The sequence below is a fragment of the Bos mutus genome, chromosome 25 (genome assembly GCF_027580195.1).
Source record: "Bos mutus isolate GX-2022 chromosome 25, NWIPB_WYAK_1.1, whole genome shotgun sequence".
Classification (NCBI taxonomy): domain Eukaryota; kingdom Metazoa; phylum Chordata; class Mammalia; order Artiodactyla; family Bovidae; genus Bos; species Bos mutus.
In genome coordinates this window covers 39651115-39704900 of record NC_091641.1, presented here as the reverse complement: position 1 = coordinate 39704900, position 53786 = coordinate 39651115, and the positions used below count along the sequence as shown (strand labels likewise).

The window sequence follows — 53786 nt, the reverse complement described above, 5'->3', positions numbered from 1 at the left end:
CTTGTGGAGCACAGGTTCTAGGCACATGGGCTTTGGTAGTTGCAGCATGTAGGCGCTAGGGTGCTCGGGCTTCAGTAATTGTGGTACACGGGCTTTAGTTGCACAGGGCATGTGGAATCTTCCTGGACCAGGGGTCAAACCCATGTCTCTTGCACTGGCAGGCGGTTCTTAGCCACTATACCACTGGGGAAGGCCAGGATGATTTTTTAAAAATCAAGAAACTCAAATTGGAAAAGACCATTAGATTTAGCTGAATATGGAATTCCCTGGTGGTGCAGTAGTTGCCCTGCTTGTACTGTCAAGGGCCCTGGTTTGATTCCTGGTTGGGGACCAAGATCTCACAAGTGTGTAAGGCATGGCCAATAAATAAGTAAATATTCAGATGTGTAGATGCATACACCAATTTTCCCAACCACCTCCCCCACCAGATGCAAATGATAATGTTTCCATCAAATGTGGATTGCTAGGGTTAACTGAATTCAATAAGGTTTCTTAAATCAGTAAGGAAAAGATGAACAAGTTCATAGAAAAATGAACAGCGCAGCAGGTCTCAAAGTGTATTCTGGTGGCCTCTAGGGGTTCCCAAAGCCCTTTCAGGAGGCCCATGAATATTTCATAGTATTAATAATACTGAGGCAATTGTGGCCTTTTTCACTGTGATGAGTTTGCACCAATGATGCGAAAGCAATGATGGTTCTTAGTGTGAATCAAGGCAGTGACACCAAACTGACAGAATTTGTTACCAATAATAAAGTTCTAAGGCTTTTGGCAAAAAGTACAATTTTGGAGATTGTATCTGCCACCTTAAGCTTCACAACTTCCCAATATTGCCAGAGAGTTGCAATATTCATGAATGTTATACTTTTTTTTTTCATATTGTATAATAGGATGTGTCATCGGTCGCAAGATCTACTCAGTGAACAAATATGTTTGGAAACACCAACATGTGATTTACAAAATCACATGTGAATAAAAGATCCTTTCAAAGCGCAAGATAGATCCATGGGTTCTCATGTAATAGAGCACAAAAAGCACACAGATATCAGCTGAGATTCCACGTTGCAGCTAACCTTCAAAAAACCACCACATTCTGAGTGTCGGTGTAGTATCAAAGAAGAATAGCCGCAATTATCTGAAAAGGCTCTAAAAAGACTACTTTCTTTTCAAAGTTTTTTTTTAATCTGAGGCTAAATTTTCTTCATGCACTTCAATCAAATCAATGTATTCTTATAGAGTGAAGGCAGACACAGATATGAGAAGCCAGCTGTCTTTTCTCAAATGTGATATTAAACAGATTGTTTTTTGGGCCATGCCACAAATCATGTGGGGTCTTATTTCCCCAACCAAGGGTAGAACCGATGCCCTCTGCAGTGGGAGTCCTGAATCTTAACCACTTGACTGCTATGGAAGTCCCCAAATAGATTTTTTTTTTTTTAATGTGGCACACCGCCATTCTTCTCATTCATTTTTGGTTTGAAGAAATAGTCAGTGGATTTATCATTGCTATTTTATATTTTCAGATTAACTTTGATATTGGAAGTATTGCTAGATGAAACCTATAAAAACGAAAGCTCTTTGAGCTGCTCAATAATTTAAAGAGCTGTGGTCACATATGGATGTGAGAGTTGGACTGTGAAGAAGGCTGAGTGCCGAAGAATTGATGCTTTTGAACTGTGGTGTTGGAGAAGACTCTTGAGAGTCCCTTGGACTGCAAGGAGATCCAACCAGTCCATTCTGAAGGAGATCAGCCCTGGGATTTCTTTGGAAGGAATGATGCTAAAGCTGAAACTCCAGTACTTTGGCCACCTCATGCAAAGAGTTGCCTCATTGGAAAAGACTCTGATGCTGGGAGGGATTGGGGGCAGGAGGAGAAGGGAATGACAGAGGATGAGATGGCTGGATGGCATCACCGACTCAATGGACGTGAGTCTGGGTGAACTCCGGGAGTTGGTGATGGACAGGGAGGCCTGGCGTGCTGCGATTCATGGGGTCGAAAAGAGTCAGACACGACTGAGCGACTGAACTGAACTGAACTGAACTGAATCACTCTTTAAAAGGATTCTGAGACCAAAATTTCTGAGAACCACAGGACTAAGAAATATAAATGTTGGAACCCATGGCCCACAGAATGCTACTCTGTGAATTCTCACAGTATCTCCCAAGTGGGTGGTATTATTATACCCATTTACTAGATGAGAAAACTGAGACACAGAAAGGGGAAGCAATTGCTTGTCACACAGCTAGCTACCGCCAGAGCTGGGATTTGAATCCAGGCATCTGACTCCAAGCTTGTGCATTTCCTTAGGGACAATCTGGCAATAAGTTCTAAAAGCCCTTAAAGATATTTGCCTTCTTTAACTCTTTCATTTTGAAATTTTATGAAAGGAGATAATCAGAGATAATCAAATTTGTATACAAAGATATTTATAACATAATAAAATTAGAAACAACCAGTAGTCAGTGGATTCAGTTCAGTTGCTCAGTCATGTCCGACTCTTTGCCACCCCATGAACCGCAGCACGCCAGGCCTCCCTGTCCATCACCAACTCCCGGAGTCCACCCAAACCCATGTCCATCGAGTCGATGATGCCATCCAACCATCTCATCCTCTGTTGTCCCCTTCTCCTGCCCTCAATCTTTCCCAGAATCAGGGTCTTTTCCAATGAGTCAGCTCTTTGCATCAGGTGGCCAAAGTATTGGAGTTTCAGCTTCAGCATCAGTCCTTCCAATGAATACCCAGGACTGATCTCCTTTAGGATGGATTGGTCTGATCTCCTTGCAGTCCCAGGGGCTCTCAAGAGTCTTCTCCAATACCACAGTTCAAAAGCATCAATTCTTCGGCGCTCAGCTTTCTTCACAGTCCAACTCGCACATTCATACATGACCACTGGAAAAACTGTAGCCTTGACTAGATGGACCTTTGTTGGCAAAGTAATGTCTCTGTTTTTTAATATGCTATCTAGGTTGATCATAACTTTCCTTCTAAGGAGTAAGCGTCTTTTAATTTCATTGCTGCAATCGCCATCTGCAGTGATTTTGGAGCCCAGAAAAATAAAGTCAGCCACTGTTTCCACTGTTTCCCTGTCTATCTGCCATGAAGTGATGGGACCGGATGCCACGATCTTAGTTTTCTGAATGTTGAGCTTTAAGCCAACTTTTTCACTCTCCACTTTCACTTTCATCAAGAGGCTCTTTAGTTCTTCTTTACTTTCTGCCATAAGGGTGGTATCATCTGCATATCTGAGATATGCAGATATTATTGATATTTCTCCCAGCAATCTTGATTCCAGCTTGTGCTTCTTCCAGCCCAGTATTTCTCATGATGTACTCTGCATATAAGTTAAATAAGTCAGTGGACTATTAATAGATAATGGAAAATAAACTTACTAAGGCCTTTGAATGAACCTAGAAAATACCCAGGACATGAGGTGACCCCTGGAGAAAGGATTGGAGGGTGTTGGAAGTCTGGCTGCTGAACCTGAACCAACGGTGGGGATGAGGAATCTGCAGATGGGGAGGTAGGGACAAGGAGGAAGCTGGGAGTCTTTGGGAGGCAGACACAGGTTCTGCTGATGTTTGGACTTGAAGATACAGGAGAATGTGGGTGAGCTGAAGGACACAGGATGGAGAAGATGCAGAGGACGTGGGAAATGCCTGGCATCCCGGGTAGGCAGGCCCCAAGGGACCTGGACCTGGCCTGCCCAGGGAGCCTAGGAGCAGCCTTAGAGGAAGAGGAGGGAGGCGGAGGCGGAGGGGAGGGGTGTCAGGGGAGTGGCATTTTCTAGAGGAATAGTGTCTTCATTCTGTCCACGTGAGGACACCCAACCAGAAGACTGGGGGCTCCAGCCGGGCGAAGGGCCGGGGTTGGGGCGGCGAGTGGAGGACTGGAAAGGGTTGAGGCGAGCAGAGGGCGCAGGCGCTGTGCGGGAGGGGAGCAGGAGCGTCGTTGCACCTAGGGCGGGTGAGAGGCAAGGCCGGCCTCAGCTCGGAGGATGCTGGACCACTCGGATCTCCACCCGCCAAGTGTCCAGGAGAGCACTCCCAGGCCTCGCAGCTCCCCGCACCAGAGCAATCCCGGTCCCCACCACACAGGGTGGTCAGAGAATAAGTGGGCAGTGACTGTGCGCTGTGAGTGGGGGCTGGACCTATGGGCGATAGACAGACCGAAAGATGAGTACTGGACCTGTGGGCGTTTGAAGGTACCAGTAGCGAGGAAGAGACCAATGGCGAGGGTTGAACCGAGAATCCAATCAATGCCAAAGATGCTGTGCCCTCAGGGATGCTGGGGACAGAGAGGAATCAGTAGCTTTGATGAACATAAAGGAAGTTCTCTCTGTTCGCTCAGAAGAACGAAGAGGACGATCGAGGCCCTTAAACAAATGCTCAGACTTCCTCCGCATCGAGCCGATGTCAAACACTGGGGGAGGTCGCATGGTCTCAGTTAAACCCACCCTCCAGTCCTGGGAGAGCCCCGCCCGAGGTTCGTAGCCTGGCAGGCCCCTGAACTCTCAGTCCCGCCCAGTACCCGCATGGCCCCGCCCCCTGCGCGCCGATTGGTCAGACCGCCAGCTCGGCCCTGCGCGGGGAAGACCCGGAGAAACCACTTAGGCTCAAGGAACCGGCACCTCAGAAGCCCTGCTGCGCATGCTCGTTCCTTGACCCCAGCCTGAGGTGACTGCCCGAACCTAGGCGGGGGCCCCCAGACACCTAGGCCGAGGGACCTGCCGCTGCTCGGCCTCCGGAGAGAGAGGGCCCCTCTGCCGTCGCCGCCCGGCCGGTGCCCGGTGAGGACGGGCCCCAGCGGATCGGGGAGGGTCTCAGGTCCCCGCCGGGCTCTCCTGGGGGTCCCCAAGGGCTACTGATGCTGGGGTGGGCGGGGTGCTCCCCACCTCTGCCTCCCGGCGCTCAGGCCACCCCCTTGTCCTTCATCCGCTATTCAAGCTCCTTTCTCCTTGTTCCTCCTTGCCCCCAACCACCCCGACCCCAAGACTGAGCCCTCACACCCCAAATCAGGGAACCCCACTCTGGGTTGTCTATCCTTGACCGCGTCCGCCCCACCCAGTACCGCCCCCGCCCTGCACCCAGCCCCTGTCCCGTCCCATCCTTGTGGCTCTAGCGATGCTCACAGGGCTGGCGGTTGGCGGTCTGAGATGTTGGGACAGGGGAGGCACTCAGGGAGCTTGGTCAGGAGGGGCGATCATGACGCGAGAGGAGAGAGCTGGGGAGCGGGGCGCAGCTCCGCAGCATAGACAGGTCTAGGGGCAGATTACAGCGGGTAAGGAGTAAAGCTAACTCTAAGACTACCTTTGGTGATTCTAAGCCGTGGTGATTAGGGGAAAAGAGATGTCATTACATGAAATCCCCACTTTGGGGAAACCTTCCCGTACACTATCAAGTAGCAATTCTTGACCCATTTTGGATCTTACTGCTGCTTTGAAAATCTCCCTGTGAGGATGTGTACCTGATGCCTAAGTGAACCCATCACCTCACCAGCAGCCCCATCACAGCCCTCCAAGAAGCACATGGGACAATGATTATGGAGTGGCCGAAGAACAGTTCCACTATGGACCAGGGAAGAGATTAGAAACTTCCTAAGCTGAGGACCCATGGCATCAGCCATGTTTCACAAAGTATCAGAATCAAATAGAGTACAGGTTAAAAATAAATAAATAAAAGTAGATTCTCAGGGCCCTCTCCAGACGCACTAAGAAAGAAGTCTGGGGTTGGAGGAGTCCAGGATTGGGCATTTTAAATAAGAATTCTAGAAGATTCTTAGGTATCGTGAAGTTGGGAAACCACTGGTCATAGACTTAATTTCCCTTTTCTTAATACATGAGTTTTATTGAGATAGTTTACATACCATGAATTCACTCACAATGTGCAATTTAATGGCTTTTAGTAAATTCACCAAGTTCTGCAGCCTTCACCACCATCAGTTTTGGAAATTTTTAATCGTCCCAGAAACCCCATATTAGTATTCACTCTTCTGGCCCCCATCCCTCCCACCCCTAACCCTAGAAAACCACAAATTTACCTTCTGTCCTTATGGATTTTTCTACTGTATCAATTTTCTAGAGACTTCAGATCATTTTATAGAAATGGAATGTATAATTTGCAATCTTTGATGACAGGCCCTTTTTTCCACTCAGCTGATCTTTCCAAGGCTTATTCATGTGTGGCATGAATTTGTCAAATTATCAAATAATATTCCCTTGTGTGGACACATCACATTCTGTTTATTCATTTACCTGTTGATGGATATTTGGGCTGTTTCACTTTTTGGTGTCTGAATAATGCTGCTGCAAGCATTCTATGTACAAGTTTTTATGTGGACATCAGTTTCCATTTCTCTTGGAGAAACAACTAGGAGTGGAATTGCTGGGATATGTGGTAATTTTGTTTAACCTTTTGAGAAATCGCCAGATTGTTTTCCAAACTGGCTGCGCCTATATACAGCTCCACCAGCAGTGTATCAAGGCTCTATTTTCTTCTCAAACTCACCATCACTTGTTATGGTCTGTTTTTTGCTTTGTTTTATTAGATCCATCCTAATAGTGTGAAATAGTATCTCATGATCCACGTTTCCCTCACGACTAATGATGTTGAACATCTCATGTGCTTACTGGCCACTTGTATATTTTCTTTGGAGAAAGGCCTTTTCAGATTATTTGCCCATTTTTAAATTGAGTTATTTGTCTTTTTATTACTGAGTTGTAAAGGTTCTTTATAAATTCCAGATGCAGGTCCTTTATCAGAGATGTTGTTGTTTTAGTCACTAAGTTGTGTCCGACCCTTTTGCGGCCCCATGGACTATATGCCAGACTCCTCTGTCTACGGGAAATCCCAGGCAAGAATACTGGAGTGGGTTGCTGTTCCCTTCTCCAGGGGATCTTCCCGACCCAGGGATCAAACCCGGGTCTTCTGCATTGGCAGGTGTGTTCCTCACCACCAAACTACCCGGGAAGCCCTTTATCAGATACGTGATCTGCAAAAATGTTCTCCTATTCTATGGATTGCCTTTTAACTTTCTTGATTGTGAGTCTCTGTGACTCACAAAATTTTAAATCTTGATGATGTCCAATTTACATATTTCTTCTTTGGTTGTCTGTACTTTTAGTTCTTTGCCTAATCCAACTCTTTTTTAAAGAGTTTTATCACTAGCTCTCATGTTTAAGCCTGTGGTCATTTAGAGTTAGTTTTTTGGATATGGTATGAGGAAGGGGTCCAACCACCTGGAGTTTCATCCCTGGACCACAAAGGTTTAGGCTAGGCCCGGGATGTGCCCCAGGGCCAATCAGGGGCCTGTGGGCGGAGCTTCCCACCACAACCCTTTCCTGCCCAGAGTGGCTCTGCCAGGGGAGGCACTGGCAGCATCTTTTCTGCTGGACCCTGTGTCCCCCCAGGGCCCCGATACCACCATGTTGCCCACCCTGTGGGGCAGGGTGGGCAGAGCCGGGAAGGACCACATGGGAGGAGCAGGAGTTGGCTCACCCAGAAGCTGGACCAGGGACAGGAGAGATAATGAGACATCAATCCTAGGGGTGCCAGTGGTCAGGGGACTTCCTACCAGGCAGCATAGACCTGAGGACACCACCACCACCACCCCCGCCCCGGAGGTGTCCTCCCTGTCACTTTGGGAGGTTTCTGCTCTCATGTCTAGTTGTCAGGGGAACTTGTGGGGGGCAAGACACCCCAACCACACATTGATCTTGCACTTCAGGCTCTTGTCATGAATGATGGGGTCTTGGAAGACTATGAAGTGCGGGGCATGGACCCTTCAAGCCATGTGAGTTTGTCGTTCAGTTGCTCAATCGTGTCTGACTCTTTGCAACCCTATGGACTGCAAACTCAAAAAAAAAGTTCAAAGCCAGGTCAGAGAAGCAGGTCCAGGGGGGCAGGTAAGAGTATGGGCTTCACTGCCCCCTGGGCCCTGGACAGGGTACATGAGACATCTGCCAAGGTGACAGCCTTGTTTCTGGGCTAAACTGAGAAAGACCCTCACCATCTGCTCACTACCCATTCACCCCCAACAGACACCCCCACACCGATGCCCCAGGGCCCGGGTCTCCAGGCCAGCCCTGCCCCTGTCAGCCATCCTTTCTGCTCTCCAGTCCAGCAGCCAGGGAGCCCTCAGTGACCACGGCTCCTCTGGACACCTCCACAGCCCTGTCCCCACTCAGCAGGGGCAGCGCCAGCACCAGCTCAGACAGAAGTCGCTGCCCTCGTGGGGCCCTGGCATCCCCTAGCCCTGGGGGGCCTGGGCCTCTGGCCTGGGATGGGGACTGGATCTATTTGTGAGTCCAGAGTCCCGCCTCCCAGGGCCAGGCTCCCCTCTGGGGCCTGCAGAGTGCCCTGGGGGCCCAGCCCCGCTCCTGGTGACACAGACAGAGTGTTGGGGTGAAGGGCAGCAGGCCTTCTGGGAGGGTCAGTGACCTGAGTTCCCATCCCCCAAGTGCTTTTCCCCGAGGCCCGTTGCTCAGGAAGCCCGGCTCCCGTTATCCTGGAGCAGGTAGCCCGGGTGCAGTGCGGGGCAGGCCCTGGACCCCCTCGACCAGACCCCCAGCTCTGCTCCCTGGCCGTGTGCCTCCGTGTTCTCATCTGTAACCTGGGTTGATGAGAATGATCAACTTCCACAACGTGGAGTGAAGGTGAAATGGGACAAACCCGTGGAAGCACTCCACCCCGAGCTCAGCACCTGTGGGCCTGGGTTCCTAGTAACTCAGCTGTCAGTACCTTGGTCACGCCAGCAGCCCCTGCAGAGCCCTGTTTCTGGCACATTTTACAGATGGGGAGTGAGGTTTGGCTGGGGGAGGTGATGGTCCCAAGGCTGCCAAGACAGCAGACATGCTGGCCCGGGTTCTCCAGCTCCATTCCGGTCCTTCCCCAAGGTGGGGGCGGGTGTGGGGGGCACGGGGAAGCCCCCCCTGCCCTGACCTCCAGCCCAGATTCCTCCTGAACCCTGGCCCAAGGGCCCCTCCACTGATGGGATTTTTTTTCCCCATGGGATCCCTTAGTTTCCCAACCAGGGATCGAATCTACGCCCCCTGCATTAGAAGTGCAGGGTCTTAACCACTGGACTGCCAGGGATGTCCCCGCTGATGGGATTTTGCCTCCTCCCTTAGGACAGAGCCCCTGGACCACCAGGTTCCTTGCAGGGAGGTGGAGGACAAATCCTACTGAGACCTGAGCGTGGCCTGGAGGCCCGGCTGCCTGTCCCAGAATGCCCCTGCCCGAGCCCAGCGAGCAGGAGGGCGAGAGTGTGAAGGCCGGCCAGGAGCCCTCCCCTGAGCCCCCTCAGCCGGGCACAGATGTTGTCCCCGCAGCCCCCAAGAAACCCAGGAAGTTCTCCAAACTGGTCCTGCTGACGGCCTCCAAGGACAGTGCCAAAGTGGAAGGGGCCAAGCGCAAAGGCGTGCACTGCATCATGTCCCTGGGGGTGCCTGGCCCTGCCACCCTCGCCAAAGCCCTCCTGAAGATCCATCCTGAGGCTCAGCGGGCCATCGAGGCCGCCCCCCAGGAGCCTGAACAGAAACGCAGCAAGCTGGACACAGGTGAGGCCTGGGCCCAGCACGCAGGACAGGAGCAGGGCCTTCTGAGGGCTGACATCAGGGGGACCGCCAGGCTTGGCTGGCCTGGAGAGGGTGCGTGTGCCGTGGACATGTGTGTGTCTGTCTAAATATGTCTTGGTGTGGATCTCCGCGTGTCTGTAGACCTCCATGCACACGTGCATGTATGTGTGTGTCTAAGGTTCTGTCTGTTTACATGTGTATTTGCCTAGAAGGGTAACTTTGTGTGGGTCCTTGTGTGTCTGTGTTCCTGGGCCTATTTCTCCCCTATTTCTGCATTTACATATTCATGTGTCTTTTTCGTGAGATGGGGGCATCCCCAGCCACCAGCCTAGAGTTCTCAGGGAACCTAAGGGACCCCTCAGGCTCCATCGCCTGCTAGACGGAGCCATCCTCAGGGAGTCAGGGAACCCGGAGCCCGGAAGCCCCTCTGCAGGGGGCCCGGCTCACCCTTGAGCCCTTCCGCTGGCCTGTTCCATTCCAAGTGCCTCCTCGTGTCCACCTGCCTCTCTGGGAGGAGAGGGTCCTTCCTGGTGACCTGTGGGGAAGCAGGGCTCAGAGGAGCAAAGTCACCGCCCTGAGGCCATCAGTTGGTCCCTGCAAAGGATGGGGGTGCATCTGGCTCAGAGCCCGTTTCTCCAGCTGGGCTGGGTGGGACAGGCCATCCCCGGGGCTCCCTCCACGCCAGCTGAGACCTCTGCTCACTTCTCAGATCAGCCTGGGTTCTGGAGCCATGTAGGCCTCAACCCATAGGGCGCCTTTGTGAGAATTAGGATAAACCCACCTTCCTCGGACGCAGAGATGGGGCGTGGAACAGGGGCTACACGCAGGTCCCCAGGCGCCCCTGGGCAGGCGCTCATGGGCACCCTCGGCCTGCCCCTCCACCTTTACCTGCAGACCTGTCCACAGCGCTTCCCGCCTCCTGCTCTGTCCCCTGGCCAGGCAGTAGGGGTAGCAGCGGCTTCCTGGTGCTCAGCCCAGAATTGGCCTCAAGTTTTCTGGAAACAACCTCTGTGTCCCCGGGCCAGTGGCCTTTGCAAGCATGTCTGGAGTCAGCAGTTACTTCTCTAAGTCAGCCAACAGCTCCGCACCCCTTCCTGGCAGCCGGGACCCCCAGGTTTGCCCCCCTACCCCTCCAACCCCTGTTCCTTTGACAACAGCCTGACCCACCCCCTTCTCTTCCAGATGGAGAAGAAGATGGGAGCTTAGCAGGGCCTTCTGCTCCCAGCCCCTTGGTGGACGGGGAGGAGTCCACCTCGGCCCTCGTCAAGCCCAGGGCGGCTCCGTAGCCCTGACAACCGTGGGTGCGTCCTGCCCCGGTCAGTGAACTTGGCTGCGCCTTCTACACGTTCCACTGGGCTTCTCCTGGGGCTCAGCCCCTGACTGGTTTTCACTTTCAGCACTGTAATTTTCTCCCTCCCAGTCAAGCATAATTTACTTTTGTAGCAGAAAAAAATTTTTTTAAGAGAATAAAAGAAGCTGTACACTAGGTCCCATCATAGATAGGCTTTTAAAATTCCATGACTCTGGATCCTTTGAGACCCCAGCTCCAACCGCCACCGCCCCCCATCCCCCTCCCCTCCACCCCCACCCCGGGGCGTCCCCTCTAGCACTTACCTCACCCTTCCTGGCCTGGACCATCTCTCAGACCCCGGAGGGCTCTGCAGGGGCCTCCATCCCCCAGGGCCTCACACCCCTGGGCCTCCTCAGCGTGGACATCCAGCCTCTGACCCAGAGATGAGGTGGAGACTCAGAGGCCTCCTCTTTCTGCCGCCTTTGGTCTCCAGCCCAGAACCCCTGGGAAGTGGATCCTGCCTGTCCCTGGCTGTCCCTCCAGAGCTAGTCCGCAGGAGGCCTCAGCCCGCTCCTTCCTCCTGGACCCTCAGAAAGGCCGCCTCCTCCAGGGAGCCACACAGGACTGACAGCCCCCCTGCACAGGGACCCTAACGTTCATGGCAGCCCCAGGTTCTGCTGAGGAGGAGGTGGGCCTGCAGTCTGAGGGGGCACCCCAACAGAAGTGTATGGTGCCCTGTTGTGTTCCCTCTGGGTGGTGTGGGGGCTGAGGTAGATTCTTGGGAGCCTGAGCACCCCGCCTCCAGGTCCCTGGGGTGCTGCCCTGCTGTTGCCTTCCTTCAACCAGAAGTCAGGGTTCCCTGAGAAAAGGTGTCAGCCTGGAGAAGGAAATGCCAACCCACTCCAGTGTTCTTGCCTGGAGAATTCCATGGACAGAGGAGCCTGGCGGGCGACAGTCCATGGGGTCACAAAGAGTCACGACTGAGCGACTGACACCTTCAAGACGCTTCAGCCCACGTGCTCCTGTCATTTGGAAACTGCCTTTGAGCAAAACGAAATGGATTATTTTTTTTTTTAAGGCAGAGTTTAGAGGACTTCTGTTTTCAAGCAACATTTTCCAAATTTAATCTGTTATCTGTTGAGTCGCTCTTGGGAAAAGTGAGTTACGTGGCATCTTCCTTGCCCAACTCTCCATTCTGCTGTTATTTTTACAGCGAGGTTGTCTGTAACATTTACATTCTGTACCCATAACTTGGAAAGTTCTTTTGTCTGGATTCTCTATTTAAATAGATTCCCATCCCCCACCCTGGTTCTCCTTTCCTGAGGTCTGAGTCATCCCCGTGATGGGCTGGTTCTGAGGGTGCTGAGGGGCTGGGGGGGACCGTTCGATGGTGGAGCGGGCCTGGAGAAGAGGCAGTGGGGAGAGGAGCCAACCCCTGCCCCTCAGCCTGGTCTCCAGGCAGTCCTGGCCTGAACAGGGTCTCAGCAGGCATCCACTCCCTTGAACTGTGCTGTGGCACCATCGACCCCTTCTGCAACTGCCAGGCAAGGCTGGGAGTGGCACTCGGGGCCCCAGTGAGGGGGCCTGGTTGAGGCTGTGTGGGGGATCAGCAAGGGGGTACCTCCCTCCGGGGGCTCAAGTCACCCTGCCTGAAAGGTGGTTAGGACTGTGGGGCAGGAAGCCACTGCCGAGTCAGGATGGGAGCCCACACGCTGGATCTGGAGGTTTTCTTATTTTTTAAATTTTGAAACATTGCAAACTCCCATAGTAGTTGTACAAGCATCCAGAGAGCACCACCTAGATTCACCTGCCCTTTCCCTCCTGCTGCTTTCTTTAACACACCCAGACCAATATCGTATATTTTATTGTCTTATATTCATTTTAATTCATATTTATTTGGCTGCAGCAGGTCTTGGTTGGGGCACACAGGATCTTCTGTGCCCCATGTGGGATCATTAGCTGTGGCACGTGGGATCTAGTTCCCTGACCAAGAATCGAACCCAGGCCGGCTGCATTGGATGTGCAGACTCTTAACCGCTGGACCACCAGGAAGTCCCACCTTTGGAGAACCTTAATGTCTTTCCAGAGCAGGATACACAGGACCCAGTGGTCAACAGATCACAGCCCAGGTTCCCAGAGCTAGACAGGAAGCACGGAACTTCCTGCGACAAGTCCATGAAAACTGGGGCTAAGAGCTGCCGGGGAAAAGGCCAAGAGCTCCTTAGCGTATGACGGGGCCCTGGGGAAGCCCCGTGAAGGGAGCTGAAGGGTAAGGACGGCATGCTTGGGAGAGGCGAGACTTGGGCCCAGAGAGAAAAGGACAGGAAGGCCACAGGGCAGGCAGGATGGGCAGAGGCTAGTGGTCCAGAGCCCAGGGGCCTAGAGGCCACAGGTAGGTCCAGGTTCATGGAAGGTGGGGAAGGATTCTCCCAGAGGGGGAACCTAGTCAGTGTGGTTTTACAAAACTCACCAGACACCCGGAGGAGAACGGATGTGAGGTGGGGTGGGGGCATCCAAAGTGGGAGCTGAGAGAAGAGTCAGGAAGCCACTCCACACACAACTCCCTACACCCTGCCCCAGGGTAGAGGAAAGGGAAGGGGAGTGGAGATGCTGGAAGGGGGCTGAAAAGGGCTCAGCGATGGAGGTCTCTTTCAGGGAACTGGGTTTGAGGGAGAGAGGACTGGCCTGCCCAGCCAGTAGCTCAGTGGTAAAGAATCTGCCTGCTAATGCAGGAGACACGGGTTTGAGCCTTGATCCAGGAAGATCCCACATGCCTCAGAGCAACTAAGCCTGTGGGCCACAACTACTGAGCCTATGCTCTAGAGCTCAGGAACCACAACTGTTGCGCCCATGATCTGCAATTACTGAAGGTGGAGGGCCCTAGAGCCGGTGCTCCAGAGCAAGAGAGGCCACCAAAAGGAGAAGCCCCAGCAAAGCAATGAAAAGTAGCCCCCGCCGGCTGCAATTAGAGAAAAACGCTCACAGTCCAAAGACCCAGCACAGCCATAAATAAAGAAATAAATAATAAGATTTTTAAAAATACATAGGATGATGGTACACTTTCTTTTAAAAAATAACTTACATTGGTCTTTCAAGCTAAAAATAATGTTATTTATGGTTATGAAATAAATAAGAAAATATTGATTAAGAAAAAATATTACAAATATCTCCAATAATTCCATCACCTAGAGATAGGTTTGTAATAAATATTTTTATATTCAGAAAATTGGGGTCATTCAGTTTTTTTTTTTTTTCTTGGATATTCCCTCTGACTTGCGGGATCTTAATTCCCTCCGGAGAGTCAAACCTGGGCAGCGGCAGTGACACACCGAGTCCTAACAACTGGACAGCCAGGGAATTCTTAAAATATTACAAAGGTCTTTCCAGCGTCCATTTTACAGCGTAGCACAACGTACCGCCACAGGGGTGGTGATCATTCATGCAGGCAGTCCCGCTGGACGTATCCCGTTCGTGTCCAGGTCGGTAACGATCCTCTCAAAAGTCTCGGGTGAGATAGCGGCTCCGGGGGAGGACACCGCTTCCAACATTTCCACCCGGCGCTCAGGCATCCTCGCCAACACCCGGCAACACCATTGAAAAGAAAATATTGACAACGGCCCCCTCCTCCCCTCCCCCCGCTTTATCCGCCGGCACACCCGCTGCGTGTTTTCTCCTGGGGGCTGCCACCACTAGACTGGAGGGCGGGTCCAGAGATGCCCCCTCCCCCGCCCCGCGTGGCTGATGCTCCGGGCGGCCGGGAGGCGGCGCGCCCGGAGGCCTTCTGGCCCAGCGGACCCAGGACGCCCACCCACGCCCTTTGCGGTCGGGGCACCGGCTCCAAAGTGACTTCTGCTGGGGGCAGGAAGGCGATCAGTGGCGATCCGGCAGATCGCCGGCTATCCGAGATTCGTGCTCCAGTCCTTCTCCGACAGACCCTCCTACCCAAGTCGCAGACCCTCCTCCTCCGTGTCTGATTTCCCCCAGCAGGTACCGCTTCCAAGACACCACGTGACCCACTGTTTATTAAGATCTATGGCTTCTCCCCCCACCCTCCTGCTCCGTAACTTAGGCTCAAGTATGCGGGGGCGGCGGTTTTTGTCGATTTCCGCACGGGAGGCGCTCGGGGCCGACAGGCAGGGGTGCCGGACGCTAAGCCCCAGTAAGGGGCGGAGATGCGGGGACCCCAAGCGCCGAGCCGGAGGTCCGGCGGAGCTTTAGGCCCGAGAAGGAGGCGCAGGACGGAGAACGCGGATGGGAAAGGGGGCAAGAGAACGCAGGAAGGAGGGGATTCGACCGAGGTTGCGGAAAATGTGGGCAGGCTGGCCCCGCGCGACCTGGACCTGCACCTGCCCGGAGCGCGGGGAACGCGGCTAGGCGCGAAGGAGGGAGGCGGAGGGAGGGTTGTCAGGCGAGCGGCATTTTCTAGAGGAGAAGTGCCTTCTTTCTGTCCACGTGAGGACGCGCGGCCAGAAGTCTGGGGGCTCCGGCCGGACGAAGGCGGAGCCGGGTTGGGCGGGCGGAGGGCTGCGAAGTGTTGCGGCGAGCAGAGGGCGCAGGCGCGGTGCGGGAGGGGAGCCGGGGCGTCGCTGCACCCGGGGCTGGTGAGAGGCAGGGCCGGCTTCAGCTCGAAGGATGCTGGACCACTCGGATCGCCACCCGCCAAGTGTAAAGGAGAGCACTCCCAGGCCCCTCAGCTCCCGGCACCGGAGCAACCCCGGTCCCCACCGCACAAAGTGGTCAGAGAATAAGTGGGCAGTGACTGTGCGCTGTGAGTGGGGGCTGGACCGATGGACGATGGCCGGACTCATGGACGAGCATCGGATAGCTGGGCAGGGGGCTGGAGCACTTCGGAAAAAGATGCTTTCCCCTCACTAAATGCCAAAGGGATTTTTTTTTTTTTTTTTTTTGTCTGACGTTTTATTTGGACATAATTTCATGCAGAAAAATTGCAAGAAATGTACAAAGCATTCCCATATACTTTCACCCAGGTACCCCGAAACTTAGGAATGAAGCAGTCACAGCAGCAATAGTAAAATTTAGAAATAAGTGTCCAATAGGAAAATAGCTAAATTAGGTAGCCAATCATATGTAAATAAGCTTATAATGTTGGGGAGCGTTATAATATACAGGTAGGTGGGAAAAGCAAGAATTACTTGAAAACAATTGCCATGGAATGTGTTTGCAATGATGTAAAGTTTAAAATAAAGATCTGTTTTCGAAAAGACTGACAAGAAAGATGACAACTGTAAACTTAAGGGGTCTAAAGTCATCCTGGGAAAGAATGAAGTTGGAGAATTCACTCTCTGATTTCAAAACTTTCCACAAAGCAACAGTAATTGTGTCAGGGTGGTGCTGGCACAAGATAGACACAGACCATGAATAGAAGTGAGAGTCCAGAAATAAATCCTCATATTTACAGTTAATTGTTTTTCAACAGCGGAGCCAAAAGAATTACAGGGAGAAAAGAACAGTCTTTTCAACAAATGGTACAACTAGGATGTTCATATGCAGAAAAAAAAAAAAATGAACTCACAGCCCTGCTTTGCCTGTGCATACTTAGTTATTAAGTCATGTGCAACTCTTTGCAATCCCATGGACTGTAATCTGCCAGGCTCCTCTGTCCATGGGATTTTCCAGGCAAGAATACTGGAGAGGGTTGCCATTTCCTTCTCCAGGGACTACTGGAGTGGGTTGCCATTTCCTTCTCCAGGTAATCTTCCCGACCCCAGGATCGAACCTGAGTCTCTTGCATTGGCAGGCGGATTCTTCACCACTGAGCCACCTGGGAAGCCCCGTACTTCCCCATACACAAAAGATAACTCAAAATGGGTTTAAGTCTCAAATGTAAGAAGTAAACCACCAAACTTTTTAGAATACGTGGGGGTAAATCTTTGTGAACTTGGACTAGGCAATGATTTCTTAGATGTGACATCAAAAGCACAAGCAAAAAAAAAAAGATGAACTGGACATCATCAAAATTAAGAACTTCTGTGCTTCAGAGGACCCTGTCTTAACTGGGGGCAATAAAATGAAAAGACAATCCACAGAATGGGGGAAACTTTTTGCAAATCATATATCTGACAATGGACATATATCTAGGATATATAAAGAATTTTTAGGCTTAATAATAAAATGACAACTCAACTTTGAAATGGGTAAAGGCTCTAAATAGACATTTCTCCAAAGAAAATATGCAAATCGCAAATAAATACGTGAGAAGAGAATCAACGTCATCAGCCATCAGTTCAGTTCAGGTCAGTCGCTCAGCTGTGTCCGACTCTTTGCCACCCCATGAATCGCAGCATGCCAGGCCTCCCTGTCCATCACCAACTCCCGGAGTTCACTCAGACTCACGTCCATTGAGTTGGTGATGCCATCCAGCCATCTCATCTTCTGTCGTTCCCTTCTCCTGCCCCCAATCCCTCCCAGCATCACAGTCTTTTACAATGAGTCAACTCTTAGCATGAGGTGGCCAAAGTACTGGAGTTTCAGCTTTAGCATCATTCCGTCCAAGGAACACCCAGGGCTGATCTCCTTTAGAATGGACTGGTTGGATCTCCTTGCAGTCCAAGGGACTCTCAAGAGTCTTCTCCAACACCACGGTTCAAAAGCATCAGTTCTTCGGCACTCAGCTTTCTTCACAGTCCAACTCTTGCATCCATACATGACCACTGGAAAAACCATAGCCTTGACTAGACAGACCTTTGTTGGCAAAGTAATGTCTCTGCTTTTCAATATGCTATCTAGGTTGGTCATAACTTTTCTTCCAAGGAGTAAGGGTCTTTTAATTTCATGGCTGCAGTCACCATCTGCAGAGATTTTGGAGCCCCAAAAAATAAACTCTGACACTGTTTCCCCATCTATTTCCCATGAAGTGATGGGACCAGATGCCATGATCTTCGTTTTCTGAATGTTGAGCTTTAAGCCAACTTTTTCACTCTCCACTTTCACTTTCATCAAGAGGCTCTTTAGTTCTTCTTCACTTTCTGCCATAAGGGTGGTGTCATCTGCATATCTGAGGTTATTGGTATTTCTCCCGGCAATCTTGATTCCAGCTTGTGCTTCTTCCAGCCCAGCATTTCTCATGATGTACTCTGCATATAAGTTAAATAAGCCATCAGGGAAATGCAAATCAAAACCACAATGAAGTGCCACTTCACTTCACAATGAAATGCCATGCTAATCAGAAAGACAGATAATAACAAGTGTTGACCAGGATGTGAAGAAATTGGAATGCTCATACATTGCTGGTAGGAATGTAAAATGGAGCAGACCCTGTGGAAAACAATTTAGCAATTCCTCAAATGGTTAAACATTGACCCAGCAAGTCTACTCCTAGGTGGAAAAATAATTGAAAACATCTGTCCACACAAATTTGCATATGAATGTTCACAGCAGCACTATTCACAGTAGCCCAAAAGTGGAAACAACCCAACATTATCCGACAGATGAATGGGTAAACAAATTGGGGTATATGTATACAGTGTAATATTATTTGATGATAAAAAGAATGAAATACTGCTGGCGTACTACAACATGGATGGACTTCGAAAACAACTGTACAAAAAAGATCTTCACGACCCAGATAATCACGATGGTGTGATCACTGAACTAGAGCCAGACATCCTGGAATGTGAAGTCAAGTGGGCCTTAGAAAGCATCACTACGAACAAAGCTAGTGGAGGTGATGGAATTCCAGTTGAGCTATTCCAAATCCTGAAAGATGATGCTGTGAAAGTGCTGCACTCAATATGCCAGCACGTTTGGAAAACTCAGCAGTGGCCACAGGACTGGAAAAGGTCAGTTTTCATTCCAATCCCAAAGAAAGGCAATGCCAAAGAATGCTCAAACTACTGCACAATTGCACTCATCTCACACGCTAGTAAAGTAATGCTCAAAATTCTCCAAGCCAGGCTTCAGCAATATGTGACCTGTGAACTTCCTGATGTTCAAGGTGGTTTTAGAAAAGGCAGAGGAACCAGAGATCAAATTGCCAACATCCGCTGGATCATGAAAAAAGCAAGAGAGTTCCAGAAAAACATCTATTTCTGCTTTCTTGACTATGCCAAAGCCTTTGATTGTGTGGATCACAATAAACTGTGGAAAATTCTTCAAGAGATGGGAATACCAGACCACCTGATCTGCCTCTTGAGAAATTTGTATGCAGGTCAGGAAGCAACAGTTAGAACTGGACATGGAACAACAGACTGGTTCCAAATAGGAAAAGGAGTTCGTCAAGGCTGTATATTGTCACCCTGTTTATTTAACTTATATGCAGAGTACATCATGAGAAACACTGGACTGGAAGAAACACAAGCTGGAATCAAGATTGCCAGGAGAAATATCAATAACCTCAGATATGCAGATGACACCACCCTTATGGCAGAAAGTGAAGAGGAACTCAAAAGCCTCTTGATGAAAGTGAAAGTGGAAAGTGAAAAAGTTGGCTTAAAGCTCAACATTCAGAAAACGAAGATCATGGCATCCGGTCCCACCACTTCATGGGAAATAGATGGGGAAACAGTGGAAACAGTGTCAGACTTTATTTTTCTGGGCTCCAAAATCACTGCAGAAGCTGACTGCAGCCATGAAATTAAAAGACGCTTACTCCTTGGAAGGAAAGTGATGACCAACCTAGATAGCATATTCAAAAGCAGAGACATTACTTTGCCAACAAAAGTTCATCTAGTCAAGGCTATGGTTTTTCCTGTGGTCATGTGTGGATGTGAGAGTTGGACTGTGAAGAAGGCTGAGCACCGAAGAATTGATGCTTTTGAACTGTGGTGTTGGAGAAGACTCTTGAGAGTCCCTTGGACTGCAAGAAGATCCAACCAGTCCATTCTGAAGGAGATCAGCCCTGGGATTTCTTTGGAAGGAATGATGCTAAAGCTGAAACTCCAGTACTTTGGCCACCTCATGCGAAGAGTTGACTCATTGGAAAAGACTGATGCTGGGAGGGATTAGGGGCAGGAGGAGAAGGGGACGACAGAGGATGAGATGGCTGGATGGCATCACTGACTCGATGGACATGAGTCTGAATGAACTCGGGGAGTTGGTGATGGACAGGGAGGCCTGGCGTGCTGTGATTCATGGGGTGGCAAAGAGTCAGACACGACTGAGCGACTGATCTGATCTGATGCTTAGAGAAAGAAGCCAGACACTAAAGACCAAAGGTCGTATGATTCCATTTAAGTGAAATGTCCAGAATATGCTTATCTATAGAGACAGAAAGTAGATTAATAGTTGCTTAGGGTGGGAGGATGGGGGACTGAGGTGTGTTTGTTTTGAAGTGATGAAATTGTTCTAAAACTGATTGTGGTGACATCCGCATCTCTGTGAATATACTAAAACCCATTCAATTGTACATTTTTTTTTCTTTCTTTCTTTTTATTGCTTTTTTTATTTATTTATTTTTTATTTTTTTAATTTTATTTTATTTTTAAACTTTACAATATTGTATTGGTGGGTGAATTGTATAGTATGTGAATTATATCCAATAAATCAGTTACCAAAAAAGATACAATAAAACTTTTATGTGTTAGCATAACATTTTTATGAAAATCATTGTATTTTCCAAAACAAATTTTATAAGAATGGTGTTTTACATTTTTTTGGGGGGCGGCATAAATCTCTTTAATGTAGGTAAATGGAGCACTGCTGCTGCTAAGTCGCTTCAGTCGTGTCCGACTCTGTGCGACCCCATAGACGGCAGCCCACCAGGCTCCCCCATCCCTGGGATTCTCCAGGCAAGAACACTGGAGTGGGTTGCCATTTCCTTCTCCAATGCGTGAAAGTGAAGTCGCTCAGTCGTGTCCGACCCTCAGCGACCCTATGGACTGCAGCCTACCAGGCTCTGCCGTCCATGGGATTTTCCAGGCAGGAGTACTGGAGTGGGGTGCCATTGCCTTCTCCGAAATGGAGCACTACACGATCTCATATGTGCTTCAACATTCAACCTGTTACACGTCATGTAACCTTTGGAATATCCCATGAGGACTTCCAGAAACCCCAGAGACTTTGAGGACGGTTTCTCTACTGTAAAATTCATATTTCCCCTCTTGGAATTAATTAGTATCTTGTGGAGAAATATGTATTTTGGGAATATGCAAATACTAGTTCCTTGTTGAACTTTCACCCTCCGGTCTTAGAGGCCATTTATTTTTGTCCAAATCAGTTATTATTTAATGTCATCGTCGTGAAGTTTCTCAGTCGTGTCCGACTCTTTGAGACCCCATGGACTGTAGCCTACCAGGCTCCTCCATCCATGGGATTCTCCAGGCAAGAACACTGGAGTGGGTTGCCATTTCCTTATCCAGGAGATCTTCCCGACCCAGGGATTGAACCCGGGTCTCACGCATTGTAGGCAGACGCTTTATCGTCTGAGCCATCAAGGAAGTCCATCCTATTACTTAATGATGGTCGCCAAATGGTGATTTTCTGTTTCATTCCTTCTTCATTTATTAGTCGGCATCCTACTGTAAGAGATTTCTCATCTCTCCATTTACTTATTTACATCACTATCGATCATGGATTCTTGTTTTACTCAGTTATAATCTGTTATTATTATTATTTAGTTTGAATCAAATTGGCCCAACTTTGAGGTTAGTCATTTTAACCTGTCAGTGAAGTGCAGAAGAAATCTTCCGCAGCCTAAGGAAAGTGACGGTCCTAAGGATGCACCACAAAGATCGCTTCCGCTCAATTAGCACAGAATCAAATCCTGGGGCGGTTCGGGAGTGTCAAGGCCCCCCAGCTCTCTCTGAGCGTCACCGCACAGGACCTCCAGTCCAAGTCTCAGGTCTGAGCGACTCTAGGTCCGCGGACGCCGCTGCCCAATCCTGGGCTTGCCCCGCCTCTTTCGCGAACTCTGGCCCCGCCTCCCCGCGCCGATTGGCCAGGCCGCCGGCCGCCGCGCACTGAAGACCCGGAGAAGCGGAGTTTGTCTGAAGAATGGAGCTCCGCGGCCCTGCCGCGCATGCTTGCGAGGAACCCGCAAGTGCGCTCCTAGAGACTGGCTCTCCAGCGGGGCGGCGCGCGCTCCCTACGGCCAGCGGGGCGGAGCGCGCGACACGGGGCTCGCTCCCGAGAGGGCAGGTGGGGGCGGGGGTGGACACCCGGGTTGCGGTGGCCGGAGGGGCCTGGGCCGCGAGGTCGACGCCTGTGGCTGCAGCGGCCCGAGGCCAGAGGACCCGCCGCGCGGCTCGGTCTCCGGAGAGGGAGGGCCCCGCTGTTGTCACCGCCCGGCCGGTGCCCGGTGAGGACGGGCCCCCGCGGATCGGGGAGGGTCTCGGGTCCCTCGGCGTGGTTGCGCCCCCAGCCGGGCTCTCCCGGGGGTCCCCAGGGCTGCTGATGCTGGGGAGTGGGGTGTCCTCGGACTCTACGTCCCTCGATCAGGCCGCCTCCTTGTCCTTCACCTGCGATTCGCAGCCTCCTTTCTCCTCCTCCCCCGCAACCCACCCGACCCCCGGGACTGAGCCCCGACACCCCAAGTCAGGAAGCCCCACATGGGCTTGCCCTTCCTTGATCGTGTCCGCCCCACCCAGTACTGCCCCCGCCCTGGCATCCACCCCAGCCCCATCCTGACTTTGCAGCTCCAGAGGTCCAGTGACCTTGCACTTTTTGCTGTTGTTACACCTGCTTCCATTGCTGAATATATAGATTGCCTGTTGGTGCTTTCAAACTTTTTAGACTCAACCTATAGTGAGAAATATATCTGACATGCCTGTAGATGCCTATTACTGAGAGAGAAGTTTAAAGGGAGATTCTTACCCCAACCTCACATGACGCAGCCAGATCTACTCTACGTGCTTTCTAATTCTATCTTGTTCTAGTCTATTTTCTTCTTTCCATTAAAAAAAAAAAAAAACAGACTATTGCTAACCCATTAAACTGATTTCAGCACCTAATGAGTCTGACCAGTTTGAAGCCCTTGCTTTAACCACCACAGGGGTCCAAAAGAGCCTGACACGACTGAGCACACATACGCGCGCACACACACACACACACGCGCACACACACACGCATACACACACACACTCTTTTGCTTCCATTACCCCTTGTGTTTGGAGGATGCTGAACTCCAGTAACAGATAATCAATCATGTGTAAACTTCAGTTCCAAAGAAAGGGTATATTTTTTATTATTCTGACTTTAATGCTTTTCCAGGCCAAAATCATTTCTAGGACTTAGTTCAGTTCAGGCAGTTTTACCTTGTTCCTCTCCCAAAAGCTCCTAGATGGACTTGGGGAAGCTGGAGCCTAGATTGTGGAGGGTTTATAACGGAGATGGACACCACTGTCATTGGAGAAGGAAATGATTCGAGATGAGCTTTAGGAAGTCAGTACTTCGTAGGGAGAATCAGGATGCTGGGCAGAAAGGCAGTTGAGGAGATGGTGGGGACTTCCCTGTTGGCCGAATGGCTAAGACTCTGCTCCCAGTACAGGGGGCCTGGCTTCAATCTCTGGTCAGGGAACTAGATCCTGCATGCCACAACTGAGTTCCCAGACCCAGACCCTCGGGTCCCTGCAGCCAAAAAAAAAAAAAAAAAAAGGAGGCAGAATTTCCCTGGTAATCCAGAGGCTAAGACTCTGTGCTTCCAATGCAGGAGGCCCAGGTTTGATCCCTGGTCAGGGAACTAGGTGGTGAAAGAATCTGCCTGCTGATGCAGGAGTCTCAGGCTCCATCCCTGGGTCAGGATGATCCCCTGCAGAAGGAAATGGCAACCCACTCCAGTATTCTTGCCTGGGAAATCCCGTGGACAGAGGAGCATGGCAGGCTACAGTCCGTGAGGTCACGAAAGAGTTGAGCATGACTGAGCATGCATGCCCAGGGAACTAGACCCTCCCCACCAACTGAGAGTCCACAGTAGGCAAGGAGAAGATCACCAGTGCTGGGATGATGACCAGAGAGCCGGCGCACTGCAACCAAGACCCGGCCCCTCCAGACGCATGCAGAAATATTTTTTTAAAAAAGGAGGTGGTGGGAGAGGAAGCCCCAAGGTGATGTGGGGTTGGAGGACGTGGAAGATGGCGTGACCCGGTGTCCGGGGATGTGAGGACGAGTCAGGCCTGATAAAGGAAGCATGGAAATCGCCACGGTTGTGATCTACGGGGGTTAGGAGATTTGGGGCTGGGAGTCCCATTAGCTGGAATCTCCCTTTCTGTCCCCTCTGCCTATAAACTGCTTTGGAGCAGCAGTCCTCCGGGGACATTCAGCAAACCTGGGTTGTCAGGATTCGAGGGATGCGACTGGCATCTTCCAGGTGGCGTTGGTGGTAAAGAACCTGCCTGCCAATGCAGGAGACTCAAGAGATTCACATTTGATCCCTGGGCTGGGAAGATCCCTGGAGGAGGAAATGGCAAACCACTCCAGTATTCTCACTTGCATATTCCATGGACGGAGGAGCCTGGTGGGCTACAGTCCATGGGGTCTCAAAGAGTCGGGTACGACTGAGCACACAGTGGCAACTTGTAGGCAGAGGCCGGGGATGCTGCTGAACATCCTTCATTCCACAGGATAGCCCCCATGACAAAGAATTATCTGGTGCAAAAGGTCAGTGATGCTGAGGTTGAGAAGCCCTGCTTCGGAACAGAATCCTTAATCTTTGGGGGGATCACTGCCACCTTCACCTCTCCCAGCATTAATGCCCATGTGCACACTTGGAGACCACGTACAGATCATAGGAGGGCCCGTGAGCCAATCAGTGTGCACGTCCTAGTGGGGGGCGGGCAGCTTTTAGAATCATCCAGGACCTTTTTCAAATGTCAGGGCCTTTGCACCTCCCCTTTCTATCAATCATTCGGATCCCCTCCTGGGCCTGGACAATGTACTCCCTGTTCGTATGTGATGTTTGTTGTTCATTCAGTCATGTCCGACTCTTTGTGACCTGCAAAGTGCAGCATGCCAGGCTTCCTGTCCTTCACCATCTCCTTGAGTTTGCTCAAACTTATGTCCATTGAGTCAGTGGTGCCATCCAACTGTCTCATCCTCTGTCACCCCCTTCTCTTATGTGAATACTCACAGTTTATGGAAGAATTTCACGTACAATATCTCATTCACCACTTTTCCTGTTTCCAGGTGAAATTAGTCCAGAGAAGTGATGGGATTTGCCCCTGGTCTCCCACCCAGCAAGCCAGCGCTGACGATAGCTGTTGGCGGACCGTGAAGGTGGTTCTCACTTGTCTATGAAGGTAATTCTCTTGCTCCTCCATCAGCAGCTGAGCAGGGATCTTAGAGCTTGGACCCACTGGTGTTTGAAAACAGTTTGCATGTAATATTATGTGTCTCTTGGGTGTTGGGTTTACCAGAGCAGGCAAGCTGAGTATTGCACTCAAATTTGCTCTGTACTCCATTTGGCTGCAGAGGAAAAGAGCATCAGAGAGCGATTAACCGTGAACTGTGAGGTTCTCGCACTTACCATTCACATCTGCCTGACTTAAAAATACTCCAGTCACTCTTTACTGAGTGAAAATAAAATATTATAAAACAAACACATTAGGGCCCAAGTATTTACCTCCAAACAGTGGTCATCCAAAAAAAGAAAACAATTTAAATCCACCTAGAACAAATATACAAATGTAATGCAAATAGAAGTTTCATAAAATAATGCTTACTTTTATTACATGCAATGCAGGTTAGTTATTTCCTATGTGATTTTTAAAATTGCTGACTGGGGACTTCTCCGGTGGTCCATTGGCTAAGATGTGCACTTCCAGTGCAGGGGGCCCAGGTTCGATCTCTGGTCAGGGAACTAGACCCCACGTACTGCAGCTAAAGATCCCGCATGCCGCAATGAAGACTGAAGATCCCGAGGGCCACAACTAAATCCTGGCACAGCCAAACAAAATTGTAACATAAATTTAAAAAAACAAGTAAATAAAATTGCAGACTAGAGCCCCCAGATTATAATACCAATGACCAGGGAGATTTGAAAAGCAGAGGCTTAAGACCAAAACGGAGGAAATAAAACTCTTTCATGCAGATATAAAATGAATGAGTATTCAAGCTTTTGCTTAACCCATTAATCCAGGAACCCGTAAGATCTTATAACCAGTTTGCAAGGGAATCCAAAGAAGATTCTAGAAGACTGTAGGTCAGGAGTATTGACATGAATGCGTACATAGAGGCAAACCTGGAGAAACTGCTTACTTATCTGTATTAATTTACATGGTGAGAAAGCAAGAATGGGTCTACAGGCTAGAACTATTTTGCCTTGTTCTGCTACCTGTGCAGAGTTATAAAAGCAACTCAAAGGCAACAAGAGGCTAGAATGGTGTAACCTGAAAGGCTGTGCTCCAGACAAAGCCCAATTTTCCACTGATGCACAACTTTCCCCTACAGCCTCATAATTTCAATGAAAGATCTTTTTGCATGAAATGAGGGTGGTCCTGTCAGATGGGGTGGGAGGTCTGATCATTTACACAGGTGTGGCACGCTTGCTAATTCACCTTGTAGGCTTTCTTGAGTTTGCTTTGCTGGAAGTCTCTGTAAGGAACCTCAGTTTGGACTTTTAAAAGTCTGGTATATGTTATCTCAAGGTACTGAAGCCATCCCCAACAAGCTTTCTCCCCCAGATTTCATCTGTACTACTTAAAAATTTGGGCAAATTCCACTCTTCTCGAGGTCCCCAAAATACCTTAAGGTGTCTGAGACCTGTTAGATTGTTATTAAAGGATCATTTTAACAAGATGCAATCATGACTCTCCCATCGATGTAAAAATAAACAAACATTAACGATTCTGTTTAACACACCAATGAAGGAACCTGTATGTTGTGACAGATGAAATAACGTGTGAGAAACACTTCACGTGATGCCCTGCGCAAATGAAATGTCAAATCCTTCTCAGGGTGGCCATGGATCTTCCGGGCACCGAACCTCAAGGGCATCTAGTCCAGTGTTGCACAAAGCCGAGTCCGTGATCCACCAGGACCAGAGTCTCAAGGGGTACTTGTTAAAAATCCAGATTCTTGAATTTGACTGTAGACTCACCCTCATAATTTTGGGTGGGAAATCTAGGCATCTGAATTTTTTTTTTTTAAGCAGTGAAAGGTTTATTGCAGGGCCAAGCAAGGAGAATGGGTGGCTCATGGTCAGAAACCATCCTCAACCTCTCGACGACTTTCAGGGGAGAGTTTCTATAGGCAAAATTTGGTGTGGAGGCTGCAGGGTGCGTGACTTTCTTCTAATTGGCTGGTGGGGAAGTAAACAGGCAGAGCTCCAGGAATTTCCAGCCCCAAGCATCTGCATTTTTATCAAGTGCTCCAATAAAAAGTAAATTTAAAAATAAAAGTATCAAACACCCCAAGTAATTCTTACGGAGACCAGAATTACATACACAAATAATTGAAATAAAAGCTTCGTGAAAACTGAACTTAACCTCACTATATGGGTGCACCCTTTCTGTGCTGTTTTTTTAAACAGTGCTCTTCAGCAGGCTTTCTCAGCCTCAACCTTGCTGCTGTTTTAGACCAGATCCTTCCTCCTGGGGGTGGTGGGGGCTCCCCGAGATCTGAGCCGCATCCTCGGCCCCCACCCACAGAGGCCAGGAGCCTGTCCTGCACCCTATTTGTGACAGCTAGAAATGTCTCCTGACCTTGCCACGTGTCACCTGGGGGGCAGACCACCCTGACTGAGAACCACCGGCCTTAACCCTACTCCGTTGTCGATACCTGTTGATACCTATGGGTTAGAATCCTCAACTTTAAAAGAACCATTTTAAACTTATTTTAGGAGTATAAGCCCTGAAACAGACACAGGAGGTTCGCACACTGGCTGTCCTTTAGTGGCACAGCTCCCCGGGTCACAGAAACCTAAAATTGAGCCTCAGTCCTCCTCTGTGAGTGAAAGAAAGTGAAAGTGAAAGTCACTCAGTCATGTCTGACTCTGTGACCCCCATGGACCCCACCAGGCTCCTCTGTCCATGGGATTCTCCAGGCGAGAATCCTGGAGTGGGTAGCTGTTCCCTTCTCCAGGGGATCACTCCCAACCCAGGTCTACCACACTGCAGGCAGATTCTTTCCTGCCTGAGCCACCAGTGAATGAAAGAACAGCAGGCCTAATGGAGGCAGCTATTTGGGAGATAAAATGCAATAACCTATGCAGAGCCCTCGCCTAGCCCCAGGCACCTCAATTGGCATTTGGCAACTATGAGGCATTGTAACCACAGTCCTTCAGATTCCTGAAGCACATGTGGTCAGAACCCACCTGGGAGAACAGAAATTACTGTAAGGTTTCATTGGGAGTTGCATCGCTCTCCTTGCTGGTGAAAGCTGAGAAGCTAAACTGGATATGGCTTAGCACTGGCGCAGCAGCTGGGGGTCGGGGCACTGAGCAGACAGCGGCGCTGGGGCAGCCACGCCAGGCAGGTCGCTTCTCCCTGAAGCTCCTTGCTCCCCATGCCACCCTCAGTCCCCCACGGTGGCTCCTGGTGGCCAGATCAGCTGGAAGCCACATTGTGTTAGATGCTCAGTCGTGTCTGACTCTCTGTGACCCCATGGACTGTAGCCAGGCAAAAATATTGGAGTGGGTTGCCATTCCCTTCTCCAAGCCACAGTACTAAACCATAAAACAGCTGGTATGTAGGGCCAATCAGTGCAGCTCTGAAGGCCTGGCTGTCACTACCCATGTAGTCACTACCCACGTGGTCCTGAGCCACTTGCTTCAGGCCCGAGCCTCAGTTTCCCCAGAAGCAGAGGGGGCAATGGTGCAGAGAGATCGATGGGTCCCTGCACTTGGGGTACCCATGATGTCATAGGATGTTTGTTCTTGGCTCAGGTCCCAGCTCGAGGACCAGCCTCATGGCTCTGGGTTGGAGTGTCCCCTTGGTATCCCTTCCTCTCCTCCACCCCACTCGCTTCTCTCTTCCTGCTTCCACCCAGAAGGCCTATGGCTCACTTATTTTCTCTGTCAACTTCCACTGTGTCTATAGGTTTGAAACTTGGGTTTTCAAAATCCTTTTGAGTTAATATTAGACTCTTAAAAAACAACTGCAAAAAAGATAGAAAGAAAGAAAGAATTCCCCTGTGCTCATCACCCAGTCTCCCTGAATGTCAAGATCTTACCAAACGTGCGGTGATCAAGTCCGGGAAATCCACACTGGTCCTGTACCATTAACCTGAACTCTTGGCCTTATGCACATTTCACCAGCTTGGCCCCTAATGTCCTTTGCCTGTTCCCAAATCCCATTTTGCATCTTGTCCTTGTGTCTCCTTCGTCTCCTCCAGTGCCAGGTCCTCAGTCTTTCTTTCTCCGTGATGACCTTGACACTGTGACGCGTCCTGGTCAGTCGTTTAGAATGTCCCTCCAAGCGACTTGTCTGGGGGTGCACATTCGGGGCAGGAACATCCCCAGAGATGATGCTGTGCCCGCCTCAGTGCGTCTCGTCAAGGAGGTCGTGGTGCTGGTGTGTCTTGTTCCCGGTGAAGCTGGCCTGGAGCCCTTAAAGGCTGTGTCTGCGAGATTTCTCCACTGTCAAGTCATTCTCTCTCCCTTTGTGGTTAATACATGTCTTGGGGGAAGTCTTTGAGGCTCTGCAAGGCCCACAGCGGAGACCACAGGATTCTTGATTTTTCACTTGTTTCTCTGCCCCATGATCTGTATTCCTCTTTATCTTCTTTTATGACACATCTTGCAGAGGAATGGAATCCCTGCTTTTCCTCAGAGATACGGAGTTAAAGAAAACAATTATCAAGCAAGGAGGTGCAGCTTATCTTTAAAGTGTGAGATATTTCCCCACTGTAAAGAGCTCACGCACATTGTAAACAATGTTGAGAAAACAGAAGAAATTTAATGGAAAAAAATTAATCGCTTTTCTTACTAGTTTTAACGTTATGAGGTATTTCCTCCCAGTGATAGGGTTTTTTTTTTTTTAAGTCACAGATACATAAATCAGTCAATAAATAACAAATGTGACCAGACTTGAGATGAGCCAGAAGAAATGAAGTGTATTGAGGTCTAGAGGCAGTGTCACCATCCAAGGAGTATTTTGGTGTTTTTTAAAACAATAACAACAACTTAGCTTAGAAATTGTAATCTTTGCTGAATTTGTTCACTGGATTTTACTTTCAACCTAATATATTTTGTAAATACAAACTTTTTTTTTTGGAAGTCTTCCTGAATTATTTGTCCCATGTGGAAAAACTCCCAAATTCTAGTTCCATAAACTGTGCACGCTAAGTCCCTTCAGTTGCGTCTGACCCTTTTCGACGCCATGGACTGTAGCCCGCCAGGCTCCTCTGTCCATGGGATTCTCTAGGCAAGAACACTGGAGTGGGTTGCCATGCCCGTCTCCAGGGGGTCTTCCCCACCCAGGAATTTAACCGGTATCTCTTAATGTCTGTCTCCTGCATTGGCAGGTGGGTTCTTTATCACTGGCGCCCCCTGTGGTACATCTAATTCTACCAAGGATGCTGTACTTTCAAGGAGCAACATCACCCTCTTGTGGCTCTATTGTGGTATTGCGCTGAGGACTTGGATTTGTGTTCCTGTTGGGGCCTGGTTACACAACATAATACTTTGGCCCTTTATGAGGGATCCATCTGGTCTGCAGGTGGGGGCCTCCCACTCTATAAAGAGGAATAAAATAGCAAACATGTTGAACACATGTATGTGCAACAGAAAGTTAAATGTATATTAAAGACACTAATACAAGAATAGAAACAAGTGCATTTGAGTGGCAGAACTGAGGATAATTTATCAGCGTTACGTTCTCAACATTTAAAAGTGTTTTCAGTAAAGTTTTTACAATATGACATTAACAACTTACAAAATATCTTAATATACAGTTCATGCCCACTTTTGTGAAGAAATCAAGCCCAAGAGTGAGAAGCCTGTTCATGGTGAAGACTGTTTTTTATCCAGGTGACCCTGGGGACTTGAGTCGTACCTATAATGATTTGGTTTTTTTTTTTGGCTGCACTGCTTGGCTTTCAGGCTCTTAGTTTCCAGACCAGGGACTGAACCTAAGCCCACGACTGTGAAAGCACTGAGTCCTGGTCCAGGGAATTCTCTATAAGGATTTTTTTTAAACAACTTTATTGAGATATGGTTCACATAGCATACAATTCCCCCATCTAAAGTGTAGAATTCACTGTTTTTAGTGTATTCACAGTCCACTTTATAACATTTTCATTCCCCCAAGAAGAAACCCTTAGCATCACTCCTGAATCTCCCCCTCATTCCTGTCCAACCCCCATCAACCACAAGTCTGATTTCCGTCCCTAGTAGACATCTCATGTAAATGGGTTCATGCCACATGCTGACTTTAGTGTCTGGGATCTTTCGCTGAGCATACTGTCTTCAAGGTTCATACACATGGTAACAGGTATCAGAACTTCATTCCTTTTGTTTTGTTGTCTAGTTGCTCAGTCGTGTCTGACTCTTCTGTGACCCCATGGACTCTAGCCCATGAAGCTCCTCTGTCCATGGGATTTTCCAGGCAAAGTGGGTTGCCATTTCCTTCTCCAGGGGATCTTCCCGACCCAGGGACTGAAACTGTGTCTCCTGCTTGGCAGGTGGATTTTTTTTTTTTTTTTACCACTGAGCCACAGGGAAGCCCTCATTCATTTTTAAGGCTGAATAAATTCCATTGCATGGATAGACCGCATACAGGCCAGACCAGGTGTTTTGGAGAGAAGCGTGGATTTTGGATTAATCCAGCAGGTGCTGATCCTGCACGCAGGCCAAAGAGGAAGATGGTGGTCTGAAGAGTCGGGGGGCAGGTGCTAGGTGGCCTGGCGGAGAAGGGAGGGGTGTGGACTGTTCCAAAAAGTCTAACTGTTGAGGGAAGGAGGGGTTTTGTGAGCTTTTGTTTTAGGATGTAGGAGACGTAAGAAGCTTAGGCATCTTTAACTCAAAGGACATGAGTTTGGGCAAAATCTGGGAGATGATGAAGGATAGAGAAGCCTGGCGTGCTGCAGTCCACGGGGTCGCAAAGAGTCGGACACGACTGAACAACAACAATGAGAAGCTTAGTCCTGAAAACTCTAAATGCAGAGACCCAGAGGAGGCAGAGGTTTGGGGACTAGGGAAAGCAGATCGTTCAGATGGAGAAAGGGCCCTGGTGTGGGGGTACCAAGGGAACTGGATTGGACACTTTGTTCTCCAAATCAGGATAAAATTTGTATGCTCTCTTTATCCAGACAGTGATGAGTCATTAGAGCTTAAGAAGCATTCATCCTCAGTTTATGAACTGTGAAAGAGAAATTGTAAAATTCAGAATCATGGAGGAATAACTTTCATCAGAAATGTGCATTGTGGGGGGAACCTCATTCATCAGTATGATAGATGGAGCATTACTATATATAGTTTGCTATAGTTGTGGGGTTTTTAAAAATAATTTTATTTGCATGTGTGGTAAAATAAACATAACAAAAATTTACTACTTTAACCACTTTTAAGTGACAGTTCAGTGGCATTAAGTACATTCACATTGTTGTTCAATCATCACCACCATCCATCTCCAGAAATTTTTCATCTTCCCAAACTGAAACGGTCCCCATGAGTGCACGCGCAGTCGTGTCCGACTGTGACATGGCCCACCAGGCTCCTCTGTCCATGGGATTCTCTGGGCAAGAATGCTGGAGTGGGTTGTCGAACCCATATCTCCTCTCCCATGTCTCCTGCACTGCAGGCGGGTTCTTTACCTGGGATGACCAAAATGGTCTCCATTAAACACTAAGTCCCCATTCCTCTTCCCCACCAGCCCCTGTCAACTACTGTTGGACTTTCTGTCTCTATGAATTTGACTAGCTACATCATGTAAGTGGAATCATAGAGTATTTGTCCTTTTGTGTTTGGCTTATTTCATGTTACAGATTCTTAAAATGCACAATTCTCATTTGATATCCTTTATACTTAATATTTTGTTCCTCTCACTGAGCTACCAGTTTTTCAAATGTGAGCATCTGAGGGATTTAAAATTGGTGTTGGATGACCCTTAGAGTTCAGGAGTTCAAAAGCACTTTGATATTGGATATTCCACATCCATTAGTATTATCCCATCTATCAAAAAGTCAAAACTGACTATGTTCAGTTGCTTGCCAAGAATATCAGTTACTGCTGCATAACAAATGAGTCCTGATCTTACTTGCTTAAACTAACCATAGTCTATTATTGATCAGGGTTCCATGGAGTGCCTGGGCCACTTTCCCCTGGCTCGCTCTTGTGGTTACACACAGCTGGAGGGTCACTGAACTTGACAGTGGAAATGGTCTCCCTCCAGGCCTGGCAGTGCCTCCCTCCCCTGTGTGTGGCCCCTCATATAGCTTCCTTCTCTGGCAGTCTCAGGGCCCCTGTCTCAGAGGGTGACCCCCCACAGCAAGCTTCTGCCATGCTCTATTGGCTACATCAAGTGACCAGTCTGGGCTGGAGACCAGTTCAGATTCAAGACCACATTGCAGAGGGACCTGCATACTTTATGAGAGGATTTGTGGTCATTAAACAGTCTACACTTTAAGGCCCTTTAGTGGCTGAGAATGGGAACCCTCAATCAAATCTAAATTGAAGCCCGTTGCAAGGACCCAAGTCTTTCCACAGCCTGTGGTCAGCCACACTTCGAGGTCTTTTGTTGCACTGGAATTTGTTCCATATCCTTTGAGGTACATGCACAGTGCTTAGTCGCTCAGTCATGTCCCACTCTTTGCGACCCCAAGGCCTGCAGCCTGCCAGGTTCCTTTTGTCCATGGGGATTCTCCAGGCAAGAATACTGGAGTGGGTATATTTTAAGCTTTGTAAACAGAAGCTTCAGTTGAGAGAATTACACTGCCTCGGGGTGCCCATGACTCTGGGTGCAGTTCCACCGGAATGTGGGGGTTCTCTGTGGGAAGGCTTTGGCCTCTGATCGCATGAGACTGAGGTCGGGGTCCTTGCTGCCTCCACTGCGGACCGAGCGCAGGGTCTCATAGGAATGTGCGTGCTGGGAGGGCAGTGACCGCAACGTTTTGGCGGCCTGAGCTGTCTGAACGGCCTGTGGAAAGGAGGACCGGCTCCCTACGGCCTTTCGCCGCGTCGTGGGAAGGACGCGGGGTCGACAACGCGTTCCTGAGCCCCTCAACCTCCAGCGCTCAAGCCCCGGAGGCGGGCTCCCGGCGGACGGACGTGCGCCGGGGCCAATCAGCGAGGGGGGCGGGGCTGCTCGCGGAAGCTTTTTCCGCCTGAGCGGCCGCGGGCGCGGAGGCGCCGCCGCTGTCCCGCCTCTGACATCACACGTGCCCCCGGGTCCCCAGGGCCGCCGCGCCCATCAAGAGAGGGCTTTGCTGCTGCCCTCGGTAGCCTTGGCTCTGCCACCACGGGGACCCAGGAGCGCCGCGCGTGGTCTGATAGACCTTGGGGAGCTGCATGTGGGCCCCAGACCAGGAAACGCCACGCGGCAGGAATGGGGGACCCGGGATGACAACTCGCAGACGGGGAAGCCGGAAGGTTGAGGTCCGATTCTGGGCTGTCACCGAGAGGTGGGAAAGGCCCTGACATGCATCCCACCCAGTCCACCAAGAAGACAAAGCAGTCACTGATGCCCCCACACCGATGCCCCAGGGCCCGGGTCTCCAGGCCAGCCCTGCCCCTGTCAGCCATCCTTTCTGCTCTCCAGTCCAGCAGCCAGGGAGCCCTCAGTGACCACGGCTCCTCTGGACACCTCCACAGCCCTGTCCCCACTCAGCAGGGGCAGCACCAGCACCAGCTCAGACAGAAGTCGCTGCCCTCGTGGTGCCCTGGCGTCCCCTAGCCCTGGGGGGCCTGGGCCTTTGGCCTGGGCCTCTGGCCTGGGATGGGGACTGGATCTGTTTGTGAGTCCAGAGTCCCGCCTCCCAGGGCCAGGCTCCCCTCTGGGGCCTGCAGAGTGCCCTGCGGGCCCAGCCCCTGCTCCTGGTGACACAGACAGAGTGTTGGGGTGAAGGGCAGCGGGCCTTCTGGGAGGGTCAGTGACCTGAGCTCCCATCCCCCAAGTGCTTTTCCCCGAGGCCCGTTGCTCAGGAAGCCCGGCTCCCGTTATCCTGGAGCAGGTAGCCCGGGTGCAGTGCGGGGCAGGCCCTGGACCCCCTCGACCAGACCCCCAGCTCTGCTCCCTGGCCGTGTGCCTCCGTGTTCTCATCTGTAACCTGGGTTGATGAGAATGATCAACTTCCACAACGTGGAGTGAAGGTGAAATGGGACAAACCCGTGGAAGCACTCCACCCCGAGCTCAGCACCTGTGGGCCTGGATTCCTAGTAACTCAGCTGTCAGTACCTTGGTCACCCCAGCAGCCCCTGCAGAGCCCTGTTTCTGGCACATTTTACAGATGGGGAGTGAGGTTTGGCTGGGGGAGGTGATGGTCCCAAGGCTGCCAAGACAGCAGACATGCTGGCCCAGGTTCTCCAGCTCCATTCAGGTCCTTCCCCAAGGTGGGGGTGGGCGTGGGGGGCACAGGGTAGCCCCACCTGCCCTGACCTCCAGCCCAGATTCCTCCTGAACCCTGGCCCAAGGGCCCCTCCACTGATGGGATATTTTTTTCCCATGTGAGATCTTAGTTCCCCAACCAGGGATCGAACCTATGACTCCTGCATTAGAAGTGCAGGGTCTTAACCACTGGACTGCCAGGGATGTCCCCGCTGATGGGATTTTGCCTCCTCCCCTAGGACAGAGCCCCTGGACCACCAGGTTCCTTGCAGGGAGGTGGAGGACAAATCCTACTGAGACCTGAGCGTGGCCTGGGGGCCCAGCTGCCTGTCCCAGAATGCCCCTGCCCGAGCCCAGCGAGCAGGAGGGCGAGAGTGTGAAGGCCGGCCAGGAGCCCTCCCCTGAGCCCCCTGAGCCGGGCACAGATGTCGTCCTCGAAGCCCCCACGAAGCCAATGGAGTTCTCTGAACTGGTCCTCCTGGCGGCCTCCACTGAGAGTGGGGATGGAATGGACACCCAGCCCGAAGAAGTGCACTGTGTCCTCACCCTGGAGATGGCTGACCCTGACACCCTGGCCGGGACTCCCCAGATCCTGCCAGTAGAGGAACAGTGTGGGGTGGTCCAGCCAAGGCCCCAGACCCAGGCACTGAAACCCAGCAAGCCAAACATTGGTGAGTTCCAAGCCAGCTGCCCCCAGCTGGCCACCTTTGTGGCCCCCTGTGCTCAGACTTGGGTTTTTCCAGCAGGGTGACCTTGGCCATCCCTTCCCTGCTCTGAGCAGGGCCTCCCTGACCTTATCCCAGGCTGGTTCGACGAGGGCAGGAAAGCGTCCCTGGGCGCCCCAGTCCCTGTATTCCTGTCCGTGGCCCTGACTGCAGACCTTGCTCCGGGTCAGCTCACCTGCCCCCTATCTTGTCTTCTGCAGTCACCCAGCCCCTGGAGTTCCTGAGGACCCCATTTGGGGGCCGCCTGCTGGTGCTGGAGTCCTTCCTGTACAAGCAGGAGAAGGCCGTGGGGGACAAGGTGTACTGGAAGTGCCGCGAGCACACTGAGCTGGGCTGTCGGGGCCGGGCCATCACCCGCGGCCCGCGGGCCACAATCATGCGGGGCCACTGCCACCCGCCCGACGAGGAGGGCCTGGCAGCCCGGCGCCAGAGACAGAAGCGGCTCGGCCCGGCCCTACCCGAGGGCTTGGCGGGTTCCCAGGGCCCCAGCAGCCTGGTGGAGGAGCCCCTGGAGGGGGCGGGCCCGTGGCTGTGCCCCGTGGAGCCAGATCCGACCCCAGGCCCGATGCTGAGCTACCTGGTCCCCGAGGAGGACGAGGGGCTCCGAGCCCTGGCGCTGCTGAGATTGCCCCCGAAGAAACGCTCGACGCTGGGGAGCAGTGAGTGCCCCCCACCCTGGCCTTACCCTTGAGCAGGCGGGAACCACTCCCCTTTCCTCTGCCCAAAGACACACCTGGGTCTTCTGTGGCTTCTTAACATGCTCAAAGTCAAAAAACGATTTTAAAAATATAAAGGCGTCCCAATAATCATTAAGCCCGTGGGGGTAGAAGCAGTGCTCATGGGCCAGGCGGCCCAGGTCCTCCTGGAGCTTCCTAAGGCACAAACCTGAGGTTTGTGGGCCCCACGGAGTGCTGGCAACCTTTGAAGTTTGGGGAGGTGGGCCTGGTGGGAGATGTGAGCTTCGTGGCCCGGGTTCAAGGTCCAGCCCCACCTCACGTGCCTGGGCAGGCTTGATGAAGTTCTGCAGGTTCACAATATAGGCGATGGCCTCGCTGTAAGGGGACTGGGTACTGATGGGTGGGAAATGCCAGCCCTAGTCCAGCGTGTGTTGTCGCTGAGTCACTGCTAGATGGAGTCTTTGCAGAGGTTTTATTCTTCGTCTGTTTGTTGGCTTGCGTGTTGTTTTTGCAGAGGTTTTATTAGCAGTCACTGGGAGGTTGTCTTGGTCCCTGAAGCCGTAGGCCTCCTAACCTGGAAAGGATTGAAGAGTTCAGGGATTTAAGGGGCTGGGGGCAGGGTGTGTGTCTCTCAGGTGTGTCTTCTGGTCCCATTTTATTTTACGGAGTGTGCCTGTGTTACTCAAATACTAGATCCAATTTTCAAACAAACCCTACGCAGAAGTATGCCTGGGAGTAACACGTCAGAGCCGGCTCAGGCCTCCCCTCCTCCATCCCGAGACCCTCCACCCACTGGCCATCAGGAGAGGGGCATGGTCCCTTTGGCTCCCTGGGCAGGCGGTCCGCGGGGGCGCACCTGGAGCCCCAGCGGCGGGCGCCCACCCAGCCCCTCCTCTACCCGCTTCCTCCTCCAGGAGGGCCCCCGCCCCTGGAGTTCCTGCGGACCTGCTATGGGGGCAGCTTCCTGGTGCACCAGTCCTTCCTGTACAAGCGGGAGAAAGCCGTGGGGGACAAGGTGTACTGGACGTGCCGCGACCACACGCAGCACGGCTGCCGCAGCCGTGCCATCACCCAGGGCCGGCGGGTGACAGTGATGCGGGGCCATTGCCACGCGCCCGACCTGGAAGGGCTGAAGGCCCGGCGGCAGCAGGAGCGGGCCATGGCGGCGCTGCGGGCCCAGCCGGGCGGCCCGGGGCCCAGGGGACAAGCCGCTCCAAGGCGTGGACAGCCTGCTCTACCGCAGAGGGCCCGGGCCCCTGACTCTCACCAGGCCCCGGCCCAGGAAGCGCCTGATGGCCAACGACGAGGAGCTCCCGGCCGAGCCCCAGGGCGAGGAGGACAAGGACGAGGACCCGGGTGAGCCCACACCTGCTGGACCGGACCTCCCTCCAGTCTTGCTCCCCGAGGTTCCAGGAGGCGGGAGGGGGCGACACCAGCTTCTGTCCCAGGGTCCCCCCACCTACCCACGCTCCCATCTCTCCCCAGGAGGCCCCGAGTTCCTGAGGACCCCTCTGGGGGGCAGCTTCCTGGTGTACGAGTCCTTCCTCTACCGGCGGGAGAAGGCAGCCGGGGAGAAGGTGTACTGGACGTGCCGGGACCAGGCCCGCATGGGCTGCCGCAGCCGCGCCATCACCCAGGGCCGGCGGGTGACGGTGATGCGAGGGCACTGCCACCCGCCTGACCTGGGGGGCCTGGAGGCGCTGCGGCAGCGGGAGAAACGCCCCGGCACAGCCCAGCGAGGAAGCACAGGTTGGTCAGACAGATGGGGTGGGGGGTGGAGGCAGCCTCGGTGGACAGGCGGGAGACCCAGACTGCCCGCCGTGCCCTCTTGACCTCCAGCAAACATCCTCCTGTCCTTACTGGAAACATCTGGAAGGTTGCAGCTCCCTCCTGGCTCCTCCCCTCCCTGTCCTCCCCTCCGGTGCCCCCACCTCACCTCATCCCCTTCCTCTCCCTCCTTCCCAGACCAGCCTGGAACCTCTGCACACCGGATCAACCCGGGCCCCCTTTACTCCTTCTCGTCTTTTCCTTTCTTGTTTCGCATGTATAGGATTTATGGTGGTGGTGGTGGTGGTTTACTCACCAAGTCTTGTCTGACTCTTGCAACCCCATGGACTGTAGCCTGCCAGCTTCCTCTGTCCATGGGATTCTCCAGGCAAGAATACCAGAGTGGATTGCCATTTCCTTCTGCCATTTCCTTCTCCAGGGGATCTTCCCAATCCGGGAATTGAACCTGGGTCTTCTGCATTGTAGGCAGATTCTTTACCTGCTGAACTATAAGGGAAGACTACAATAGGATTTATAGAGGAAGCTGATTGCACAGGGCAGTTTCTCATTTTTCCGGGGCGGGGTGGGGGGTGGGCAGTGGCTGACACCATGCCCAGTAACAAGCATTGACGGCTGAAGGTGACACGGTCCTGTGATTGCTTCGCTCTCCCCCAGCACCTGCCATCGTCCCTCAGGGCTGGACAGTGAGGGTCCCGGGCCCTCCTCCCACCTTCGACGGCCCCACAGGGCCTGTGTCTGACCCTCGCGAGGCCGCAGTAACTCACATATTAACGTCTTGCCAAGAGCGACCCTGGCCCAGCCTTCTGCTCGCTGGGGTTCTCCGCTCAGGTCCGTCCATGACTCCACTTGCCTCTCCTCCGGGGTTCCCAGTCCCAGACTCTTTTGAGTCACCTTCAGAGCCTGGCTGGCCCTAAAATTCTCTAACTCGAGACTTCTGACTCCTTCTTTTTTGTTCCCGACTCTCTTTTTGTCCCATTTCCTTGTAACTTCTGTGTACCTGAGGATGGTCTCACCCCTTGCCAGCCTCACCCCCAGCTCCCATCCTGAGTAACCGCTCAGCTCCTTTGTTCTTTGCCTCTTCTCTGAAGCCTGCCTCCTTCCACCGTGTCAGCTGGTCTTGTATCCCCTTGTTGCCTGTTGACCTCCGACCAGAGATGGGGGTGCCCAGCGGTTCCCCGCGCGCTGTCCCCTCCTCTCAACGCAGCTGCTGTACTTTTGTTCTGTAAACCGTCCCGGCCGAGTGGGACCAGGCTGTTTGTGGCTCCTTCTCAGTGGCCGTCTGGTCTCTGTGCTCGGGACTGATCCTACGCATGTGGAGGGGTCTTTGCTTGAAGGTGTAAGGTCGTGTCTCTGCCCCTGGGGTGCGTTGCTGTGCTGGGGGCACTCGGGGCCTTTCAAGCCAGAAACTCGTGTCCTTCACTCATAGAAATTTCCTCATGTTCCATGATGTTCAACTCTCCGTTTTTCACACACTTCTTTGATTTTGCTTTCCAGTCCTTCAATTTACTTTCTAACTTTTGCTCTCATATTTGAGCTCCTTTTTGACCCATCCTTCCAGAACACAAAGCCCACCCCACCCCCACTCAGCCCCTGGCAGCGGCACTTGTCTCTAAGTGCCTTTTCTCTGTGGGTTTTTCTGGTCTCTGCCTTTTAGGGTAAAGCTTGTCTCTCTTTCTCTTTATTTATTTATTTATTTTTGTCAACAGGTGAAATTTTCCAAGCAGGTATATGCCATTCACTTCCATTTTCTGTCGATCACACAGTTGTATAAAGCAGCACAAATTGAAGGGGAATGATTTTTTTTTGGCGGGGGGCATGCTACACAGCTTGCAGGATCTTAGTTTCCCGACCAGGAATTGACCCCTGCCCCCGAGTGAAAGTGAGGAGTCCTAAGCACTGGACCTCCAGGGAATTCCTAGGAATGATTGTTGTATCCACGTTAAATTGCTTTGCATGGTCTCATATGAGATACTTGGTATAAGAATCTTGACTTTTTGATTGTGGAAGATGTGAGAATCTTTGATCATGTGTCCAGTGGTCCTTGGCTGTCTGCCAGGTTGAAGGTGAGACCCACACGCTCTGTATGTGGGCGCCAACCTGGTGATGCGACAGACCCCAGACCTAAGTGTCCAGCCTGGCTGCCGGCTCCAGGGACTCAGGCAGGGAAACAGGGTGGGCCGCAGACTTCCTTCTCCTCTCCCCACGCCCCACTCTTCCTCTCCAAGACGGGCACCTGTCTCATTGCCCTTCAGGCACACAGCCCTTGCCAGTCTGCTGTTTGCAGCCTGCCCTGGGCTCAGCTGCTGGACTCTGCCTGTTCTGCCCCCCTCAGACTGGGCGAGCCTTTGCTTTGCCAGCTCTGTGACCAGGTGCCCCGCTGCCCAGCCTCTAACCTGCGTCAGCATCTCTGCCTGCTCCTCCCCTCCCCTCCTTGCATCTCCGGTTCATGTCCTGTGCTTTTTTGTTCTGTTTTCATCGAGTGCAGGGAGAGCAGAAACGTGCCCCCCGTCCCATACCTCCCCTCCGGCCACGCACCGGCCCCACTGACGGCTGCCACTCCCGCTCCTGACAGAACCCCCAACCCCTCCCGCTGAATGGTCCCCGTGTCTCGACTGCGGGGAGTTCTCGAATCAGAACCTCCTGGGTCCCCCTCTCAACACCTGGGAACAGCAGCCCACCCTCCCTGCCTCCCTCCCCTGACGCCATCCCATCTCTCCCCAGGAGGCCCCGAGTTCCTGAGGACCCCTCTGGGGGGCAGCTTCCTGGTGTACGAGTCCTTCCTCTACCGGCGGGAGAAGGCGGCCGGGGAGAAGGTGTACTGGACATGCCGGGACCAGGCCCGCATGGGCTGCCGCAGCCGCGCCATCACCCAGGGCCCGCGGGTCATGGTGATGCGCAGACACTGCCACCCGCCTGACCTGGGGGGCCTGGAGGCGCTGCGGCAGCGGGAGCAGCTCCCCAGCCCGGCCCAGAGGGAAGGCTCAGGTGCGGGAGGTGGGCGGGCCAGGGCTGGGTCTGGTCTCCCTGGGGACAGCCCAGGGCGCGGACTGGAGGGAGCCTGGTGGGACAGTCCTCCTGTGGCCCAGATTGGGTGGGTCTGTCCCCTGGGCAGTGAGCTCCCAGGGAGAGGGGCCCCACACTCCCGCGCTGGTCCTGGTGGGGCTGGGGTCTCAGGGGGAGACCCCCTCAGATGGCTGGAGAAGGGCAGGGGTGATACTGGGAGCCGCAGGAAGTGCTCCTGGACCTGGGGGACCCTCTGTCTGCCCTTCTGTCCCCACCCCCCCTTCCAGCCACCCCAACCCCAACATATCATGAGCTTTCAGTTCAGAGTCTTAAAACGTCTCCTGAGGGAGAATTTGACTAGTCACCAGCTGGCCGAGGGGCGGGTGGCCCCAGAGCGGGGAGGCCCCTGGTGCACTGTCCAGAGCAACCTCAGGCCTTCCAGAGTGTACCAGTCCAGCCCCTGCCCTGGGGCGCCTGCCAGCCATTGTGGCGGTCGAGCTGGGTCAGCAGGGGCCTGCGGGAAAACTCAGGGTTTGGGCGGCGGCGGGCCCAGCTTCCCCGGTAGCCCCAAGGGCCTCAGACAGACAGACAGCCCACACCCCAAGGTGACAGGGCCGAGGCAGCCTGAGCTTCAGTCCCCAGGGCCCTGCGGCGCAGGCTGGGGTGGGGGCAGGGGTCCCCACTTTTCTGGCTGGAGCTCTGCACCTTGCTTCCGGGCCGGCCAGGCGCCCCACTCACATGGCATGTTCCTTCCAGAAACCCCCCAGCCCCTGGAGTTCCTGAGGACTTCCCTCGGAGGCCGGTTCCTGGTGTACGAGTCCTTCCTCTACAGGAAGGAGAAGGCGGCCGGGGAGAAGGTGTACTGGATGTGCCGGGACCAGGCTCGTAAGGGCTGCCGCAGCCGCGCCATTACCCAGGGCCCGCGGGTGACAGTGATGCGAGGGCACTGCCACCCGCCTGACCTGGCGGGCCTGGAGGCGCTGCGGCGGCGGGAGCAGCTCCCCAGCCTGGCCCAGCAGGAGGACCCAGGTACAGACAGGGCCGGGGCAAGGCTCTTTGCCAGGCCGAGGGTCAGACATCCCAGGGGGCTGACACCGTCTGGGGAGCTTTGTTCCCTGGGCTTCCTGCCTTTTTAGAGTCTCCTACCCTACCTCCCACTGGCTCCTTCTCCTGGATTGAGAAATACACCTAAGTCTGTCCCATCCTTTTTTTTGGGGGGGTGGGGCTGTGAGGCCTGTGGGATCTTCATTCCCCCATTAGGGAACTGAACCCACGCCCCCTGCACTGGAAGCACAGTCTTAACCTCTGGACCACCAGTTGTTCAGTCGCTCAGTTGTGTCCGACTCTTTGCGACCCCATGGACTGCAGCACGCCAGGCCTCCCTGTCCATCACCAACTCCTGGACCTTACTCAAACTCATGTCCATTGAGTCGGTGATGCCATCCAGCCATCTCATCCTCTGTCATCCCCTTCTCCTCCTGCCTTCAATCTTTCCCAGCATCAGGGTCTTTTCCAGTGAGTCAGCTCTTTGCCTCAGGTGGCCAAAGTATTGGAGCTTCGGGTTCAGCATCAGTCCTTCCAATGAATATTCAGCAGGGTTGGACCACCAGGGAAGTCCCTAAATCTGTCCCATTATTAAAAACAACTTCCCTGGGAATTCCCTGGCAGTCCAATCATTAGGACTCCACGTTCTCACTGCCTGGGTTCAATCCCTGGATGGGAAGCTAAGATCCCTCAAGACACACAGTGCAGCCAAACACATCTAACAAGCAAACATTCCCATTCTAACTGCCATTTTCTTTCCTCTCTTTTACACTAAGAGGTCTTCATTTTTTACAGATGGTAGTATCTTTTGAAAATCTGTTTAAAAAATATAGACTGTTCTAGAAGAATGTACTAACGAGTATGCACACACACGCATGAGCACATGCACGCACACACAGAGTTTTGCAAATAATTAACCATGTTGAACTGAACTTGGTTTTGCTTCAAATAAACAGAATGTAAAACCAGTCTTTAGAAAGTGTCTCATATTAATTCATGGAAATAGGAAGGGCCACATCTTATACAGGAATGAATCCTGTTGTATAAAACAACCAAAGGAAACTTGATTTCTGCTTTAAAATTTTTCTTTTCCATGAGAAAGCCAGTTTGACTTAACCAAGGAGGAGGTGCTATGACTCGCCTTTGGCAGGATGAAGGGTGTGGCCTCTTCGAGATCTAGTTGCCTTCCAATCTTTTTGGTTACAAGGTGAAGCCTGATTCGCAATCTACAATAGCTTAGTTTGGGGCTTCTTTGGTGGCTCATCTGGTAAAGAACTTGCCTACCAATGCAGGAGACGCAAGAGTTCAATCCCTGAGTCGGGAAGATCCCCTGGAGAAGAAAATGGCAACCCACTCCAGTATTCTTGCCTGGAGAATTCCATAGACAGAGGAGCCTTGGTGGGCTACAGTCCATGGGGTCGCAAAGAGTTGGACACGACTGAAGTGACTTAACACACATGCACGCAGTTAGTTTGGGGCATCAGAAAACCAGAATTCCCAATGACTTCCCCAGTCAGAGTCATTCCGCCTGGTTTTCTTCATCCTTAAGGCCTTGAGGTCATTGTTCCAAGGGGTGTGCCTTTGCCTCTGGCAACTTCAACAAGAGAAGAAATATTAATTCATGTTTTCAATGTTTTTCCCTCAGAAAAGGTAAAACTTCTGCCTGAAGTTCAACTGTGCCTCGAGACGTGTGCTCCTGAATGCCAGCAGAGCTATGGGTAACTATATTGGTTGTCTAATGCTGCATCACAGATTACCCCAAAGCCTCAAGACGAAGAACAGCAAATACTTACTGCTTTTCCCAGGGTCCGTGGGTTGAGATTTCAGGAGGGGCTAGTTGGGATAGTTCTGGCTCCGGGTCTCTTGTGAGATTGAAGGGAAGGTGTCCGTGCAGGTCAAGCTTTCAGCCATCTGAAAGCTTGAGGAGGGGGGCTGGAGTAGGTGTTTCCAAATGACCTGTTCGCTCACAGGGCTGTGGGCTGGAGGCCCACACCACGTAGACCTTTCCTTAGGGCTGCTCGAGTTTCCTCAAACAGGACAGCTGTTTTCCCCCAAAGTAAGCGATCCGAGGGAGGGAGTATATTAAAAAGCAGAGACATCACTTTGCTGACAAAGGTCCATGTAGTCAGAGCTATGGTTTTTCTAGTAGTCATGTACAGATATAAGAGTTGGACCATAAAGAAGGCTGAGTGCCAAAGAACTGATGCTATCGAACTGTGGTGCTGGAGAAGACTCTTAAGAATCCTTTGGACTGCAGGGAGATCAAACCAGTCAATCCTAAAGGAAATCAACCCTGAATACTCATTGGAAGGACTGATGCTGGAGCTGAAACTCCAATACTTTGGCCGCCTGATGCAAAGAGGTGACTTATTGGAAGAGATCCTGATGCTGGGAAAGAGAAGGGGGCAACGGAGGATGAGATGGTTGGATGACATCATTGACTCAATGGACTTGAGTTTGAGCAAGCTCCGGAGTTGGTGATGGACAGGGAGGCCTGGTGTGCTGCAGTCCATGGGGTCACAAAGAGTCGGACACGACTGAGCAACTGAACAACGAGGGAGCAGGGCAATAAGGAGGCCACCACCTACAGCAGAATTCACATTCTTCTCAAGCACACGTGGGACATTCCCCAGGATGGACCACATGTAGGCCATCAGACAAGACCCTTCAAATTTAAAATGACTAAAATCATAGAGTATGTTGTATCACCACAGTGGAGTGACATTAGAAGTCAATAACAAAAATTTGGGAAACTCATAAATACATGAAAGTTAAACAGCATATTTGTAAATATATCCAGTGACTCAAAATTACAAGGGAAATTAGAAAATACTTCGAGAGACTTCCCTGGTGGTCTTAGTGGTTAAGACTTCCTGTTCTAATGCAGGGGACCTGGTTTGATCCCTGGTCAGGGAACTAGATCCCAACTCATCCTGTAAGGCTGGCGATAGCCTAGCACCAAAACCAAGCAAAGACATCACAAGAAAAGAAGACTAGAGAACAATATCTCTTAGGAATACAGATACAAAAATTCTCAGCAAAATACCGCAAACTGAATCCAGCAACGTGAAAAGGATCCTACACCATGACCAAATGGGAATTATGCCAGGAATCCAAAATTGCTTCCCCGTCTGTAAGTCAATATCATACAAGCTTGTATACAGAAGAGACTTAACACAGGAGGCCGCCAACTCCTGTCCTTAGAACATCCTGTTTGTAAGGCTGACCCTGAGCTTCCAGGGTCCAGATCAGGATGCTTCCAGGGCTTGACTGATATTCTCCCTAAATGATGACAGTTGCTCACTCTTACCTGTTTGTACAAAGAATTTGATTTTTGCTGAACACTTGCTTTTCTTCATGGGCTTCCCTGGTGGCTCAGACAATAAAGAATCCGCCTGTAATGCAGGAGACCTGGGTACAATCCCTGGGTTGGGAAGATCCCCTGGAAGAAGGCATGGCAACCCTCCAGTATTCTTGCCTGGAGAATCCCATGGACAGAGGAGCCTGGCGGGCTATAGTTGTAGCCTACCAGGCTCCTCTGTCCATGGGGTTGCAAAGAATCAGACATGACTGAGCGACTAAGCACTGCTTTTTTCCTGAGATTCTGGAATATCAGTGACTGTAGGTACCCTCTGCTTAAAACAAGATATAGTTCATTCATACAATGAAATGTTGCTGCTGCTGCTGCTAAGTCACTTCAGTTGTGTCCAACTCTGTGTGACCCCATAGACGGCAGCCCACCAGGATCCCCTGTCCCTGGGATTCTCCAGGCAAGAGTTCTGGAGTGGGGTGCCATTGCCTTCTCCAACAATGAAATGTTATTTGGCCTTAAAAAGGAATGAATTGCTGACACACGCTACAACACGGATGAATTTCAAAAATATCATAAGAAGTGAAAGAGGCCAGACACACAAAAGACCACAACTTGTATGATTCCATTTCTATGAAATGTCCAGAATGGGCAAATCTATGGAGATGGAAAGTAGATTAAAGTTTGCCTAGGGTGAGGAATGTTGGGGGTGCAGTTAAAGGGCATGGGGTTTCTCTTTTGTTGTTGTTTTCTTGGCCACGCCTCTTGGCTAGCGATATCTTAGTTTCCCCAACCAGGGATTGAACCCCGGGCCATGGCAGGGGAAGCACCAACTCCTACCCACTGGACCGCCAGGGAGTTCCCAATCCCATGTTTTCAAGGCACCAATGTGATGTATGTGTATAAAAATGACCTAGTTGATGGTGATCTGTAGGAGGAAGGAATCCTTAACTGTCTTTTTTTTTTTTTTTTTGCATTTATTTATGCTAGGTCATTTTTTATTTTATTATCCTTAACTTTCTTCATTATCTCCTGCCATGTTTGGATTTGCATGACACACGTGTGCTTCTGTGTCATCAGGAAGGTGGAAAGTACACAGCTCGACAACGAGTCCCAGTGAGGCCAGCCTCCGGCCTGACAGCAGAGGAACCAACCCAACCTAACATGTCACCAGTGTCAAGGATGCTTCAGGTCCTTGCAGGACCCTGGCACTTCCCACCCAGTTAGATTTTGCTCGACAAAGCCTCTCTTTCATTCTCCAAAGCATCCACGGGCTTCACATTTCCTCCAGAGGCCTCCCAGGAAGGACGCTTGATGGTGTCTCCCTGCTGGCAGAGAAGAGCCCTGGTTGCTGGTGGCCTGCAGCAGTGCGTGATGTGGGGTGACGTGGCGGGCGGGGGGACCCCCGCGGGGGCCTCAAAAAGCTCAGAGAAAGGAAGCACCATTCACAAAGATACCTCCCCCCGCCCCAGCCTGCTGAGCCGCAAACACCCAGCCATCCTGAGAGCCCACAGCTTTGCCAAGGACTTCCCTGTTGGGTGTGGTCCCACTTGGGCTCCATAAAGTAGAAAGTCATCGTGGCAGCCACGTCAAGATGAAGGTGGGCGAGTTTGGGGAAGTCCCTGCCTCTTTGGGCTGAGCTGCCCCACATGGTGTTTGCCGGGCAGGTGCCGGGCGGGCCTCCGGGCTCCTTGGGCACCTACTGCCTGGGTGTGGCCGTCCCGTAGCAGAGCAGGCATAAACCAGGGGACTTTTACACCATCTGTTGGAGTTTCCTTTGCTCTTCTCCAACTTAAATCAAGCGCGATGTCAACGATGCCCAGGGCTGGTGGTGTTGGGCCGTGGGAGGCCACGCTGGGCAGACTGCCCAGGGTTGCCCAGATTTGCCTGATGCCGGAGGAGAGGGAGACCCAGAAGACAGAGGGGCAGAGGCATCCCCTTCTCCTGTCTTCTGGTACAGCCGGGAGCAACAGGCCGATGTCCCCCACCAACCCAAGGCTGCAGCTTGCTAGGGGGCGCGTCCCTGCCAGCGGCTCCTTGCCCCCACCCTGTGGTGGCTGGGGGCTCCCCCTCTCCCGCCTAGCTAGCCGTGCGGCCTGCCGTCCGGCTGCGGGGCAGTAACAGCTTGGATGCCCCCCACTGTCCCTCTGCCTCCACACTTCCTGCAATAAACCCGATTTTATACCTCGCCGTGCCGTGTAAAGCTGCTGTGTGTCTACATGCCCGCTGCAGCAACAGATGGCCAATAGCAACCAGGAGGCCACACACTCCACGCGTCCCTGTGCCATGTGGTTGGAAGTGATGGAGTTTGGTTGGGCAGAGGGAGGCCTTCACACCTGGGGCAGCGTCTGCTCACCTGGCCCAAGTGTCAGCTGGACCAGGCATGGGTGGGAGTCCTCGGAAAGCTCACGGATGGGGTCTCCTGCTGACTGTTCCCTCAACCCTCATGGAGCTGAAGGAAAGGCCTTGGACCTCTGCTGACTCATCCCACCTCCTCCCTGACTTGTTTTCACAAGCCGGGCCAAGCTGGAAGTGGAAGTGGCCCCCAAACTAGGGCCACCTGGACCCCCACCCCAGACCATGGCTACCTTCCCAGGCAGGTAACTGACCCATTCCTTGACTGGACTGCCAGTTCCACGGGGCCCTCGCCCACCAGCCTGGCCAGCAGTCATGGAGATGGCCCAGCAACATGACCGGATGGCCCACCCCACCTCCCAGGTTGGAGGCCCGTCGTGCTGCTGGCCCCACTCAGTGGACACTCGACACGGGGGCTACGTTTCAGGCAGTGCTCTTGCCCTGAGTCACCGAACTGTTCTCAGCCAAGGCCAAGGCCGAAGACACAGCCCTGGGAGGAGCAGATACACCCCAATCCAGACCCACAGACGAGCATGCCCATGGCAGGCGGTTGCAACTGAACGTCAGTGGACAGGCACATCTGTGCCACCACCAGCTTGCTCTCTGCTCAGTCTCTCATGAAGGGGAGCCTCACAGAGCCCCGAGGTGTCAGGCCAGAAGCACTGAGTCCTAGCAGCCAGCGTCACCCCAGCCCCACAGGGTCACTGGCCCCCCCGCCTCTGCAGCATGTCTGCCCCGCCCTCTGAGGGGGCCCATCCACGCAGCCCCTGCTCTGCACCTGCTCTGACCTCAGAGGGCAGGTGGCTGGTCCGTGTTGCTCAGACCGAGGACTCCCCAGTGGACGCGAACCTGGATGCCGCGGCCGCCTGGGGTGGCCCCATAGCCACCCACCCCCGAGCCCCCTTCAAGTGGCCACCTCTGCCCTGGTTCTAGAGCCACAGAGTTGCCCCCGCCCCAGTGCCGTCCCAGAGGAAACAACCAGCAGGAAGCTGGCCCCTGGCAGACAACACCAGTGGGACGCAGCCCTGCCCTCCTCCTGCCCTGTCTCTGCCTGGCTGCTCCTTCCTGAAATAAACCTTGCTTCGGTATGTCTTCACCACGTGGAGCTGGTAGAGTATTACTGTGTTCCTTTGGGTGATGGCACAACAACCTTCAATTATGAAATTTTAAGTAAAAGTTCTTAAGGAGAAGGGAAACTACCGACACGGAACCCAAATTTTAACAATGGGGCAGCGGCGGGCTCTAGGGGCTCCCACCCCAAGTCCTGCCCCTGGGGTGTGAGGCGAGCATCACTGAAACGCTTCTCCCAGCCCAGCCTCCTGCCCCATGTCCTGCATTGAGATGGCTCCGGCAGGATGGCACCACGAGTCACTCAAGTCAGCAGGTGCATCTCAGAGCTCGCTCTCCTGCACGGACTGCCCCTCCTTGATCCTGGCAGACCTGAAGCGACCCCCGGGTTCTCTCGCCCACCCCCAACCTCCTTCAAGGGCCCCTCGGCCCTGGTCCAACCCGTCTGCAAGGTGGTTGGCTCTGGGGACTGGACCTCAGCCCTCTCTGCCCAGCCACTTTCAGGGTTCGCGGTTTGTCAGTGTGCAGCTCCAGCCCCCCACTCCCTTCTGCAACCAAGCCTGTGTATCCTGCTGCCTCCAGGACCTTGGTCCCAGGTCTCCCGTGGCCACCAGCCGAGCAAGGAGCAAAGGGGACTGTCCTCCACTCCTCCGATGGCTCCACCACAGTAGAAACCCAGGGCCATCCTTGACACCGTCCCTCTTGTCCCCATGTTCCGTCAGTGGTCAGGCTCTTTTCAGTAACAGCCTTCTTGAGATACAATCCACATAGCATCCAGCTCACCCACTCAAGTGGGTGGTCCAATGGCTGTTAGTATATTCACAGGGTAGGGTCTCCATCACCTCTAACTCCAGAACATTTCATCATCCCGAAAAGAAACCCCAGATCCATCAGTCGACACTGTCTCTGCAGTGTCCCTGTGATGGGGTTCCTTCCTCCGGTGCTGGGAGAATCTGGGGAATCCAAGTGTCTTAGTCTGCTCAAGCTGCCGTGATTATGCCATAGACTGGACTGGGAGGGGAGGATCTTAAACACCAGATATTTATTTCTCACAGTTGTGGAGGCTGAAAGTGTGAGATCAGGGAGTAGACAAGTGGACTCAAACTCATGTCCATTGAGTCAGCGATGCCATCCAACCATTCCATCCTCTGTAGCCCCCTTCTTCTCTTGCCCTCAATCTCTCCTAGCATCAGGCTCTTTTCCAACAAGTCAGCTCTTCGCATCAGGTGGCCACAGTATTGGAGCTTCAGCATCAGTCCTTCCAGGAAATATGCAGGGTTGATTTGCAATCCCATCACACAACACCTGTCCCGGGTGTTCTCTCCTGGGTGCCCATATGACCTGATCCGGGTGTTCTCTCCTGGGTGCCAGGTATGACTACCTGGTCCAAGGACCAGAAGCCAGAGGCACCCAAGGAAGTCTCCAAAGGCTGGGACAGCTGCCAGCCTCAGGCCGCAGCCGCACCACAGCTCTGCAGAGCGCAGTCTCTCATGACTGCCCTGCCACCGCAGGGCTCTGGAGGCCCTAGAATGGCTCCTCAGCCGCTTCTGAGGACTCTGAAAAGACTCTCGCTGCTGGAGAGACTGCTCCTGGAAACCATGGGACACTGGGCCTCAACTGAGAGAGTGATTAGTCCAAGTAGGAGAGGGTGGGGGCCCAGATGAGGGCGGTGGCAGGAAGGATGCAAAGGGACAGGAAACAGATGAGATGTTAGGAGTTGAAGTGTGTCCCCCAAAATTCACATGTAGAAACCCTAAGCCCTAGAACCTCCACAAGTGAAAGTGTTAGTCACACAGTCGTGTCCAACTCTTTGCAACCCCATGGACTGTAGCCCGCCAGGCCCCTCTGTCCATCGAACTCTCCAGGCAAGAATGCTGGAGTGGGTAGCCATTCTCTTCTCAAGGGGATCTTCCCAATCCAAGGATCAAACCTGGGTTTCCTGCATTGCATGTAGATTCTTTACCGTCTGAGCCACCAGGGAAGCCCTGGAACCTTAGAATGTGACTTTATTTGGAAATGGATCACTCCAGATGTGATTAGTCTAGACAGGGTCAAACTAGGGTGGCCCCTAGTCCAGTGTGGCTGCGGTCCTTATTAAAAGGGGAAATTTGGACACAGGTGCTCACACAGAGAGACGCACGTGAAGATGAAGGCAGAGATCGGGGTGATGGGTGGCTTCTACAAGCCAAGGAATGCCAAGACAGCCAACAAGGCACCAGAAGCTCGATGAGAAGCACAGAACATTCTCCCTCGTCAGCTCTCAGTAGGAAGCAGCCCTGGAGACAAGAACTGGATGAGGGTGAGAGGATGTATTAGTTAAGTTGCGCCAGCTGCTACAGCAAGCAAGGCCTGGATCTCAGTGGCTGAATACATAGATGTTTATGCCTCCACTCACGCAGAGCCCCATGCTGATACTGCTGATTGGCAGGCTCCTTATATAAGGTCACTTGGGAATCCAGCTCCATCCCCCCTGCCCTGGGTCCTCAGTATCCTCTCCATTCAGTTGGCGGATGAGGGAGTTAGAAATTGAGGCTGCTATAGGCCAGACCTGGCAGGCATCTACATCCGTGCAGCCCAAACTTTAAGATCTGGGGAGCTTGTTAATGCAGGTTATGATGAAGGAGGTTAGGGGTGGAGCCTGAGAACCTGCATTTCTGAATTCTGCAGTTCTCCCCAGGGATGACAATGCTATTGATCCTGGCTATTACTTTGAGTATTGAGAGTAAGAGGCATCACTCCCCCCGTCATGCCTCATGGCCAGAACTCATTCCTGTGGTAACACCAAATGCAAGGGAAGCACGGGAATGAAGTTCAGCTGTTAGTGCAGGAGCTGGAGGAGGCAGGGTCAGTCGACAGCAGGGGGCAGGCAGGGGCCATGCAGCAGGGACCCAGCTCTCCTGGGACAGCGTTGCTGCAGCAAGACCAGGGGGAAGTACTGACTGGAACCGGGGACCCTGGTTCGGCAGCCTTTCTGAACTCCCCAGAAGAGGAGGAGGGGGGTGAGGGCCCAGGCCTTCCAAGTTCAAGGTTCTGTGAGCCAACTGGGACTGGAGCTGGCAGTGGGAGTTCTGCCCCTTGTCTTGGTACCTGAGTTCTAGAACTAAGCACCCCCTTCCTCTCATCCCACACTCCTTTTGCAGGAGATCAGCCTGGCCTGGTCCCCCAACTCCTGTTAGGGAAGGGCTCAGTTCTTCCTCCAGGTCCCCGCTGACCCTCTTTTTGCATGCAGAGTACCGGTGGTTTTTGTCCTCCACCTCACCCTTCTCTCATGTGACCCCTGAGAGTGAGGATCTCCCTGCAACCCCGTCGCCCTGGCCATGGCCCAGGCCAGAGCCTAGGACAACACCACAGAGCCACAGCGGACCCCAAGTTCACAAGCAAAAGGGAGAAGGGGGCCCTGGTCGATGGGTGTTACTGCTCCCTCCTTAGCTGGGTTCACCTGTGCAGTGAGACCCCCGTCCAGTGCTAAGCAGGGCCAGGAAACTGGGAGGCGAGAGGGCTCCCCCAGGAGACAACCAAGGCGCTGGCCTCCAGTCTCAGTCAGCCAGCTTCTTAGAATGCTCGCCACCCCAGCGTGACACATGCACTCCCCCACCAGCATGTGTGTGAAGTGCCTGCTAAGTTGCTTCAGTCATAACTCTGACCCCATGAGCTGTAGCCCGCCAGGGTCCTCTGTCCATGGGATTCTCCAGGCAAGAATACTGGAGTGGGTTGCCCTGCCCTCCTCCAGGGGATCTTCCTGACACAGGGATCAGACCCAGCGATCAGATCCGCCTCTCTTCTGTCCCCTGCATTGGCAGGCGGGTTCTTTACCACTAGCACCACCTGGGAAGCCCCCTAGCCTGAGGCACTGACTTCCAAGCAGAGGTCTTCAGGGGTCCCACCACCACCAGCAGCACTCTGGGTTTCCTAGAATCTTCTCTGATGCCCCCAATCTTCCAGGAGAGACAGGGGGAGTGTGGATACTGACAGGGCGGAGATAGGTCCTTCCAAGCTGGGCAGCGAGGTGGGGGTCTGGTGAGGGGTGGGAGGCTGGACTGAGGGGCAAGACATCTGGGCGACTGGGGCTCTGGCCCCCCCATCTCCTTCCCCTCCCCCCTTCCCTCCTCCCACCCCTCCCTGCCGCGCTCTCCCACGCACCTGCGCTGGCCTCCCCCCAAGCCCTTGGGGCAGCCGGCGGGCGCTGCTGGGAGATCAGAGGACTCAGAGGAGTTGGGCCCAGGGGGACGGGGCGGGGAATTTCCCCCCACGCCTGCCTGGGCCTGCTCCCCTCCCCCTCCCCCGCCAGGTTGGGGGGCACCGCTGGGGGAATTCCATCGCGCTGCGAGCCCGGGCCGGGGGTCCTGGGGAGAGGAGGAGGCGAGGAGGGGAAAGGCTGGGACCAGGGGCGCAGCTGCCTTCCTCCCAGACACCAGCTGCCCCTGCCTGTCCCGGGCTGAGCGTCCACCCTTCCAGCTTGTCGGGCGGGTGAGGGGGCTGGGAGTGACGCTTCCCCAGGCCGGAGGCGTCGGGACCCGGGAAGGGAGAGGCGTGAAGATCCAAAGACGGTGTGCGTGTGAGCGTCTCACCATGAATGGTGACTGAG

The 53786-nt window shown here is 52.6% G+C and overlaps 2 protein-coding genes across 2 annotated transcripts; both read left to right on the top strand.

Moving 5' to 3' along the window:
- Positions 1-4612: 4612 nt before the first annotated feature.
- FLYWCH2 (FLYWCH family member 2) lies at positions 4613-11057 on the top strand. The gene is made up of 3 exons (XM_005886792.3): positions 4613-4784; positions 9123-9551; positions 10752-11057. Exons 2-3 carry the CDS (start codon positions 9221-9223, stop codon positions 10853-10855), a joined length of 435 nt encoding a protein of 144 aa, XP_005886854.1. The 5' UTR covers positions 4613-4784; positions 9123-9220; the 3' UTR covers positions 10856-11057.
- A 10783-nt stretch (positions 11058-21840) lies between these two features.
- FLYWCH1 (FLYWCH-type zinc finger 1) lies at positions 21841-47968 on the top strand. The gene is given in 11 exon segments (XM_070362271.1): positions 21841-22114; positions 24937-25049; positions 35471-35902; positions 36157-36615; positions 37548-37833; positions 37835-37989; positions 38119-38382; positions 41143-41406; positions 42181-42453; positions 44114-44186; positions 46859-47968. Coding segments are annotated over 9 exon segments (2148 nt in total). The 5' UTR covers positions 21841-22114; positions 24937-25049; positions 35471-35568; the 3' UTR covers positions 46899-47968.
- Positions 47969-53786: the final 5818 nt, after the last annotated feature.

Excerpts from the sequence above, each read along its gene's own strand:
- FLYWCH2 (XM_005886792.3), top strand. The coding sequence starts at position 9,221 with ATGCCCCTGCCCGAGCCCAGCGAGCAGGAGGGCGAGAGTGTGAAGGCC. Across the intron at positions 9,552-10,751 it reads ACGCAGCAAGCTGGACACAG|ATGGAGAAGAAGATGGGAGC; the intron begins GTGAGGCCTGGG and ends CTTCTCTTCCAG.